The 72,089-nt window shown below is 43.9% G+C and overlaps 3 protein-coding genes across 5 annotated transcripts; all 3 read right to left on the minus strand.

The window, feature by feature from the left end:
- Positions 1–14,862: 14,862 nt before the first annotated feature.
- Positions 14,863–43,845, minus strand: LOC109870108 (nuclear protein localization protein 4 homolog). Of its 2 annotated transcripts, none has more exons than XM_031804722.1 (17): positions 43,706–43,845; positions 43,392–43,440; positions 42,220–42,300; positions 39,674–39,783; positions 39,265–39,495; positions 33,039–33,087; positions 32,839–32,933; positions 32,438–32,561; positions 31,205–31,384; positions 30,220–30,306; positions 26,960–27,158; positions 24,559–24,719; positions 21,478–21,549; positions 20,558–20,650; positions 20,149–20,265; positions 17,785–17,887; positions 14,863–17,338 (listed from the first exon to the last, which is right to left on the minus strand). In XM_031804722.1, the coding sequence occupies exons 1-17, from the start codon at positions 43,840–43,842 to the stop codon at positions 17,175–17,177; spliced, it is 2,052 nt and encodes a 683-aa protein (XP_031660582.1). In that variant the 5' UTR covers positions 43,843–43,845; the 3' UTR covers positions 14,863–17,174. The 2 variants fall into 2 exon arrangements, with proteins under 2 accessions (XP_031660582.1, XP_031660583.1); XM_031804723.1 differs by lacking the exon at positions 43,706–43,845 and adding an exon at positions 43,556–43,656.
- A 3,690-nt stretch (positions 43,846–47,535) lies between these two features.
- Positions 47,536–51,049, minus strand: LOC109869931 (retinal rod rhodopsin-sensitive cGMP 3',5'-cyclic phosphodiesterase subunit gamma). Of its 2 annotated transcripts, none has more exons than XM_031804724.1 (4): positions 50,918–51,049; positions 49,162–49,375; positions 49,010–49,050; positions 47,536–48,884 (listed from the first exon to the last, which is right to left on the minus strand). In XM_031804724.1, exons 2-4 carry the CDS (start codon positions 49,305–49,307, stop codon positions 48,808–48,810), a joined length of 264 nt encoding a protein of 87 aa, XP_031660584.1. In that variant the 5' UTR covers positions 49,308–49,375; positions 50,918–51,049; the 3' UTR covers positions 47,536–48,807. The 2 variants fall into 2 exon arrangements, with proteins under 2 accessions (XP_031660584.1, XP_020315834.1); XM_020460245.2 differs by having other exon boundaries at positions 49,162–49,372; positions 50,918–51,045.
- A 2,852-nt stretch (positions 51,050–53,901) lies between these two features.
- oxld1 (oxidoreductase-like domain containing 1) lies at positions 53,902–57,264 on the minus strand. Its single transcript, XM_020461067.2, has 2 exons — positions 57,051–57,264; positions 53,902–54,914 (listed from the first exon to the last, which is right to left on the minus strand). The coding sequence occupies exons 1-2, from the start codon at positions 57,099–57,101 to the stop codon at positions 54,504–54,506; spliced, it is 462 nt and encodes a 153-aa protein (XP_020316656.1). The 5' UTR covers positions 57,102–57,264; the 3' UTR covers positions 53,902–54,503.
- Positions 57,265–72,089: the final 14,825 nt, after the last annotated feature.

The raw sequence follows: 72,089 nt of genomic DNA on the forward strand, positions 1-72,089 counted from the left end.
CTCAATTGTCTAACCTAAAAACCTTTAGGCTACAGATTTTTTACTTGCAGTATATTACTAGTTATAATATATATGCACATATATTATATATATATATCCCTTACGATGTACTGTTCTTTGAGGAATGGGACACAGGCATATTGCTCCGGGCCAGTCACTATTCAAAAGGAGGCAATACGCTGGTCTGATTCAAGATGTTTGTGCTCCCACAGTTTTAGGCTAATGATCCCGCAAATAGTGTCAGGTCACATCATACATAATCAAAACAACACATTGAATCTGAAAATATCAGATTGAATAAACTCTGTCAAAAATATAGGCGTTAAAGGGATACGTCGGGATTTTGGCAATGAGGCCTTTAATGTACTACCCCAGAGTCAGTTTAACTCGTGTATACCATTTTTATGTCTCTGCGTGCAGACTGAAGGAAGTGGCTAACTAGCGCTATAGCAATTTCTATCTAGCGTTAGCACAATGACTGGAAGGCTGCCAGTCATTGCGCTAAAGCACGTTAGCATTGTTAGCATTTTTATGTATACTCCCTTAAGAAAAACGTTACAATAGGAAATGATCAAACACTTTCCATGCAGTAAATTTAACAATATAACCTCAAATATTTGGTCTGATATTTTAACTGCGTTATTTTCCCACTGTTTCCTTCTAAATGGCTTTAGAAGTTAAACCTCCTGCTAAACCGGTTGAATTAAAGGAATGTGGTACTGAGAGAGCCTCCTCTCCTCTATACTCATTACAAATAGATCATGACATCATGTAAAACCTACAGTGCATTCGGAAAGTATCGGACCCTTTGACTTTTTCCACATATTGTTACGTTACAGCCTTATTTTAAAAATGTATTACATCGTTTTTTCCCCCTCATCTATCTACACACAATACCTCATAATGACAAAGCACATACAACTTTTTAGAAAAGCCACTCCTCAGTCAAAGGCACATGACAGCCCGCTTGGCGTTTGCCAAAAGGCATCTAGAGACTCTCAGACCATGAGAAACAACATTCTCTAGTCTGATGAAACCAAGATTGAACTCTGGGGCCTGGATGCCAAGCGTCACATCTGGAGGAAACCTGGCACCATCGCCACGGTGAAGCATGGTGGCGGCAGCATCATGCTGTGGGGATGTTTTTCAGTGACAGGGACTGGGTGACCAGTCAGGATCGAGACAAAGCTGAACTGAGCAAAGTAGAGAGAGATCCTTGATAAAAAACCTGCTCCAGAGTGGTCAGGTCCTCAGACTGGGGCAAAGGTTCATCTTCCAACAGGACAACGACAATAAGCACAGAGCCAAGACAACACAGGAGTGGCTTCAGAACAAGTTTCTGAATGTCCTTGAGTGCCCCAGCCAGAGCCCATACTTGAACCCACTCGAACATCTCTGGAGAGACCTGAAAATAGCTGTGGAAACATTCCCCATCCAATCTGACAGAGCTTGAGAGGATCTGCAGAGAAGAATGGGAGAAACTCCCAAATACAGATGTGCCAAGCTTGTAGCTTCACACCCAAGAATAATCAATGCTGTATTCGCTGCCAAAGGTGCTTCAACAAAGTACTGAGTAAAATGTAAATGTAATATTTTAGCTTAATTTTTTGTATAAATTAGCAACAAACCAAAAAAAGGTACTTTGTCATTATGAGAGGCATCGTGTGTAGATTGATGAGGGGTAGCCTCATGGTTAGAGCGTTGGACTAGTAACCGAAAGGTTGCAAGTTCTAATCCCCGAGTTGACAAGGTACAAATCTGTCGTTCTGCCCCTGAACAGGCAGTTAACCCACTGTTCCTAGGCCGTCATTGAAAATAAGAATTTGTTCTTAACTGACTTGCCTGGTTAAATAAAGGTAAAATAAAAATATATATTTAAAAAAATACATTTTAGAATAAGGCTAATAAGGTAACAAAATGTGGAGAAATTCAAGGTGTCTAAATACATTTTCCAAAGACAATGCAAAGAGTACCATGTTACCAACAGGGATTTCTTCACCTACTGCTATACAGAGAGTCAATCAGAATATATTTTATATATATATATATATATATATATATCTCTTTATAAAGATACGCATTATATTGTTATATTAAAACTCGTAACTCCGATGGGCCTAAAACATTCTTCCTCACCTCAAGTTCTGCTTTCTACTGTAGCTAAACCTAATAACATCCCTACCAGACCAAACCTTCACAAAAGTTGCTTAACTCTATTAAAGGTATCAATCATGGTCAAGTCCATGTTTACAGGTCAAATATGAACAGGTTATGATATTGTGGCGTTAAATGAATTACCAACAGAGGCGATTGCCAACCATACAGCCCTACCCAACAAATGACAGCAATAGGCTAATGCTAGGAAATTGATTTTTACAACAGGCCTACATTTTAACCGTCAACTAAACACAGAGCACAAAATTAAAGACATTTCATTTTCATTGGCTAAATTAAGTTGTGTCTCCACAAAATGAAAAACACTTCATATGCTATTTAAATAGCTGGTTTAGATTATTAAATAGGCCTAATGACTAAACAAATGATTAAAAAAATACAAAAATAAATAAATGAAAGGTAGAAAATGACGTCAAACCTGGATAGGGAGGTGCACACAGTCCATATGGCCACCAACGTTCTTCTCACCTTTGTCCACTACGATGTTAAAATGTCCCTGAGGACATTCCTTTGTCAGCTTCTTTTACTCTCTTCTAACTTGAGTTTTACATCGATCAACAGTAGTCTTTGCACTCAACAGTAGTCTTTGCACTCAACAGTAGTCTTTGCACTCAACAATAGTCTTTGCACTCAACAGTAGCCTTTGCACTCAACAGTAGCCTTTGCACTCAACAGTAGCCTTTGCCACTCAACAGTAACCTTTGCCACTCAACAGTAGTCTTTGCACTCAACAGTAGTCTTTGCACTCAACAGTAGCCTTTGCACTCAACAGTAGTCTTTGCCACTCAACAGTAGTCTTTGCACTCAACAGTAGCCTTTGCACTCAACAGTAGCCTTTGCACTCAACAGTAGTCTTTGCACTCAACAGTAGCCTTTGCACTCAACAGTAGTCTTTGCCACTCAACAGTAGCCTTTGCACTCAACAGTAGCCTTTGCACTCAACAGTAGCCTTTTCCACTCAACAGTAGCCTTTGCACTCAACAGTAGCTTTTGCACTCAACAGTAGCCTTTGCACTCAACAGTAGCCTTTGCACTCAACAGTAACCTTTGCACTCAACAGTAGCCTTTGCACTCAACAGTAGCCTTTGCACTCAACCGTAGCCTTTGCACTCAACAGTAGCCTTTGCACTCAACAGTAACCTTTGCACTCAACAGTAGCCTTTGCACTCAACAGTAACCTTTGCACTCAACAGTAACCTTGGTCCAGAACTGTACAGCTGACGCTCTCAATTCACTTTAAGGCGGTTTATATTATTCTCTCTCTCTTCAGAAGCAGGAGCACTTGAGGTGAGCAGCCAGAACCAGTTTCAGCTAGATATAAACTATATATGTTTCAATGAATTTCATTTGGCTTACACAGTGATAACAAGCTTGCGTGGGTCTCATCACACAAATACTAAATTAACAGAGGACAGGTAAAGTTAGTGAATACATTTTAACTAAACATCCCTGAGACCCGTGGCAGTTACAGTTGAAGTAGGAAGTTTACATACACCTGAGCCAAATACATTTCAACTCAGTTTTTCCACAATTCCTGACATTCAATCCTAGTAAAAAATTCCCTGTCTTAGGTCAGTTAGGATCGCCACTTTGTTTTAATGTGTGAAATGACGTAACTGAGTCAGGATTGTAGGCCTCCTTGCTCGCACACGCTTTTTCAGTTCTGCCCACAAATGTTCTATGGGATTGAGGTCAGGGCTTTGTGATGGCCACTCCAATACCTTGACTTTGTTGTCCTTAACCCATTTTGCCACAACTTTGGAAGTGTGCTTGGGGTCATTGTCCATTTGGAAGACCCATCTGCGACCAAGCTTGAACTTCCTGACTGATGTCTTGAGATGTTGCTTCAATATATTCACATACTTTTCTTTCCTCAAGATGCCCTCTATTTTGTGAAGTGCACCACTCCCTCCTGCAGCCCCACAACATGATGCTGCCACCCCCGCGCTTCATGGTTAGGATGGTGTTCTTCGGCTTGCAAGCCTCCCCATTATTCCAAACATAACAATGGTCATTATGGTTAAACAGTTCTATTTTTGTTTCATCAGACCAGAGGACATTTCTACAAAAAGTACGATCTTTGTCCCCGTGTGCAGTTGCAAACCGTAGTCTGGCTTTTTTATGGCAGTTTTGGAGCAGTGGCTTCTTCCTTGCTGAGCGGCCTTTCAGGTTATGTCGATATAGGACTTGTTTCACTGTGGATATAGATACTTTTGCACCTGTTTTCTCCAGCATCTTCACAGGGTCCTTTACAGATGAACGTGGTACCTTCAGACATTTGGAAATTGCTCCCAAAGAAGAACCAGACATGTGGAGTTTCTTTTATTTTCCCATGATGTCAAGCAAAGAGGCACTGAGCTTGAAGATAGGCCTTGAAATACATCCACAGGTACACTTCCAATTGACTCAAATTATGTCAATTAGCCTATCAGAAGCTTCTAAAGCCATTACATAATTTTATGGAATCTTCCGACTCATTGGAATTGTGATACAGGCAAATTATAAGTGAAATAATCTGTTGGTAAACAATTGTTGGAAAAATTACTTGTGTCATGCACAAAGTAGATGTCCTAACCGACTTGCCAAACCATAGTTTGTTAACAAGAAATTTGTGGAGTGGTTGAAAAACAAATTTTATTGACTCCAACTTAAGTGTATGTAAACTTCCGACTTCAACTATATATCAGATCTGAGACAAGTCAGAATTTTGAACCGGAACCCACTTGGGTTTCCCAAAATATTTTTTAGGCAATAGATGAAAAACAATATATACCGGTATATTAAATGCCACAATTTATTCTATTACATTCACCTTAATGCATACTCATGATATGAATGTGGGTTTAACACAAAAACTAGAAAAATATATACAAATATTTTCCTTAAAATATAATTTTCTTAGATTACTAATGTTACTTGCCCCACTACAACAACAAAATCCATATATAATAATATATAATTTGTCCTTGAAACATTTAATTGAAATACTGTAGAATTCCATTCATTCCTATGGAGGACTGCTTCTACTGGGGAGTACCAATATGGCCGACTGGTGGCGGCAAAGACTCTCAAAGGCCCAATACATAGCATCAGCAATCCAGGGTTTATATACATCATTGGTGACAACAAAGTGAGAATGAAGCAGTCAGTTATCAGGGGAAGTGACTCATGTTCCAACAGAGGCCTTTTCAAAATAAAAATCCCTCAATGAATCTGCTGACTCGTTTTTCTAAATAAAAGTCTTGTGGGGGGTGGGGGGGGGGGGTTAATGTGCAGTAATAACTGTGATGACAATAATTAGATAAACATCACATGACAAATAATTACATTGTAAAATTTCAAATACTTCAATCAAATCCTCACAGGGAACTAAAGGAGCAATCCACAAAAATGTGGCGCCACCTATTGACAACAAGGTTATCAGATTCTTCCACAGGTTCACACTCTCATAAAACTATAGCAAATAGCAAAACAATATTTACAACTAGTCTTCCACAATATGTGTTTTGAAATAAAAATGTGATACGAGTCCATTGAAGGACAGGGCAAAGCAATACATGTCTACTGTATGTTGTTTTTACAACTAATTGAAGGACAGGCAATGTGCTTCTAGTCTTGAGTGCTTAGAGGGAATGATATTGTCATTGTCACCACTGAGTTTTAGATGGAGACAGTATGGACGGTTGTGGACACAGTCCAACCTCTTAGACCTGGGCACCATTAGCAGGTTTCTTGACTCTCCGGACCACCACCCGGTTCCTGCGTCCCTGTGGTCTGGTACTGGTTCCCTCTCCGGTTCCGGTCAGTGTGGTGTTCTGGTTCTCTTCCTCTGGTGTGTGTGGGCGGGGCTCTGGGAGGGGAGGGGCTTCTTCCTGCCCTCATGTCATCCACAGAGGTCTCGACGCCCTCAAACATGGTGGTCAGCTCCTCCAGACGCTCCTTCAGAGCATTAAACTCCTTGTAGAGATCCTGGTGGAGGAGAGATCCTGGTGGAGGAGGGATCCTGGTGGAGGAGGGATCCTGGTGGAGGAGGGATCCTGATAGAGGAGGGATCCTGATAGAGGAGGGATCCTGGTGGAGGAGGGATCCTGGTGGAGGAGGGATCCTGATAGAGGAGGGATCCTGATAGAGGAGGGATCCTGATAGAGGAGGGATCCTGGTGGAGGAGGGATCCTGATGGAGGAGGGATCCTGGTGGAGGAGGGATCCTGGTGGAGGAGGGATCCTGATAGAGGAGGGATCCTGGTGGAGGAGGGATCCTGATAGAGGAGGGATCCTGGTGGAGGAGGGATCCTGGTAGAGGAGGGATCCTGGTAGAGGAGGGATCCTGATAGAGGAGTGATCCTGGTAGAGGAGGGATCCTGGTAGAGGAGGGATCCTGGTAGAGGAGGGATCCTGGTAGAGGAGGGATCCTGGTAGAGGAGGGATCCTGGTAGAGGAGGGATCCTGGTAGAGGAGGGATCCTGGTAGAGGAGGGATCCTGGTAGAGGAGGGATCCTGGTAGAGGAGGGATCCTGGTAGAGGAGGGATCCTGGTGGAGGAAGGATCCTGGTGGAGGAGGGATCCTGGTGGAGGAGGGATCCTGGTGGAGGAGGGATCCTGGTGGAGGAGGGATCCTGGTGGAGGAGGGATCCTGGTGGAGGAGGGATCCTGGAGGAGGGATACTGGTGGAGGAGGGATACTGGTGGAGGAGGGATCCTGGAGGAGGGATCCTGGAGGAGGGATACTGGAGGAGGGATACTGGAGGAGGGATACTGGAGGAGGGATACTGGTGGAGGAGGGATCCTGATAGAGGAGGGATCCTGATAGAGGAGGGCATCTGATAGAGGAGGGATCCTGGTGGAGGAGGGATCCTGGTGGAGGAGGGATCCTGGTAGAGGAGGGATCCTGATAGAGGAGGGATCCTGGTAGAGGAGGGATCCTGGTGGAGGAGGGATCCTGGTGGAGGAGGGATCCTGATAGAGGGATGCTGGTAGAGGAAGGATCCTGGTAGAGGACACAAGTACAGTCCATTACAGTGCAAAAACAAGCTACGTTATAATAAAGTCTTCTTGGGATCTAACTAAAACTTAAGGTATAATAGTGTAACACAGTGAAATATCTGCTTTTTCTATGTATCCAATCATACACTATTGTTAAAACGTCAGATCTCTCCAATTAAATTCTCAAATCTAAAAACCAACTAAGACACATCTGAACAGGATATACCCAACTCCCGTAGTCAGGCAGCACAGAGCTGTGGTCGTTGAGGAGAAGGTCTTTGACTTGGTTCATGATAGTAAAACCTCTAGGTTGTCCAACACCAGGGTGAGGTTGACACAGCCTCAAGTATTCACCTTCTCTGCTGCAGAGGCATGAAGAGAAGAGGGGGGGGGGGGGGGGGGTCATTTAGTAAAAGTTGTATTGATCGTGTTTGGCATCACTTCTCCTTCCAGCACCAGCCCTATGCTGATTTCTGTCAACCTTGTTCAAGTCTAAAGAACACCTCAGGAATGCAAGAGCAAATCCTGACTGGGGATGATTCCCAGTGATGTCATGGAGGAGGGTAAACAAGACCATTTTTTAAATTTTTTTACATTTTAGAAGACACTCTTCCCCAGAGCGACTTAAGAGTAGTGATTGGATACATTTTCATATTAGTTTGTACTGCTGCCCTGTGGGAATCAACCCACAACCCTGGCTTTGCAAGTGCCACGCTCCACCGACCAAGCCACGCCCCCCGGCCAAGCCACGCCCCGCCGGCCAAGCCACGCCCCGCCGACCAAGCCACGCCCCGTAGTGCAACGGTGTAGAGTGCCGACACACAGTCACTATGACATCACACTGAGGTTTCTCCCAAGAGAAGGGTGTGTCCTCCATGTCTCCACCCACTATGAAAAAAAACTTGCACAGGGCCACCCACGTTATTTTTCAATGTCCATTGCTCATAATAGGGCAGCAGGTAGCCTAGTGGTTAGGAGCGTTGGGCTAGTAACCCGAAAGGTTGGTTCAAATACCCAAGCCGACAAGGTAAAACAATCTGTCCTTGGGCAAAGCACGCAACCATAGTGTGCTCCAGGTTGGGTTCTATGCAGCGTAGAAACAGCTGCTAGTGCATTCAGAAAGTATTCATATCCCTTAACGTATTGCACTTATTCATAGCATGAATTCAAAATGTATTTAATAATATTCTCACCTATCTCTCTATACACAATACCCCATAACACACGTTTTTTAGACGTTTTCACAAATGTATTGAAAATGAAATAGAAATCTAGGTAGAGTTAAAGTGACTAGGCATAGATTATAAACCGAGAGTAGCAGCAGCGTAAAAACGGCGTCTGGGTAGCCATTTGATTAGATGTTCAGGAGTGTTATGTCTTGGAGGTAGAGGCTGTTCAGAAGCCTCTTGGACCTAGACTTGGCGCTCCGGTACCGCTTGCCGTGCGGTAGCAGAGAGGACAGTCTATGGCTACGGTGGCTGGAGTCTTTGACTCTAGCCACCCTTAATGACTTTGACAATTTTTAGGGCCTTCTCTGACACCGCCTGGTATAGAGGTCCTGGATGGCAGGAATCTTGGCCCCAGTGATGTACTGGGCCATACGCACTACCCTCTATAGTGCCTTGCGGTTGGAGGCCGAGGAGTTGCCATATCAGGCAGTGATGCAACCACTCAGGATGCTCTCGATGGTGCAGCTGTAGAACCTTTTGAGGATTTGAGGACCCATGCCATATCTTTTCAGTCTCCTGTAGGGGAATAGGTTTTGTTATGCCTTCTTCACAACTCTTGGTGTGCTTGGACCATGTTAGTTTGTTGGTGATGTGGACACCAAGAAACTTGAAGCTCTCAACCTGCTCCTGCTCGGTCGTCCTTTTTCTGTAGTCCACAATCATCTGTTTGGCTTGATCCCATTGAGGGAGAGGTAATTGTCCTGGCACCACACAGCCAGGTCTCTGACTTCCCTACAGGCTGTCTCATCGTTGTCGGTGATAAAGAATACCACTGTTGTGTCATCGGCAAACTTGATGATGGCATTGGAGTCATGCCTGGCCATGCAGTCATGAGTGAACAGGGAGTACATGAGGGGGCTGAGCAAGCACACCTGAGGGGCCCCCGTGTTGAGGATCTGCATGTCGGATGTGTTGTTCCCTACCCTTGCCGACCCCCCCCCCCTCCCCAGGTGGTATCAGGAAGTCCAGGATCCAGTTTCAGAGGGAGGAGTTTAGTCCCAGGGTCCTTAGCTTAGTGATGAGCTTTGAGGGCACTATGGTGTTGAACGCTGAGCTGTAATCAATGAATAGCATTCTCACATGGGTGTTCCTTTTGTCCAGGTGGGAAAGGGCAGTGTTGAGTGCAATAGAGATTGCATCGTCTGTGGATCTGTTGGGGCAGGATGCAAATTGGAGTGGGTCTAGGGTTTCTGGGATAATGGTGTTGATGTGAGCCATGACTAGCCTTTCAAAGCACTTCATGGCTACAGATGTGAGTGCTACGGGTCGGTAGTCATTTAGGCAGGTTGCCTTTGTGTTCTTGGGCACAGGGAGCACAGGGACACATGTTGGTATTAAAGACACAGTCAGGGAGAGGTTGAAAATGTCAGTCAAGACATTTGCTAGTTGGTCAGCACATGCTCTTTGTACACGTCCTGGTAATCCGTCTGGCCCTGCGGCCTTGTGAATGTTGACCTGCTTAAAGGTCTTACTCACATCGGCTACGGAGAGCGTGATCACACAGTATTCCGGAATAGCTGGTGCTCTCACGCATGTTTCAGTGTTACTTGCCTCGAAGCAAGCATAGAAGTAATTTAGCTCGCCTGGTAGGTTCGTGTCACTGGGCAGCTCGCGGCTGTCCTTCCCTTTGCAGTCTAATACTTTGCAAGACCTGCCACATCTGACGAGTGTCAGAGCCAGTGTAGTACGATTCAATCTTCGTCCTGTATTAACGTTTTGCCTGTTTGATGGTTTGTTGGAGGATATAGCAGGATTTCTAGTCCCACTCCTTGAAAGCAGCAGCTCTACCCATTAGCTCTTGTTGCCTGTAATCCATGGCTTCTGGTACGTACTTATTGATGAAGCCAGTGACCGATGCTCCTCAATGCCATTGGAAGAATCCCAGAACATATTCCAGCCTTTTCTAGCAAAACAGTTCTGTAGCTTAGCATCTGCTTCATCTGAACACTTTCTTATTGACCGAGTCACTGGTGCTTCCTGCTTTAGTTTTTGCTTGTAAGCAGGCATCAGTAGGATAGAATTATGGTCAGATTTGCCAAATGGAAGGCGAGGGAGAGCTTTGTACACGTCTCTGAGTGGAGTAAAGGTAGGCTAGGGTTTTTTCCCCCTCTGGTTGCACATTCAACATGCCGGCAGAGATTAGGTAGAACGGATGAGTTTTCCTGCATTAAAGTCCCCAGCCACGAGGAGCGCCGACCTCTGGATAAGCATTTTCCTGTTTGCTTATGGCCTTGTACAGCTAATTGAGTGCGGTCTTAGCGCTAGCATCGATCTGCGGTGGTATATAGACAGCTATGAAAAATATAGATGTAAACTCTTCGTAAATACTGTGGTCTAGAGCTTATCATGAGATGCTCTACCTCAGATGAGCAGAACCTTGAGACTTCCTTAGATTTCGTGCACCAGCTGTTGTTTACAAATATACATCGGTCGCCGCCCCTTGTCTTACCAGAAGCCGCTGTTCTATCCTGCCGAAAAAGCTTAAAACCCGGCAGCTGCATGTTAATCATGTCATCTTTCAGCCACGACTCGGTGAAACATAAGATATTACAGTTTTGAATGTCCCGTTGGTAGGATATGTGCTCGTAGTTAGTCTACTTTATTATTGATTGATTGTACGTTAGTTAGTTAATAGGACCGATGGTAAAAAGTCGATTACCCTCTCGGCGACGGATACTTACAAGGCACCCGGACCGTCGTCCACGATATCTCCTGCTTTTCCTTCTGCGAATGATAGGGATCAGGGCCCTGTCGGGCGTCTGAAGTAAATCCTTCCCGTCCGACTCGTTGAAGAAGAATTCCTCCAGTACATGGTGAGTAATCGCTGCCCTGATATCAAGAAGCTATTTTCAGTCATAAGACACGGTGGCAGAAATAATGTACAAAATAAGTTACAAATAACGCGGGAAAAAAACCATACACAATAGGTTAGGGGATCGTAAAACAGCAGCCATCTCCTTCGGCGCCATTATTCAATTCTCTTTATGGGAGAATAGCCATACGGAATTTACTCCTGTGAAAAAGGCACATGACAGCACGCCTGGAGTCGCAAAAAGGCACGTGATGGACTCAGAGCATAGGGCCTCCCGAGTGGCGCAGTGGTCTACTAAGGCACTGCACCGCAGTTCTAGCTGTGCCCCTCAAGATTCTGGGTTTGAGGCTCTGGCGCAGCCGGCGACACCAATGGGGTGGGTGCAAAATTGTCCCAGCGTCGTCCGGGTGAGGGGAGGGTTTGGCCCAGCGTCGTCCGGGTGAGGGGAGGGTTTAGCCCAGCGTCGTCCGGGTGAGGGGAGGGTTTAGCCCAGCGTCGTCCGGGTGAGGGGAGGGTTTAGCCCAGCGTCGTCCGGGTGAGGGGAGGGTTTAGCCCAGCGTCGTCCGGGTGAGGGGAGGGTTTAGCCCAGCGTCGTCCGGGTGAGGGGAGGGTTTAGCCCAGCGTCGTCCGGGTGAGGGGAGGGTTTAGCCCAGCGTCGTCCGGGTTAGGAGAGGGTTTAGCCCAGCGTCGTCCGGGTTAGGAGAGGGTTTAGCCCAGCGTCGTCCGGGTTAGGAGAGGGTTTAGCCCAGCGTCGTCCGGGTGAGGGGAGGGTTTAGCCCAGCGTCGTCCGGGTGAGGGGAGTGTTTAGCCGGCAGGAAGTCCTTGTCCCATGGTGCTCTAACGACTCCTGTGGTGGGCCGGGCGCAGTGCACGCTGACACGGTCGCCGGGCGCCAGTGCACGCTGACACGGTCGCCGGGCGCAGTGCACGCTGACACGGTCGCCGGGCGCAGTGCACGCTGACACGGTCGCCGGGCGCAGTGCACGCTGACACGGTCGCCGGGCGCAGTGCACGCTGACACGGTTGCCGGGCGCAGTGCACGCTGACACGGTCGCCGGGCGCAGTGCACGCTGACACGGTCGCCGGGCGCAGTGCACGCTGACACGGTCGCCGGGCGCAGTGCACGCTGACACGGTCGCCGGGCGCAGTGCACGCTGACACGGTCGCCGGGCGCAGTGCACGCTGACACGGTCGCCGGGCGCACAGTGTTCCCTCTGACACATTGGTGTGGCTGGCTTCCGGGTTAAGTGGGCTTTGTGTCAAGAAGCAGTGCAGCTTGGTTGGGTTGTGTTGTGTTGTGTTGTGTTGTGTTGTGTTTCGGTGGACGCGCGGCTCTTGACCTTCGCCTCTCCCAAGTCCATACAGGAGTTGCAGCGATGAGACAAGACTAACTACCAATTGGATCCAACAAAATTGGGGAGAAAAAAAAAGGTCTTAAAAAAAAGCAGGCACAGCTCATCACCAGTCTAACACCGTGCGGCAGGGACTGGTAACAATGAATGGAGCTAAACACAAACAAACCCTTGATAATAACCTGCTTCAGATGACCTTCAGAGTGCAAATTACCTTAAACTGGGGGACAAATACTTACGTTCCAACAGGACAATGATCCCAAGCATGCAGCCAAAGCTCTGTAATTGTTTCATAACAATGTAAAAGTCCTTGAGTAGCTTAGCCAAAGCCCAGACTTGAAAATTGCTGTTGACTGTTGCTCCCCAAATATGTTTTGAATTCAGGCTGTAACAACAAAATGTGGTATGAATACTTTCTCTAGGCACTGTAAATTGACATTTTAATAAGTGTTCAAAATAGTGATAACTAATCAGATATGCTAGCATCAAAGTTAAAACACGTAATACTGGGTCTGGTCAAGCGCATGGAGAGAAAAGAAAAATGACTCATATCAGATAAATAATCTGTAAAAGATAAATGAAGGGAAATACTTTGTGTTGGTGTTGCTTCAAAAAGGACCCAGTGGTTGAAAATTCAGAGTACAATTTGTTTAGCAATTTGCATGAGTTATTTAGCAGATGCGCTTATCCAGAGTGACTTACAGGAGCAATTAGGGTTAAGTGCCTCGCTCAAGGGCACAGACATTTTTCACCTAGTCAGCTTGGGGATTTGAACAAGCAACCTTTCAGTTACTGTGCCAACACTCCTAACCGTTAGGCTACCTGCCCGCGGTTAGAGGCCAGACTTTAACTACTCCGTTAAAACCTGTTTGGGATAGGGGGCAGTATTTTCACATTCGGATGAAAAGCGTGCCCAGAGTAAACTGCCTGCTACTCAGGCCCAGACGCTAATATATGCATATTAATAGTATATTTGGATAGAAAACACTCTTAAGTTTCTAAAACGGTTTGAATGATGTCTGTGAGTATAACAGAACTCATATGGCAGGCGAAAAACCTGAGAAAAATCAACCAGGAAGTGAGAAATCCAAGGTTTGTAGTTTAACTCATTGCCTTCCTAATATAGTGTAAATGGGGTCATATTGCACTTCCTACGGCTTCCACTAGATGTCAACAGTCTTTAGAACCTTGTTTCAGGCTTCTACTATGAAGGGGGAGCGAATGAGAGCTGCTTGACTAAGAGGTCATGAGCTAAATCATGCGCGTGGCCGTGAGAGGTAGCTGCGTTCCTTTTAATTTCTAAAGACAAAGGAATTGTCCGGTTGAAACATTATTGAAGATTTATGATAAAAACATCCTAAAGATTGATTCTTTACATCGTTTGAAATGTTTCTATTAACTGTAATAGAACTTTTTTGACCTTTCGTCTGGACTTGCCCATGCCTTGTGAATTTCGATTGGTGAACTAATTGCACTAACAAAAAGGAGGTATTTGGACATAAAGATGAACTTTAGCGAACATTTGTGGAACTGGGATTCCATTCTGATGAAGAGCAAAGGTAAGTGAATATTTATAACGCTATTTCTGACTTTTACTGACTCCACAACATGGCGGGTATCTGCATGGCTTGTTTTTGTGTCTGAGCGCTGTACTCAGATTATTGCATAGTGTGCTTTTTCCGAAAATCTTTTTTGAAATCTGACACAGCGGTTGCATTAAGGAGAAGTATATATTTAATTCAGTGCATAACACTTGTATCTTTTATCAAAATGTATGATGAGTATTTCTGTAAATTGATGTGGCTCTCTGCAAATTCGCCAGATGTTTTCGAGGCACAACATTACTGAACATAACGCGCCAATGTAAACTGAGATTTTTGGATATAAATATTAACTTTATCAAACAAAACATACATGTATTGTGTAACATGAAGTCCTATGAGTGCCATCTGATGAAGATCATCAAAGGTTAGTGGTTCATTTTATCTCTCTATTCCTGCTTTTTGTGACTCCTCTTCAGCTGGAAAATGGCTGTATGTTTTTCTGTGACTAGGCGCTGACCTAACACAATCGTATGGTGTGCTTTTGCTGTAAAGCCTTTTTGAAATTGGACACGATGGGTAGATTAACAAGAAGTTAAGCTTTAATTTGGTGTATTGCACTTGTGAATGTATGAAAGTTAAATATTTCAACAACAAAAAAATGAATTTCGCGCTCTGCCATTTCAGCGGATGTTGTCGAGGCGGAACCCCTAGCCATAACAGGTTTTAAGAAGACAAAAATCAGCCTGAAAGTACAAAACACACACGGTGCTTCATTGATAGGAATTGTTTATTGTTTTACTGGTATTTCTGATATTAAATAAAAATCCAGGTCTACAGCATCATACAACTTTCTTTCAGGGTCCAGTTCAGCTCAGAGTGGGAAGTTAGGATTTATGTAGCTCTGGTCCAAGGCGTTGTGTGTGGCTGAAACTCAGCATCAACAAGCCCCACATGTAACTCCCTGGACCAGATCGGGGACTTATTTTATGCATTTTAAGATAATCGTTCTCAACAACTCACACAGGGGGAAGTGGATATAAAATGGGCAAAATAACCTTAAACCATTCAAATAAAATCTACAAAATTAAAACTCAACTTTTTCAATGGAAATGACTCCCGAGCGCTTACAAAAAAAAAAAAAAACTAATCTGGGATAAAAAAAAGTATAATTTGAAACCCATGACCCCTCTTCTCCATTCAACTGACAAGGATCATTTACTGATATCAGCCCCAAATTGGAGGAAAACCTCAAGCGATGACAGGCTCAACTGCTTGGACATGTGCTCGCTACATATATCCCTCTCCAGGAAATACCTGAAGGCTGGAAAAAGTTGAGGTATCTGTTAGACTAAATCTGACTGCTACAGTGTCAAATTAGGGAGTAAATATCTAACAAAAAAAAACAATTCAAACCAAAGACTTCATTGAATGTCATCAAAATAGCAGTGTCAAGGTTTGGCCACTATGAGAATATAAAGCTGAATTAATTGAATCAGCGTTCTGTGTGAAATAACACAGACACCTCTCCCCTGTGCTGACCAAGAGACACTGTGGAATAGGTACTTGTTCATGCTAACCACTAACCCATTCATATTCTCAGACATTAATGGTGTACCTAGATCATTGTAATCTGTATCTAAAAAGGGGACATAAGAGAAAACATTCCCTACTGAATTGATTGTGCTGTGGACATAAGTCATTTGACGTCAAATAATTACTGTTGGAATGAGTTCAGTTTTACTGCTTTTTAGTGTGGAGAGAAAATATTGGTTCTCCGTAACAGAAGCAAACACACCATGAGCTCTTTAGCCCTGCCTGGTCACCACCTTTCCCAGTTCCTTCACAATCCCTCTTTTTCCCCCCTTCCTGCTTCCCTTGCCACCTTTCTTCCTCTCTCCATCCCAGGTGCACAGCACATTGGCCTGCTAAAAGGCATGGGACCATTAAGGCATCTTTCTCTCTCCGCTATGTTGACCTGTGACCTATAGTGTCTCTGAAGGCAGAGTGATAGAGATCCATAGGAAACGTCTGAGGAATAAAAAGCATTCCATACCTCTCTGGACCCTCTAGACGGGCGCCAGTCGAAAGAGGAGAACTGATGCAAGACAGGGAAGGAGAGAAAGAGAGATGCCGTGTTGGTAGCTAACCCAGTAAGCAAGCATCTCAAAGCTGTCAACAAAACAAACATGGCGTACTATAAGCTTCAAAACTTTATCAAACTTAACAAATAACCCAAAATTGAATGGTTTCATTAAATGCTAGGACCATCACTCCAAACTCACTCCTGAGGGCAGGGCATCAACTTAGGGGAAAGTGCCTGAGCAACCGAGAACACATCACTACTGCAATACAAAACACTCAAATAAAACAGCTAGGTTTATGATAGTGCCTGATAGGTTAATTGTATAACTCTGAAGAGGTTTGGGCCAATCAAGAGATCTTCTGGATAGACCGTCAGTGTCTGATAACTCTTGGGAGAAATGAGAAAAAACACACCCGATATCTACTGTAGCTACAATCAGGAAAACAAAACGCTTCATGTGCAATTAAATAAAACAGCAATCAATCCTTCCTCAAGGAATGTATATTATTTACACAGACTTTCCAGAATAAGTCGCGAGAGGGTGCACCGGTCGGTGTGAGTGACATAACTTAAAATGATTGAGTCTTTCCTTTGCTGTTGTCCCTGAAGCACAGCAACATTTATTGGCGCCAGGTCATGGAGGAACGTGAGGAACCGTGGGGAGGAAGAGGGAAGAAGCCTTGTTGCCAAAGTGCTTTCAGCTAAACATGTCCCAGCCAGTCTCAGTCAGGGGCCACGGCAGAGAGCGCGTGAGAGAGATGAGAGCACAGTCATTATTTGTTAAATCATTTGATTTGGTGTAAACAAATACCATCGTTTTGCGCTTGTCAACCCCACAGCAGTCTGAGATTGAATGGACAAGGGGGGGGGGCAAGAGGAGACATCCAATCACGCAGCTGTTTGCAGTATCCAATCCCGGTGCGAAGTCGTTGGTGGATGAGGGAAGCGGGTGGGTAGAGGTGTTCGGGAAACACGGGGGCCAGGGCAGGGGGTGGGGTTTAACCCCTCGGCAGGCTGCACATCTCACAGAGCTCTGTGCCTGGTTGGTTCATAAAGGTACAGTGGAGACAAGACCACATCGATGAGGAGGATGCTGGGGTAGAGGGGCCGCCGCCCATGGCCCCGTACTCCTGAGGGCCCGATGACTGCCCACCCACCGTGCCTGAGGAGAGGAGGGAGAGTGGGGTCAGGGACATAAGAGTGGCGGTGACTCTTACCAGGAAGGATTTCTCAGACTTCCTTTTTATATGTAGGGATGATACATGAAAGGAGCTCCAACCAAATGTATCCTTGTGGTCAATGAAGTTCTACTGAATTGAATGCAAGACAAGTTTAACTCAATCACTTTAAAATCAGATCCAAAATCACATTTTATTGGTCACATACTCATATGTAGCAGATGTTATTGCGGGTGTAATGAAAGGCTTGTGTTCCTAGCTCCAACAGCGCAGTAGTATCTAACAATTCACAACAACACACACAAATCTAAAAGTAAAATAATGGAATTAAGAAACAAATAACAATTCATTACTCTTCAACAGTGACAGAAATGTAATATTTTCAATTAAGGCATGTCAGTGCCCTACCTGGATGGCCAGAGGTACTTACTGCACAACTGCTCGATAGTGGCCCACTGCTCAGACTTCTTCCAGGTCTGAGCCAGCTCCTCGTCTTTCGTCTTCACAGCGTCCAACAGCAGACCAATGCTGTCCTGGGTACAAATAATGAGAACATATATTTGGGTAAAAAAAAATATATATACATTACGTAACTCTTTTCTGGCCAAGATAACCAATGAAATGCAGGGAAACATTGATTTTTAACGATAGATGACATCAATCAAGGATTTAGAGCCAAGTTGCCATGAACAAAGAGATGGGTGGGTGTGGGGGGGGGGGGGATTACTGTTGACAAATACACAATCATTTCCACATTGAACAAACGTGTGGTGATAATCTGAACCTTTTGTAGCGTGACAACAAACCAAAACATAGTGCTTGAACGCTTTTGGTTTGAGAGTGTGAGAGTGTGTGAGGGTGTGTGTGCGCGATACGGTTGGGCGATGTCTGGAATGAAATATTGTCCCATCTTCCTGTAAAAACAGTTTTTCACGGTATACTGAAACTTTGGTCGTTTTTTAATACTAGAACACATTTTTGTCACTTCGGTATCAAAATGTGTCTCACGTCATCTACAGATTGAGAGGAGCAAGTCTGTCTAGTAATATGCCAATCTTCAAGGAGCAGTAGATAGCTAGCCAGGCTACTTGCGCCCATGCAGCTGACAGTGCAAGCCACTTATGAGAAGCAAGCGAGAGGAGAACATGCCCACAGCATGGCTTCTAACAGAAGCACCATATCTCCAAGCCCCAAAGCTTGTTGACAAAACTGGCTCCAGAAGTGAATTATGAACTTAAGAGCAGATAACGACAACTATGCGTTACAAAGCAGTGCAATGGAGGTTTAGTTGCAAAACGACAAACTATTTTACAGGTGACATTTGTATTGTAACATTCTACTTACAACTACACTACATTTTTTAGGAGATAATGACCTGAACATAGTGTTTTCAGAAAGTATTCACACCCTGAGACATTGTTGTTTTACAGCTTGGATTTAAAAGGGATTCAATTGAGATTGTGTCACTGGCCTACACACAATACCCCATAATGTCAAAGTGGAAAAAAAAATATAAAGCTTACAATGTTTTGAGTCAATAAGTATTCAACTCCTTTGTTATGGCAAGCCTAAATAAGTTCAGGAGTAAAAATGTGCTTTACAAGTCACATAAATTGCATGGACTCACTATGTAAGTGTGTGACATTTTTGAATGACTACCTCAAAAATCTCTGTACTCCACACATACAGACAATTGTAAGGTCCCTCAGTCGAGCAGTGAATTTCAAAACACAGATTCCACCACAAAAATACCAGGGAGGTTTTCCAATGCATCACAAGTAAGGGCACCGATTGGTAGATGCACACAAGTAAGGGCACCGATTGGTAGATGCACACAAGTATGGGCACCTATTGGTAGATGCACACAAGTAAGGGCACCTATTGGTAGATGCACACAAGTAAGGGCACCTATTGGTAGATGCACACAAGTAAGGGCACCTATTGGTAGATGGGTAAAAACACATCGACTATCCCTTTGGGGATGGTGACGTTATTACTTTGGGTGCTGTATGAATAAACCAAGTCACCACAAAGACACAGGCATCCTTCCTAACTCATTTGCCAGAGGGGAAGGAAACAGTTCTGGGATTTCACCATGAGGCCAATAGTGACTTTAAAAAAAGTCAGAGTTTAATGGCTGTGATTGGAGAAAACTGAGGATGGATCAATATTGTAGTTGGTCCACAATACGAACTTAAATGAAAGTGAAAAGGAAGCCTGTACAGAAGATAAATATTCCAAAAACACCCCTGAGTAACACTTCATATGTTCAAGCATGGTGGTGGCTGCATCAGGTTATGGGTATGCTTCTCATCGGGAAGGCAGTCATTGAAAATAATAATTTGTTCTTAACTGACTTGCCTAGTTAAATAAAAAGGTAAAATAAAAAATAAAATTGGCCAAATACATAGGATAGGCTAAAATATTCTGTCAAACCATGAGACATATTTTCAACGTGTTCTTCCCCCCTCCACTCACTACTCTAGGTTATTTATTTACTTACTTGGTTCACACTCACTTCTTAAAATGTTGTAACTTGTAGGTCTATATTTAGGATTTGTACAGTTTGATAGGTAAAAGGCCTATTAGTTTAACATTGTTCATTTGTTTCTAAGTGTTATAAATGATCATTTGTTTAAACTTCCTATTCCATAAGTATATTTAGCAATTGTTTTGTTCTCTCTTGTCGATAAAACGCAATTGTAAATTCGCCCAACCCTAGTGTACAAGTCTGTATGTGAGTGACAGTGTGGGTGTGTGGGGTACAGTGTGAGTGTGTCTGTGCAGAACTTACTCTGAGAGGCATGACCTCGTTGGTGACCAGGAAGAGGAGCAGGTGGAAGTCAGACACCATGTCCAGGAATACAGTCGAGGTGCACTGGGACAGGTACGTAGCTAAACTGTGGAAATCCTGTCACACACACAGGAAAGGGGAAACATGGAATATGATAACTTCCTATGACCCCCATAGCCCAGGGACTCTTAGGATGAATTGGCAGACAATCATGTGATCAGGTCAGATCGAAACAGAGAAATAATGGCTGTTGCCAAAGCAGGTTAAAAAAAGTCTGAAAAACACTTTTCGGGAATCTTCTGTATGTAGGTCATTCTTTGACCACTGAAAGAAAACAAAATACCAAACCTCACATCAGAACAACCAATTTAGCTGTAGTGTGTGTGTGTGTGTGTGTGTCAATGTGTACCTGTGTCTCTCCCAGGATGTCTCTGTTCTCTATGGGAAAGCGTGGTGTGGAGCTGAAGGTGTACTGGGGGTCCTTGGGGAAGGTGGTGGTTATCTGGATAGAAATGGATAGAAGGAGTGACAAACAAAGTTAACTGACTGGAACCTCTCGTCTCTTGGCCCTCCCCACCTCTCCCGCTGAGCAAAGTTAAAACGTCTCTATCCTGGCACCACAATGGTGGAACCAGCTTCCCCCTGAAGATAGGACAGCAGAGTCCCTCTGCTCATTTTCCGAAAACATTTGAAACCATAACTCAAAGAATATCTTAAATGAATCCCATAGTCTGCTAGTTGGAGAAGAGTTAACAGACTGGAAGACAGTTCCATCTTGGAGAGTCCCTTTGACATCAGCGAGATGTAGAGCCAAGACAACAGATGTCAGTTGAATATGAAAACAGAGCGGAACACGAGACGACAACAGAGCGGAACACGAGACGACAACAGAGGAATACAAGAGAAGTAACAAAGTGCTCTCAGCTGGTGCCAGTAAACATTTGGCGAGTCCATTTAGTTCTTTATTTTCTTGGGCTCGTCATTGGACAGAACAACCTCATGATAGGTTGGTAGAGTTATGGTGATTTGGATATTTCTGTATGGCGTGGAGCTGCCAATATTTTACAACATTATTGTGGAAGGAGAAAGACATCTTTACAGCGTCGGGCAAACCTTCAGTTCGCAAAACACACATAGCAACTAGAAAATGTGAAACACTTGCTAGTTAGATGGAGAATGTTAATGAACTAATATTAAAACGGTCAGAAGCGTATTTCAGTTGACTTGCCCTTCTATGTATCCTAAACTCTAAAACCTGCCCTACCACCATGTCATTGGTTGATTCCCTTCTTTAAACAAATGTACACACCCACATTCTTTCATACTTACATCTATGATAAGGTACTCCACAGGAAGGGGCCGGGCTAAATATGTGATGTCATTGCCAAATTTATCTTTGTCCTGTTGAAGGGGGATGAAGAAAAATGACAATCAATGGAGAGAAATACGACAGCTGTAACTGTTATTATTATGTAACAATAGTTATTTGGTATTTTATTAGGATCCCCATTAGCTGTTTCTGTGGTCCACACAGTACATGAAGACATAATACAGAACATTAATAGACAAGGACAGAACTACATACAATGGCACATCAATACATACACAAAAATATCTAGGTCAAATAGGGGAGAGACGTTGTGCTGCGAGGCTTTGCGTTGTTTTTTGAAACCAGCTTTGCTGTTCATTTGAGCAATAGGAGACGGAAGAGAGTTCCATGGCTCTAATACCTACTGCGTCCTTGAATCGGTTTTGAATGAGGACAGTGAAAAGACCCCTGGTGGCATGTCTGGTGGGGTAAGTGTGTGCGTGTCAGAGCTGTGTGTGTAAGTAGACTACGCAAACCATTTGGAATTTCACAACATTGTTTCTCATAAAAATAACACTTAACCAAGAGAGACTGAAATGCATATTATTTAAATTAGCCTTCTGATTACATTGAAGAGCAAGATGTGCCGCTCTGTTCTGGGCAGCTGCAGCTTAACTAGGTCTTTCCCTGCACCACTTGACCACACGCCTGGTAAGACAAAACTAGAACCTGCAGGACTTGCTTTTGAAGTGTGGTGTCCCCCAAAAAAAAACAAGAGTATCTGTTTATTATGGACAGACCTCTCCCCATCTTTACAACTATTGAATCTACAGTACCAGTCAAACGTTGACACAGCTACTCATTCCAGGGTTTCATATTTCTTATATTTTCTACATTGTAGAATAATAATGAAGACATCAAAACTATGATAGAACACATATGGAATCAGGTAGTCACCAAAAAAAAAAAGTGTATATATGTGATATGTTGACTTGTTTGAGATTCTTCAAAGTAGTCACCCTTTGCCTTGATGACAGCTTTGCACTCTTGGCGTTCTCTCAACCAGCTTCACCTGGAATGCATTTAGATTAATAGGTGTGCATTGTTCAAAGTTTATTAGTGGAATTTCTTTCCTTCTTAATGAGTTTGAGACAAATCAGTTGTCTTGTGACAAGGTAGGGGTGGTATACAGAAGATGACCCTATTTGCTAAATGTCCATATTTAGGTAAAAACTGCTCAAATAAGCAAAGAGAAACAATAGTCCATCATTACTTTAAGACATGAAGGTCAGTCAATACAGAATATTTCAAGAACTTAATATTAAGTGCAGTTGCAAAAACCATCAAGCGCTATGATGAAGCTGGCTCTCATGAAGACCGCCACAGGAAAGGAAGACCCAGAGTTACCTCTGCTGTAGAGGACAAGTTCATTAGAGTTAACTGCAACCTCAGACTGCAGCACAAATAAATGCTTCAGAGTTCAAGTAACAGACACATCAACTGTTCAGAGACTGTGAATCAGACCGTCACAGTGAAATTTCTGCAAAGAAATCACTACTAAAGGACACCAGTAAGAAGAAGAGACTTGCTTGGGCCAAGAAACACAAACAATGGACATTAGACCGGTGGAAATCTGTCCTTTCGTCTGATGAGTACAAATGTGAGGTTTTTGGTTCCAACCGCCGTGTCTATGTGAGATGCAGAGTAGGTGAACGGACGATCTGTGGTTCCCACCATGAAGCATGGAGGTGGTGTGATGGTGTGTGTGTGGGGCCTTTTTGGTGACACGGTCTGTGATTTATTTAGAATTCAAGGTACACTTAACCAGCATGTCTATCACAGCATTCTGCAGCGATACGCCATCCTTGTTTGCGCTTAGTGGGACAATCATTTGTTTTCCAACAGGACAATGACCCAACACACCTCCAGGCTGTGTAAGGCCTATTTGACCAAAGAGAGTGATGGAGTGCTGCATCAGATGACCTGGCCTCCACAATCACTCAATCTCAACCCAATTGAGATGAGTTGGACAGCAGAGTGAAGGAAAACCAGCCAACAAGCGCTCAGCATATGTGGGAACTCCTTCAAGACTGTTGGAAAAGCATTCCTCATGAAGCTGGTTGTATGATCTTTTGTATCTTTTGTAATCTTTTGTATGATCTCTTACACACCATTTTAGGCCCAGCTTTTGGAACATTGGCTCTCCTAGATCACTGCATCTAATAGGTACAAACAAATCTTCTTCCTCTTGAGCAGACAGTTTGATTAATCAATATTCTCTGGTTCCCAAGAAAGTATAGCTCTCTGTTTACATCACATACACTATCAAGCATTTCACACATTATTTAGATACTGACTGTTAGCACTTGGCCTATAGCAACACCTCATAATTAAAGGCTTTAGCAGGTTCACCTGGCACATCTACCACAACACTCCAATAACACTTGACATAAGATCTTCTCTAAGCATTTCAGGGATTTGGCTCTGAATATATACTGAACAAAAAATATGAAAGCAACATGTTAAAGTGTTTGTTTCATGAGCTGAAAAAAAAAAGGGACCAAGGTATGTTCCATACGCACCAAAAGCTTGGTTCCGTTGGACTAGTAACCAAAATGTTGCAAGTTCGAATCCCCAAGCTGACACGGTACAAATCTGTCGTTCTGCCCCTGAACAAGGCAGTTAACCCACAGTTCCTAGGCCGTAATTGAAAATAAGAATTTGTTATTAACTGACTTGCCTAGTAAAATAAAAAGGTCAAATTAAAAAAATTAAATGCTCTAAAAACAGAGAGATTAAGATCTTTGGGTTGCATTCATTCGGTCATTCTCACATTCTTGGAAAGATGTCATGTGATGAAAACGTTTTGTTAGTTCTATAAAGCAGTAATCCATTAGGTTTGCCTCAGGTCCAAGCTAGCACCATTTATTCACACAGAGTTCCCTTTCGGCTAACTCAATCTACTGGATGACATTTTTTTGTTTTGTTTGTTTGTTTGTTTAAATCAACATTTTGTTTTTAGCCCCAAAAAATAAACATTAGGAGCAGTAAAATTTGTGATGTGGTGAGAGATTTTAGCGACTGTCTCCTTGTAACTGTACCTTGTAGAAGACGTCTGGTACGTACTGCTCTGTGCTGGACTCTTTAGCGTAGCCCAGCTCAGGGGCGTCTCGGCAGGGCAGTAGACACTCATCTCTGACCAGGGCCATGCACTGGTTAGACACCTGGTAACCCTCAAAGTGCACCTGGTTATCAGGACCACCTGCAGGGAGAGGAAGTGAGGCACACAGTCACCCTCACAGAACATCTGGAAAAATCACAAGACAGGAAGTCATCATCATCATGTAAGCATGATTAATCCGTTATACAATAGTGCAGGCCCGGGATAGCCACATTATATTCATAGAATCATGGCCATGGTTGTGGTGAAATATCCACACCTCTTTAATCCATGGGACAACATTTCATTCACACCCAAGTTCACATCCCAAACTTGAAGTGAGCCGTTAGGAGAACGCGGGCTAGAGGTTTGTTCTTATTACACATTAACGAAATGAGTCGGTGGGTGCAAAACACTCGTCATTAAAACACCCAGGGTCGAGTCCCATAGGGCGGCGCACAATTGGCCCAGCGTCATCCGGGTTAGGGTTGGCGGGGTAGGCCGTCATTGTAGAATAAGAACTTGTTCTTAACGGACTTGCTTAGCTAAATACAAAAAGGTTTTGAAAAATTAAAAGTATTGTGCCAACGTGCTGTTTTACTATCCTCAAAGCAAAGTCCACCATGTACAGTTGAAGTCAGAAGTTTATATATACCTTAGCCAAATACATTTAAACTCAGTTTCACAATTCCTAACATTTAATCCAAGTAAAAATTCCCTGTCTTAGGTCAGTTAGGATCACCACTTTATTTTAAGAACATGAAATGTCAAAATAATAGGAGAGAATCATTTATTTCACCTTTTATTTCTTGCATCACATTCCAAGTGGGTCAGAAGTTTACATACACTCAATTAGTATTTGGTAGCATTGCCTTTAAATGGTTTAACTTGGGTCAAACGTTTCAGGTAGCCTTCCACAAGCTTCCCATAATAATTTGGATGAATTTTGGCCCATTCCTCCTTACAGAGCTGGTGTAACTGAGTCAGGTTTGTAGGTCTCCTTGCTCAGAAAGCTTTTTCAGTTGTGCCCACACATTTTCTATAGGGTTGAGGTCAGGGCTTTGTGATGGTCACGCCAATAGCTTGACTTTGTTGTCCTTAAGCCATTCTGCCACAACTTTGGAAGTATGCTTGGGGTCATTGTTAATTTGGAAGACCCATTTGCGACCAAGCTTTAACTTCCTGACTGATGTCTTGAGATGTGCACTTCACAAAATAGACGGCACCATGAGGAAGAAACATTATGTGGATATATGGAAGCAACCAGTCCCTGCTGCAGCAAAGCACCCCCACAACATGCTGCCACCCCAGTGCTTCACGGTTGGGATGGTGTTCTTCAGCTTGCAAGTCTCCCCCTTTTCCCTCCAAACATAACGATGGTCATTATGGCCAAACGGTTCTATTTTTGTTTCATCAGACCAGAGGACATTTCTCCAAAAAGTACGATCTTTGTCCCCGTGTGCAGTTGCAAACGGTAGCCTGGCTTTTTTAATGGCGATATGGAGCAGTGGCTTCTTCCTTGCTGAGCGGCCTTTCAGGTTGTGTCAATATAGGACTCGTTTCACTGTGGATATAGATACTTTTGTACCCATTTCCTCCAGCATCTTCACAAGGTCCTTTGCTGTTGTTCTGGGATTGATTTGCACTTTTCGCCCTAAAGTTCATCTCTAAGAGACAGAACGCATCTCCTTCCTGAGCGGTATGACGGCCGCGGGATCCCATGGTGTTTATACTTGCGTACTATTGCTTGTACAGATGAACGTGGCACCTTCAGGCGTTTGGAAATTGCTCCCAAGGATGAACCAGACTTGTGGAGGTCTGTACATTTTTTCCCCCTGAGGTCTTTCCCCGTGATGTCAAGCAAAGAGGCACTGAGTTTGAAGGTAGGCATTGAAATACATCCACAGGTACACCTCAAATGGACTCAAATGATGTAAATTAGCCTATCAGAAGCTTCTAAAGCCATGACATCATTTTCTGTAATTGTCCAAGCTGTTTAAAAGGCAGTCAACTTCGTGTATGTAAACTTCTGACCCACTGGAATTGCGATAGTGAATTATAAGTGAAATAAATCAGTCTATAAACAATCGTTGGAAAAATAACTTGTGTTATCCACAAAGTAGATGTCCTAACCGACTTGCCAAAACTATAGTTTGTTAACAAGAAATTTGTGGAGTGTTTGAAAAACGAGTTTTAATGACTTAAGTGTTTGTAAACTTCTGACTTCAACTGTACCTACTGCTATAGAGCGAGTCAGACAACTAGGACACATCTACACCTGCTTCTGGTATGGTAGGATTCTGTTGTAGAAGTCATTAGATGGCCTTGTTAGGTACATGTACCTGTGGCCACCACAGTGATAAACTTGGACCCAAAGTGTCCGTCGGGTGAGAGTCTGCAGGGGTTACACTGTTGGTTCTGGAAGTGTCCAGCCGTGATGCACTCCTCCGCACTTAGGAAGTACGAGTCCTTGTTCCTGGTGTATTTGACCGTGCCTATCCTGGTGTCCTCAGAGAGAAGGTCAGTGAAGATCCACCCCACCTTCAGTAAAGACCACATAGGAAAACTACGATCAGCAAAGTCAAGCTCATCAAAATCCACATTGTTGGACTAAGAATATATATTATACTTTTGTCGAGTAACCTATATTCATAAGGTAATTCTCTGGTGTGGACAGCTATAGTAACATACACTGCATTCAGGAAGCATTTAGACCCCTTGACCCCCCCCCCCCCCCCCCCATTTTGTTACAGCCTTATTCTAAACTTTTTTTTTTTTTTTTTGTATTATCGGCCCCCTTGAACTTTGACCTTTTGCCACATTTCATGCTTCAAATATAAAGATATAAAACTGTATTTTTTTGTGAAGAATCAACAACAAGTGGGACGTTATTGGATATTTCAAACTTTTTTAACAAATCAAAAACTGAAAAATTGGGCGTGCAAAATTATTCAGCCCCCTTAAGTTAATACTTTGTAGCGCCACCTTTTGCTGCGATTACAGCTGTAAGTCTGTCGCTTGGGATGGGGATGGCGATGGAATGGGGATGGCACAGGGATGACGATGTCATCAATAACAACTTTTTCTACGAGAAGTGTTGTCTGTTGACAAGAGACTTGTACTTGTTTAAATGTTTAAAAAAATATATATATATATATATGATTTGATAAAAAAAAATATATGATTTGATTTGATAAAATATATATATATATATATATATGATTTGATAAAAAAAAATATATGATTTGATTTGATAAAATATATATATATATTTTTTTTATCAAATCAAATCAAATCGAATCAAATCATATATATATATATTTTTTTAAGTCTGTCGCTTGGGGTATGTCTCTATCAGTTTTGCACATCGAGAGACTGACATTTTTTCCCATTCCTCCTTGCAAAACAGCTCGAGCTCAGTGAGGTTGGATGGAGAGCATTTGTGAACAGCAGTTTTCAGTTCTTTCCACAGATTCTCGATTGGATTCAGGTCTGGACTTTGACTTGGCCATTCTAACACCTGGATATGTTTATTTTTGAACCATTCCAACACCTGGATATGTTTATTTTTAAACCATTCCATTGTAGATTTTGCTTTATGTTTTGGATCATTGTCTTGTGGGAAGACATATCTCCGACCCAGTCTCCGGTCTTTTGCAGACTCCATCAGGTTCTTCCAGAATGGTCCTGTATTTGGCTCCATCCATCTTCCCATCAATTTGAACCATCTTCCCTGTCCCTGCTGAAGAAAAGCAGGCCCAAACCATGATGCTGCCACCACCATGTTTGACAGTGGGGATGGTGTGTTCAGGGTGATGAGCTGTGTTGCTTTTACACCAAACATAACATTTTGCATTGTTGCCAAAATGTTCAATTTTGGTTTCATCTGACCAGAGCACCTTCTTCACATGTTTGGTGTGTCTCCCAGGTGGCTTGTGGCAAACTTTAAACAACACTTTTTATGGATATCTTTAAGAAATGGCTTTCTTCTTGCCACTCTTCCATAAAGGCCAGATTTGTGCAATATACGACTGATTGTTGTACCATGGACAGAATCTCCCACCTCAGCTGTTGATCTCTGCAGTTCATCCAGAGTGATCATGGGCCTCTTGGCTGCATCTCTGATCAGTCTTCTCCTTGTATGAGCTGAAAGTTTAGAGGGACGGCCAGGTCTTGGTAGATTTGCAGTGGTCTGATACTCCTTCCATTTCAATATTATCGCTTGCACAGTGCTCCTTGGGATGTTTAAAGCTTGGGAAATCTTTTTGTATCCAAATCCGGCTTTAAACTTCTTCACAACAGTATCTCGGACCTGCCTGGTGTGTTCCTTGTTCTTCATGATGCTCTCTACGCTTTTAACGGACCTCTGAGACTATCACAGTGCAGGTGCATTTATACGGAGACTAGATTACACACAGGTGGATTGTATTTATCATCATTAGTCATTTAGGTCAACATTGGATCATTCAGAGATCCTCACTGAACTTCTGGAGAGTTTGCTGCACTGAAAGTAAAGGGGCTGAATAATTTTGCACGCCCAATTTTTCAGTTTTTGATTTGTTAAAAAAGTTTGAAATATCCAATAAATGTCGTTCCACTTCATGATTGTGTCCCACTTGTTGATTCTTCACAAAAAAATACAGTTTTATATCTTTATGTTTGAAGCCTGAAATGTGGCAAAAGGTCACAAAGTTCAAGGGGGCCGAATACTTTCGCAAGGCACTGTATGTAAACATTATTAAAGTGGCATTGTATAAAGTGACTAGTGATCCATTTGTTAAAGTGGCCAGTGATTAGGTCTCCTTGTAGGCAGCAGCCTCCGAGTTGGTGATTGCTCTTTAGCAGTCTGAAGGCCTTGAGATAGAAGCCGTTCTCCTAAACCTGTTCCCACTGAGTGACGGGGAATACAACCCAGATGTTCTCCTACACCTGTTCCCAGATGTTCTCCTATACCTGTTCCCCCTGAGTGATGGGGAAAACAACCCAGATGTTCTCCTACACCTGTTCCCCCTGAGTGATGGGGAATACGACCCAGAAGTTCTCCTATACCTGTTCCCCGAGGAGGGGGTACAACCCAGATATTCTCCTACGCCTGTTCCCAGATGTTCTCCTACACCTGTTCCCCCTGAGTGACGGGGAATACAACCCAGATGTTCTCCTACACCTGTTCCCAGATGTTCTCCTACACCTGTTCCCCTTGACTGACGGGGAATTACAACCCAGGTGTTCTCCTATATCTGTTCCCCCTGAGAGACAGGGTACGACCCAGATGTTCTTCTATACCTGTTCCCCGTGAGTGAAGGGGGTACGACCCTATACCTGTTCCCCCTGAGAGACGGGGTACGACCCTATACCTGTTCCCTGTGAGTGAAGGGGGTACGACCCAGATGAAGGGTTGTACATGGAAAAGGATACTACCCCTCCAATGCTGTGATACATTGTGACATCAAAATACAAATGTGGCACTAAGTCAGCTGGACATATTGAAGAGCACAACAGTTTAGAGATGTGAGGGTACTAGGCAGAATCAACATCTGGATCAGGGAAAGGATATGGGGAAAAAAAATAAAATCCATATTTTTAGCTTGTGGTGTCGTCTAACCTTGCGCAGGCCCAGCTTGGCTGCGATCTCCTCCACGGCTGCAGCTTTAGGGTCCTCTACCAGCTCAAGACTGTTCTGGGTGGCAATCTGATGGACAGAGGAATTCACAAGAGCTCAAATTCAACCAACTAAATCAAACACATCTAGGATAAACATTTCTAAAAAAGAAAAAGAAAAAGGACAAGCTAAAAGTTGTTTCCAATAGCCTAAGAATATGTATATCACAGACACACATTCAAAAGTGTGGGGTCAATTAGAAATGTGCTTTATTTTCAAAAACAAGGACATTTTTTTGCCCATTTAAAATAACATCAAATTGATCAGCAATACAATGTAGACATTGTTAATGTTGTAAATGACTATTGTAGCTGGAAACGGCTGATTTTATATGGAATATCTACATAGGCGAACAGAGGCCCATTATCAGCAACCATCACTCCTGTGATCCAATGGCACATTGTGTCAGCTAATCCAAGTTTATCATTTTAAAAGGCTAATTGATCAATAGAAAACCCTTTTGCAATTATCTTAGCACAACTGAAGACTGTTGTCCTGATTAAAGAAGCAATAAAACTGGCCATCTTTAGACTAGCTAAGTATCTGGAGCCATCTGTCAGGTGGATGTATTATCTTGGCAAAGAATAAATGCTTACTAACAGGGATGTAAACACACCTGTGCACAACATTTGAGACGATGAAGCTTTGTGTGTGTGTGTGTGTGTGTGCGTGGAACATTTCCGGAATCTTTTATTTCAGCTCATGAAACCAACAGTTTACACGTTGCGCTTGTATTTTTGTTCAGTGTAGATACAATGATCTGATTACTTAAGTCTGTGATAAATACTGCTCCTGCAACAGCAGCACTTGGTCAACACCCATTACCCATTGAAAGTGAACCTACTGCCATCCTGTGGCGAATTAATCTTACTACATCTACAAATCACTAACAAACCATTGGATTGAGTCCAGAGCGCTGAACACTCACCTGCGGGGGTTCGTAGATGGCAGCAACCTCTGCTCTGATGGCCAGAGGGATGTCTTTGTGCTCCGTGTACCTGCCGTACAGGTAGCCCATCCTCTGGCTGCCCGTCTTCCTCCAGAAGTCCAGGAAACGGTCTGCGATGGTGTGGTTCTCAAACATGATGTTGTCTATATGTCTGTATTTCTGTTGGCGGGGATGAGGCGGGTTATTAAATCAACATCTCCACTAGGAAATGAGTCGAGGTTGAGAAACCTCGTTGAGGTGCATTTCAATAGGTTACAGTGGATTCCTCTCCTCGTGTCCTTTTCTAATCTGAAGTGATGTGACTGAAGTGGACAGGTGTAAAAGTGAAATCAAATAGCCTTGTAAGCACCAATCCACCACATTTTCTTGTTATCACCCATCCTGTGAGAACCAATGACTAAATGAAGCCAAGAAAACGAGGAGGAGCTACTCTAGAAAAGGGTTTGCCAAATTCGGTCCTGCCCCACTCCCCTCTCTAGGTGCATATTTAGTTTTTTTACCCTAGCACTACACAGAGCATTCAAATAATTAAAGCTCAATGGTTATTTTAACATCAGCTGTATAGTGCTAGTGCAAAAAACAAATACAAATGTAAACATGTGCCCAGGGGGGGGCCCCCAGGACCGAGTTTGGGAATCCCCGCTTTAGACTTCCCGAGATGGACCCTTGGCAGTAAAGAGGAGTATTGAGATTGACCCTTGGCAGTAAAGAGGAGTATTGAGATGGACCCTTGGCAGTAAAGAAGAGTATTGAGATGGACCCTTGGCAGTAAAGAAGAGTATTGAGATGGGCCCTTGGAAGTAAAGAGGAGTATTGAGATGGACCCTTGGAAGTAAAGAGGAGTATTGAGATGGACCCTTGGCAGTAAAGAAGAGTATTGAGATGGGCCCTTGGCAGTAAAGAGGAGTATTGAGATGGACCCTTGGCAGTAAAGAGGAGTATTGAGATGGACCCTTGGCAGTAAAGAGGAGTATTGAGATGGACCCTTGGCAGTAAAGAGGAGTATTGAGATGGACCCTTGGCAGTAAAGAGGAGTATTGAGATGGACCCTTGGCAGTAAAGAGGAGTATTGAGATGGACCCTTGGCAGTAAAGAGGAGTATTGAGATGGACCCTTGGCAGTAAAGAGGAGTATTGAGATGGACCCTTGGCAGTAAAGAAGAGTATTGAGGTGGACCCTTGGCAGTAAAGTGGAGAGAGTTATAGGGTGTACTTGTCTATTGAGGGTGATGGCGCTGGGCTGGCACTTGGTGCAGATCCCCTCTGGCCAGGGAGGGTGGCCCTCGCAGCCCGACTTGATCTTACAGCTGATGTTCTCCAGGGCCACAAACTTCCCTCTGTAGAGGAAAATAAGATTTGAATAAAGACAAAGAGCTTGTGGATGTGGCCAATCCTCCTGCTGGAGAAGAGCAGAGAATACAGAGTGTATATTCTTTTGATATCGTCATGACAAACATGTTGCCAAGACAATACAGACAGATCTAGAACCAGGCTACAGGCTAGAGCCACTCACTTGAATACAGAGTGTATATTCTTTTGATATCGTCATGACAAACATGTTGCCAAGACAATACAGACAGATCTAGAACCAGGCTACAGGCTAGAGCCACTCACTTGTCAGCGCCTCCTGTCAGCTTGCGGATGTAGGCATGGAATGACATGTGTTTGACAGGTGGCTCTAGATGACTCAGGTACTCTTCGTCAAAAGGCTGGCAGATAGACAACAATTAAAATTCACAGCAAAGTTGACACGTAAAATGTTTTTAAGCATCACAGTCAATTGTTGGACGAAGTGAGGAGGAAAGAGCACTTACCTCTAGGGGCACACAGTGCACGCACTTTCCCATCGATCCATGTCGACACCTGAAACAAGAACTGAATCAATACACTGATACAATTGAATGGCTTAATACAATATCTTTATGTATATAAATATCTCTGCTCCTATAGATCTTTATGTATATAAATATCTCTGCTCCTATAGATCTTTATGTATATAAATATCTCTGCTCCTATAGATCTTTATGTATATAAATATCTCTGCTCCTATAGATCTTTATGTATATAAATATCTTAGTTGTAGGATCGATGCTCCTGTTATGGGTGTGAACATTTAAACTAAATTCATTCCTCAAAGTTAAGTAAAAAATGTACCTCCACAAAATTCAAATCACAATGCAGTTGTGAACGTTACAGGACAGCCACCGCGGCCTCGCCAACGTTACAGCCACCGCGGCCTCGCCAACGTTACAGCCACCGCGGCCTCGCCAACGTTACAGCCACCGCGGCCTCGCCAACGTTACAGCCACCGCGGCCTCGCCAACGTTACAGCCACCGCGGCCTCGCCAACGTTACAGCCACCGCGGCCTCGCCAACGTTACAGCCACCGCGGCCTCGCCAACGTTACAGCCACCGCGGCCTCGCCAACGTTACAGGACAGCCACCGCGGCCTCGCTAACGTTACAGGACAGCCACCGCGGCCTCGCTAACATTACAGGACAGCCACCGCGGCCTTGCCAACGTTACAGCCACCGCGGCCTCGCCAACGTTACAGCCACCGCGGCCTCGCCAACGTTACAGCCACCGCGGCCTCGCCAACGTTACAGCCACCGCGGCCTCGCCAACGTTACAGCCACCGCGGCCTTGCCAACGTTACAGCCACCGCGGCCTCGCCAACGTTACAGGACAGCCACCGCGGCCTCGCTAACATTACAGGACAGCCACCGCGGCCTTGCCAACGTTACAGCCACCGCGGCCTTGCCAACGTTACAGCCACCGCGGCCTCGCCAACGTTACAGGACAGCCACCGCGGCCTCGCTAACGTTACAGGACAGCCACCGCGGCCTCGCCAACGTTACAGGACAGCCACCGCGGCCTCGCTAACGTTACAGGACAGCCACCGCGGCCTCGCTAACGTTACAGGACAGCCACCGCGGCCTTGCTAACGTTACAGGACAGCCACCGCGGCCTTGCTAACGTTACAGGACAGCCACCGCGGCCTTGCTAACGTTACAGGACAGCCACCGCGGCAACATCTGCATTGCTTGCTTTTTGGGGTTTTCGACTGGGTTTCCGTATAAGCACTTTGTAACAAGTGCTGGTGTAAAAAGAGCTTTATAAATACATTGGATTAATTAATTGATGCATCTTTCACATTATTTGGCCACGGATATAAAGCGTCATCACTAACACCCGACTACAGACATTATTGCAGTTGATATGCAGGCATTGTCAATGGCCTAGCTAATTTCCCCCCAAACATCAGACACCCCCTAACTTTGGGCACAACATTTAAAATGGACTGGAAAATAACGGTACGTATTGCGATTAAAGACCAGCTTCTAGCTAGCTGACCACCGATTTTCATTGCAGTTTATGTAACGTAAGTTAGGTTGAAAAAAAATATGAAAAAATTTCAATATTTTTTTTTCACATTTTTTTTCAATATATATATATAAACACACACACAAGTTTGGGGTCCATTAAAAGTGTAGACATTGTTAAATGACCACTGTAGCTGGAAACTGCTTATTTTTTTTATGGAATATCTACATAGGCGTACAGAGGCCCATTATCAGCAACCATCACTCCTGTGTTCCAATGGCACATTGTGCAACCCCTTTACAATTATGTTAGCACAGCTGAAAACTGTTGTCCTCATTCAAGAAGCAATAAAACTGGCCTTCTTTAGACTAATTGAGTATTTGGAGCATCAGCATTTATGGGTTTGATTACAGGGTCAAAATGGCGAGAAACAAAGAAATTGTCTCTAACCAGAATAGAAAGTGTGGGAGGCCCCGGTGCACAACTGAGCAAGTACATTGGAGTGTCTAGTGAGAGAAAGACGCCTCACAAGTCCTCAACTGGCAGCTTCGTTAAATAGTACCCTGCAAAACACCAGTCTCTACGTCAACAGTGAAGAGGCAATCCTGGGATACTGGCCTTCTGGGCAGAGTTGCAAAGAAAAAGCCATATCTCAGACTGGCCAATAAAAATAAAATATTAAGATGGGCAAAAGAACACAGACACTGGACATAGGAACTCTGCCTAGAAGGGCAGCATCCCGGAGTTGCCTCTTCACTGTTGACGTTGAGACTGGACAGAGGAACTCTGCCTAGAAGGGCAGCATCCCGGAGTTGCCTCTTCACTGTTGACGTTGAGACCGGACAGAGGAACTCTGCCTAGAAGGCCAGCATCCCGGAGTTGCCTCTTCACTGTTGACGTTGAGACCGGACAGAGGAACTCTGCCTAGAAGGCCAGCATCCCGGAGTTGCCTCTTCACTGTTGACGTTGAGACCGGCGAGATCTATATTGACATCGAGTGTTTAAAAATCGAAGAAAAAAATAAAAATAGCAGAATGTGAGCTAAAATCCCTCTGTTTTTATCTTCTCCCACTACCATATTTGGTAGTGAGTGGAAACGCCAGGCGGATGCTTCACATTTCTACATCCGGTGAAATATCTGTCTCATTGTTCTAGCTGTGCCTCCAATTAACAGCATTAGAACACTCAAATGCCTCCCCTTTTAACCAGTAGGTTTCTTTTCCCCCTGTTTTTATTTTATTTATTTTTTATTTTACCTTTATTTAACCAGGTAGGCAAGTTGAGAACAAGTTCTCATTTACAATTGCGACCTGGCCAAGATAAAGCAAAGCAGTTCGACAGATAAAACGACACAGAGTTACACATGGAGTAAAAACAAACATACAGTCAATAATGCAGTATAAACAAGTCTATATACAATGTGAGCAAATGAGGTGAGAAGGGAGGTAAAGGCAAAAAAGGCCATGATGGCAAAGTAAATACAATATAGCAAGTAAAATACTGGAATGGTAGTTTTGCAATGGAAGAATGTGCAAAGTAGAAATAAAAATAATGGAGTGCAAAGGAGCAAAATAAATAAATAAATAAAAATTAAATACAGTTGGGAAAGAGGTAGTTGTTTGGGCTAAATTATAGGTGGGCTATGTACAGGTGCAGTAATCTGTGAGCTGCTCTGACAGTTGGTGCTTAAAGCTAGTGAGGGAGATAAGTGTTTCCAGTTTCAGAGATTTTTGTTTGATTAGTGAGCTTAAAACTAGATGGGCAGGCTTTTGTTAAAACAAGAAACCAAACTAGGCCCCTTGGCTAATGAATAAGCAACTTGCCTTCTTCAAAACAATGTTATTGTTGCATATTTCAGTCTGGAACCTGGGGCAGTGTAACCTATTCTGCTACACTGTAGCAGTTCGCAAAAACAAAAAAAAGCCCAAATCTATTACTCCAAAACGGCAGCTTGTGGTTGGAACACACAGTTCCATACTTTAAATCAACCAGTCCATTTTGAATGTGTGATCAAGCAGACTTTATTTGGCAAGGAATGTAGCTCTTCTACAGATTCTGTTAGTGTATCCCATCAGTCATTTCTGTAGGCAGGAGCAGAGCTTGGATGTGTGTAAAAAAAAAGAGCGTCAGATTGAAGATGAGTGAGCGACACGTAACAGAGGGAAAAGGAGAAATGTAAGGAGAATAACTGATCACATGGCTAGGTATCTTTTGTTTTGTTTCGAGTCCCTAAACCGCAGTACACAAGTAACACTCGAGTCCAATGTCAATTAACAGTAGTCTTCGGGACAAAAAATGTCACTCGCCCAAAGCAGATTCCAGATGCCTAATGCTACTATATATATGGGGCGGCAGGGTAGCCTAGTGGTTAGAGCGTTGGACTAGTAGACCGGAAGGTTGCGAGTTCAAACCCCCGAGCTGACAAGGTACAAATCTGTCGTTCTGCCCCTGAACAGGTAGTTAACCCACTGTTCCTAGGCCGTCATTGAAAATAAGAATTTGTTCTTAACTGACTTGCCTAGTTAAATAAAGGTAAAATAAAAAAATATATGACTGTGGAAGACTTGAGCGAAATACCGCTTATACTGGGGCATTTTGAAATACCGACAGCCACTGCTTTTAACTATATGTATACCTAAATTATATCCAGCTCATGATAAGTAGCTAGATGTCAAGATCAAGATCTTCTTGGTTAGAGCAGAGACCCCTATCCTGGATTAAAATCCCGGTTGCGTAAAATAGCACCTGCTATATTTTATATTTGAGATTCTTCAAAGTAGCCACCCTTGGCATTGACAGCTTTGCACACTCTTGGCATTCTCTTAACCAACTTCACCTGGAATGCTTTTCCAAAAGTCTTGAAGGAGTTCCCACATATGCTGAGCACTTGTTGGCTGCATTTCCTTCACCATGCGGTCGAACTCATCCCAAACCATCTCAATTGGGTTGAGGTCGGATGATTGTGGAGGACAGGTCATCTGATGCAGCACTCAATCACTCTCCTTCTGTGTCAAATATCCCTTACTCAACCTGGAGGTGTGTTGGGTCATTGTCCTGTTGCAAAACAAATGATAGTCCCACTAAGCGCAAACCAGATGGGATGACGTATCGCTGCAGAATGCTGTGGTATCCATGCTGGTTAAGTGTGACCTTGAATTCAAAATAAAAGAAAAGCCCCCCCACACCATCAGGCCTCCTCCTCAATGCTTCACGGTGGGAACCACACATGCAGAGAACATCCGTTCACCTGCTCTGTCTCACAACGTCATGGCAGTTGGAACCAAAAATGTCTAATTTGGACTCATCAGACCAAAGGACAGATTTCCACCGGTCTATTGTCCATTGCTCAAGTTTCTTGGCCCAATTAAGTCTTCTTATCGGTGTCCTTTAGTGGTTTCTTTGCAGCAATTCGACCATGATGGCCTGATTCACACAGTCTCCTCTGAACAGTTGATGTTGAGGTGTGTCTGTTACTTGAACTCTGAAGCATTTATTTGGTATGCAATTTCTGAGGCTGGTAACTCTAATGAACTTATCCTTTGCAGCAGAGTTAACTCTGGGCAATCCTTATGGAGAGGGAGTGTCATCATAACTCTTGAAGGTTTTTGCAACTGCACTCGAAGAGACTGCACTCGAAGAGACTTTCAAAGTTCTTGACGTTTTCCATATTGTCTGACCTTCATGTTTTAAAGTAATGATGGACTGTTCTTGCCCTAATATGGACTTGGTCTTTTACCAAATAAGGCCATCTTCTGTATACCACCCCTACCTTGTCACAACACAACTGATTGGCTCATAACGCATTAATATGGACTTGGTCTTTTACCAAATAAGGCCATCTTCTGTATACCACCCCTACCTTGTCACAACACAACTGATTGGCTCATAACGCATTAATATGGACTTGGTCTTTTACCAAATAAGGCCATCTTCTGTATACCACCCCTACCTTGTCACAACACAACTGATTGGCTCATAACGCATTAATATGGACTTGGTCTTTTACCAAATAAGGCCATCTTCTGTATACCACCCCTACCTTGTCACAACACAACTGATTGGCTCATAACGCATTAATATGGACTTGGTCTTTTACCAAATAAGGCCATCTTCTGTATACCACCCCTACCTTGTCACAACACAACTGATTGGCTCATAACGTATTATTAAAGGAAATAAATTCCACAAATGAACAAGGAACACCTGTTAACTGAAATTCATTCCAGGTGACTACCTCATGAAGCTGGTTATCCAAAGCTGTCATCAAGGCAAAGGGTGGCTACTTTGAAGAATCTCAAATATATTTTGATTTGTTTTACACTTTTTGGTTACTACATGATTCCATATGTGTTATTTCATAGTTGTGACATCTTCACTATAATTCTACAATGTAGAAAATAGGTGTCCAAACTTGTGACTGGTATTGTATATAAATCTTACAGCTGTGGATCACTGTTCCTCTAGATCTTTGCTTAAATACAACATACAGGAAGTATATAAAGCTCTTACAGCTGTGGATCTTTATTCCTGTAGATCTTTGCTTAAATACAACATACAGGAAGTATATAAAGCTCTTACAGCTGTGGATCTTTATTCCTGTAGATCTTTGCTTAAATACAACATACAGGAAGTATATAAAGCTCTTACAGCTGTGGATCTTTATTCCTGTAGATCTTTGCTTAAATACAACATTCAGGAAGTATATAAAACTCTTACAGCTGTGGATCTTTATTCCTGTAGATCTTTCCCTCCTGCTTGGCCAGGTACTGGTCGATCTCGTCCTCTGAGATTTGGGGCGCCGAGTGGGAGCGAGACATCATGGACGATGAAGAAGAGGACGAATGGGAGGTAGAGGGTAGTGATGACGAGTGAGGCGTGGCCAGGTCCATGGTCTCTCCTGCCGGTCCCGGGGAGCCCGAGGGGTATAGGTAGAGCATGTCTCCATGTCTAGAGGGAGGGAAGAATTAAATTCACCCACACAATGAGCATAATGACAATCCAAGATAAAATGCTGTAGTGACGATATTGATGACAACATGTGTAGCTAGCTGAATGGAGCAGTCTAACGACTAGTGATGCATGTAATAGGTCTAATAGTAACAACTCAATGTTGCTCCTAACTCACTTGATCTTCAGCAGGCTGAGGGTCTTATTCTGGGACTGGATCTCGTCAGTCTTGTTACGGTTCAGGAAGATGGTGAAGCCGTTGGAGGGGAATCCAAACTCTTTGCCCACCTGACAGTAGAAACAGAGTAATGACGATTAGTCCTGTCTCGCTTGCCAGACTCATGGCACGGCTGTGGGAAGAGACTAGATAACGATGAGCTTTAGTTGAGGGTTAAGTAGGGCCACTTGTCTCCTGGAGCATGGCACATCATGAGAGTAGTATAAAGTAAAGTGTCTAATTGTCTATTAAAAGTCCATAAAAAAAATTTAAAAAAAGGGAAAACAAAGATTGTATGAAATCTGGTTGTGAAGATCACTCATGTCTCGCTAATCCTTCTATCAACTGTGTGTTTAACACAGTGTTCACTCCACTTATTTTCACTACCCATTAAACTGTCAAAGCGGATTACCAAACAACAGGCTGACAGAGGAGAAAGTAAGACTGTCAGAGTTGCCTGATCCACGGTCATTATCGCAGAGACATCCAAGATCTATCCAAGTCCTCTGTGTACTTCCGCTGAGCCTAAGTGGGCTTTCTTGCATTTAATCAAATCCATAATGCTTTAGTGGTGCAAAGAGAGTCAACTCTGTTGTACTGTTGGTCACATCTCACCAACAAAGGATAAGTCACAATTCCAAGCGATCAGCAGGAAAAACATTAAAGACGGAGGATGTCCATGTTGTCAAACTGGAAGGTTAAAGCACATACATACAAAAGTATGTGGACACCCCATCAAAACGAGTGGTTCAGTTATTTCAGCCCCACACATCACCCTAGACAAACATTGGCAGTAGAATGGCCTTCGAGAAGTGCTCAGTGAATTGGTGGAGGAGGAATCCTGGTTTGGGGCTGTTTTTCATGGTTCAGGCTAGGCCCCTTAGTTCTAGCGAAGGGAAATCTTAATGCTACAGCATATAATGACATTCTAGACAATTATGTGGTTCTAACTTTGTGGCAACAGTTTGTGGCAATTCCACAAATTAACTTTTAAGAAGGCACACCGGTTAATTGAAATGCATTCCAGGTGACTACCTCATGAAGCTGGTTAAGAGAATGTCAAGCGTGTACATATCTGTCAAGGCAAAGGGTGGCTACTTTGAAGAATCTCAAATATATTTAGATTTGTTTAACCCTTTTTTGGTTAATACATGTCTTCATATGTGTTATTTCATAGTTTTGATGTCTTCACTATCATTAAACAATGTAGAAAATAGTACAAATAAAGAAAACCCCTTTAATGAGTAGGTTTTCTAAAACTTTTGACCGGTTGTGTGTGTATTTCCTGATATTTCTTATACATCTCTCAGATAGAGGACAGACACTTCAGAACCAACTTCCTTTTTTTTGGGGGGGGGGGGGGGGGCGCTATCTGTTGTTCCATGTAGTGAATATGTTATTCGATAATAGCAGAAAGCCCCCCCCCCCCCAAAAAAAAAGATACCTCGAGTGGTCTTAAAATTCTAAATCAAATAGCAAAATGATCCTTGGTATAACCTTCTCACACAATTCCACATAGCTTCCTATACCCACACCCTTCCCACCCAGCTTAGACTCTTATGGGTTAATTAACGCCTCTCTGAGCTCTTCATGCCAACTCTCCATTTCCATCTCTCCCCATCACTGACTGAGTGACTGTACATCTGAGACCAGGGAATAAAAAAATACCCTCATTGATCTGCCACACATTTCTTTCTTTTTTTAACTCAAAGACATGCATTTTTAATAAGGCACTGCCGCAGACAACCCTTCTCCACGGTGACCGAACAGCCGGCCACTCCTGATTCAGCCATTTGATGTGGAAATTTGACTCCCACTTAAGATTTCCTACCCAATACTGTCTCGCAGTCACTGAGGTCCATTTGTGCCCAAGGCGTTGCCCATATTTCACTGTCATTATCTAAATGCTGCTAAGCCAGAGTTAGACATTCATATCCATTTCATCCAAACACAATCTGGCTAGATGAAGTGGATTTGGAATGGAAAACCCTTACTGGAAGGTAGCTAGGTACTCCCAAGGGGTTTTATCCTGGCAGGATAGCAAGCAGCTGCCGTGGTGAATCTATTGATAGCACGCTGTTTAAAAACATTGCATTGCACACCATTATCTCTCCACATAACTCACAACTTTCCCTACACACACACAGATCTCTGCTGAGCCATGCATCAGATCCATCAACAGTGGATGCCATTAACTGCACAGGCAGGGGGGGGGGGGGGGGGGGGAACACTGAAATATCTGCCTGCTTCATACATAAATTAACAGAGGTTGAGCACAGGCTAGGCACAGGGAGATAAAGACAAATGTCCATCTTCTGATGCTAGCTGGTCAATAGCACAGTTGGAAAGAATGTGCTATGAATATGACAACAGAATGACAGAAACAACTACAAGTTTCCCATGTGTTTGTGGGAAGTACTGTTTGTTGTACACGGCCCACCCATATAGCCTAGAGTACCACTGAGAGCCAATGTTTGTCTTCATATCATGCATCCATACTTTAATACCTTATTGAGGAAAGCGGCTGCTGTCTCCTTCTTGGTGGCAGGGATCTTCTTCATCCCGTTCGGGGACTGAACCCTGATGATCTGCAAATTAGGAAAAACATTACATTCTCCACATCATATTGTTGTTTCCTTGAATTTAGATTGCTTTGCCAAACCAAATACATCCATTGGGGAAACCATATTGGTCATGACTCATTAGCTAATTTGATTAACCATGAGCTGGTTACCGGCAACCCACTGAAAACATGACACTGCTGTAGCTAGTTAGATTGAAAGAGACTAGCTGAACAGTGTGTGGACCATGACAGTGCATAAATATGGGTGGAGGGTCGTTGACACCATTGTCGTTCATATTTATCATGACACACGGGGTCATAATTCACAAGCAATAACGTGGTTGTGATATTAAATGAACAGTAGCTAGTTTAGTTAGTTGGGAATTTTAAATGACACGATCAGCTTATATCATGACATGGGCCGGCTAAAATACCAGTGACTGGTTTTCAGGTCATAAGCTAACTTAGTTGGATTGTTTTACCTCGAATGAGCAAAGATAACAACACTAGCTAAAGTTAGCTAGCCGATATTGTGGCTAACTAAGTTAATGTTTGCTAGTAATTTTTTCTGCCACAAGTTGAATACAAGCTATGAACACTGACTAGCTTTTATTTCTCCAAATTTAGCTAACTGTTGCTTCTTTCCTGCAACAAAAAAAAAAGTAGAGGCCAGGGTTATGTTGATAAAACCAGTTAGCTTGCTAACCACAGGTACTGTATGTAGCTAACTAGCTAGTTAACAAAGTCAACAATGTGCCCTTTCTCAAAGTGAACGTCCACGCATTTTCTTTTTTATCCAACAACGTTACAAAGATAACGTTATTAAGTTAATATACTACGACCTCGTTTATTAAATAAGATAGTTTTAACTAAAAACAACAGTACATACGGGCACATTTGAATTCAAAACATTTCTGACCAGTTAAGCTTGCTAACAGTGAGTTAGCAGTTATCTAGGCCTTGTCATTCTAGTACTGATGCTAGCAAGTGGCTAATTCTGCTGCCTCATCACTCCGACAATCAGACTACGTTAACGTTAGCTAGCGAAGTTAGCTACCTAGCCGGCTAACAATACACAATATTTTATCAATAACTACAATGTGTTGTCACACTTACCATATTTTCTGCCATTGATGTTCGGGTTTTGTGCTCCCGATGTATTTCGCTGTGTAACAAAATAGACCGATGTCAGAGATTAAAAATTGACTGACTGGACAAGAGTCAACAAAACTCCATCCCACAATTCAAACACCGGGCGTTACACGCTAACAAGTCCGTACCCTAGTGTCCCTCCTCATCAATCGCCCGAGTGAAACAATCAATATAAAATCTTTCCGCCACTTTATTTTTAGCAAGATTTCCAGGTTATTACGCCCTCGATAAAGTAACCACATTTAATTGAAATGAAGGGATAACAACAACAAAAATACCAGTAATTTGTTGGCTGTTGTTCAAATTGACAAGCCCTAAACTTTTTGTAGGAGCCATTTCGGCCTGCTTTACTGTGCTCATTAGAGAAAAGAGGAAGCGGCGAAGTGAAAGGGACGTCACTACTTACAAAAGTCATAATTATGGCTAAACCCCGCCCATTTCTACAATGTATCTTTTTAAAACATCTGATTTTAAATCTAACCCTGAACTTTAAAGTAATCACACTGCTAACATTATGTCAAATGAAATGTTATTGGTCACATGTTTAGCAGATGTTACGAAATGCTTGTGTTTCTCGCTCCAACAGTGCAGTGCTATCTAACAAGTAATATCTAACAATTTCACAACAATACACACAATACACACAAACTGAAAGTAAATGAATGGAGTTAAGAATATATAAATATTTGGACAAGCGATGTCAGAGCGGCATAGACAAAAAATACAGTAGAATATAATATAATACAGTATATACAGTGGGGCAAAAAAGTATTTAGTCAGCCACCAATTGTGCAAGTTCTCCCACTTAAAAAGATGAGAGAGGCCTGTAATGTTCATCATAGGTACACTTCAACTATGACAGACAAAATGAGAAAAAAAATCCAGAAAATCACATTGTAGGATTTTTAATGAATTTATTTGCAAATTATGGTGGAAAATAAGTATTTGGTCAGAAAACAAACAAGCAAGATTTCTGGCTCTGACAGACCTGTAACTTCTTCTTTAAGAGGCTCCTCTGTCCTCCACTCATTACCTGTATTAATGGCACCTGTTTGAACTTGTTATCAGTATAAAAGACACCTGTCCACAACCTCAAACAGTCCCACTCCAAACTCCACTATGGCCAAAACCAAAGACTTATCAAAGGACACCAAAAACAAAATTGTAGACCTGCACCAGGCTGGGAAGACTGAATCTGCAATAGGTAAGCAGCTTGGTTTGAAGAAATCAACTGTGGGAGCAATTATTAGGAAATGGAAGACATACAAGACCACTGATAATCTCCGCCGATCTGGGGCTCCACGCAAGATCTCACCCCGTGGGGTCAAAATGATCACAAGAACGGTGAGCAAAAATCCCAGAACCACACGGGGGACCTAGTGAATGACCTGCAAAGAGCTGGGACCAAAGTAACAAAGCCTACCAGGGTACACACTACGCCGCCAGGGACTCAAATCCTGCAGTGCCAGACGTGTCCCCCTGCTTAAGCCAGTACATGTCCAGGCCCGTCTGAAGTTTGCTAGAGAGCATTTGGATGATCCAGAAGAAGATTGGGAGAATGTCATATGGTCAGATGAAACCAAAATAGAACTTTTTGGTAAAAACTCAACTCGTCGTGTTTGGAGGACAAAGAATGCTGAAGTGCATCCAAAGAACACCATACCTACTGTGAAGCATGGGGGTGGAAACATCATGCTTTGGGGCTGTTTTTATGCAAAGGGATCAGGACGACTGATCCGTGTAAAGGAAAGAATGAATGGGGCCATGTATCGTGAGATTTTGAGTGAAAACCTCCTTCCATCAGCACGAAGATGAAACATGGCTGGGTCTTTCACCATGACAACGATCCTAAACACACCGCCCGGGCAACGAAGGAGTGGCTTCGTAAGACGCATTTCAAGGTTCTGGAGTGGCCTAGCCAGTCTCCAGATCTCAACCCCATAGAAAATCTTTGGAGGGAGTTGAAATTCCGTGTTGCCCAGCAACAGCCCCAAAACATCACTGCTCTAGAGGAGATCTGCATGGAGGAATGGGCCAAAATACCAGCAACAGTGTGTGAAAACCTTGTGAAGACTTACAGACAACGTTTGACCTCTGCCATTGCCAAGAAAGGGTATATAACAAAGTATTGAGAAAAACTTTTGTTATTGACCAAATACTTATTTTCCACCATAATTTGCAAATAAATTCATTAAAAATCCTACAATGTTATTTTCTGGATTTTTTTCTCTCATTTTGTCTGTCATAGTTGAAGTGTACCTATGATGAAAATTACAGGCCTCTCTCATCTTTTTAAGTGGGAGGACTTGCACAATTGGTGGCTGACTAAATACTTTTTTGCCCCACTGTACATGAGATGAGTAGTGCAAAATATGTAAACATTAATAAAGTGACTAGCGTTCCATTATTAAAGTGGCCATTGATTCCAAGTCTATGTATATAGGGCAGCCGCCTCTAAAGTGCTAGTGATGACTATTTAACAGTCTGATGGCCTTGAAATAGAAGCTTTTTTTCAGTCTCTCTGTCCCAGATTTGATGCACCTGGACTGACCTCGCCTTCTGGATCATTTTTTCTTTTTTCTTTTATTTAAAAGTCAGTTAATAAGAATAAATTCTTATTTACAATGACGGCCTACCCCGGCCAAACCCGGACGACGCTGGGCCAATAGTGTGCCGCCCTGTGGGACTCCCAATCACGTCCGGATGGGATGCAGCCTGGATTCGAACCAGGTACTGCAGTGACGCCTCTTGCACTAAGATGCAGTGCGATGATAGCGGGGTGAACAGACAGTGGCTCGGGTGGTTGTTGTCAGAAGAGGACTGGCCACCCCTCATAGTCTGGTTCCTCTCTAGGTTTCTTCCTAGGTTCTGACCTTTCTAGGGAGTTTTTCCTAGCCACCATACTTCTACACCTGCATTGCTTGCTGTTTGGGGTTTTAGGCTGGGTTTCTGTACAGCACTTTGAGATATCAGCTGATGTAAGAAGGGCTTTATAAATAAATTTGATTTGTCCTTGATTATCTTTTTGGCCTTTTTACCCACTACGAATGATTGATATTATGAGATGATGCAGAGATAATGAAGAGGAAAGATTGTCTTCTACATGAGTACACAACTACAAACTGCAGTGAACATAATGAAAAGACGAGCATGCAGCATAAACACAATACACACAGCACACAATGCCAACATGCGGTGGACAAAGTATAAGACAGAGAACATGCAATCATATAATACCTACATCTATGAATGATATATGCTATTAAAATGGAACTGGCCATATGGGTACATTGATCTCTGGAAATATGATTGAATGAATTATACAATTGAAATTGATATGAAACTACAATGAACCAAAAGAAAACAAAATGATGGTAAGCGTGATAATGAAAAGAATGAGATGAATGAAATAGAGATTGCATGCCCAACTATATAATATGTCAAAGAGACGTCAACATGAGCATTGGGGAAGATGAAAAACCTACACAAAAGAAGCACAACAACAACATGAGACATCACCAACTACTACTGCCCAATCACAGCATGGTAGATTATCAGGTGACAATCACATTTGGAATCGAGTTTGATATCTGAGATTTGTGGGTAATCTGTGCAGTGGCTGTCAGTGCCATCTACATCCATTGTAGTAATGTTGCATTAATCTCCAATCCGTGTCAGTGGAGACTGGCGGGAGGAGCTATAGGATGATGGGCTTATTGTAAATGAATGGAACGGTATCAACCACATCAAACATATGGAAACCACATGTTCGACTCTGTTTCATTTATTCCAGGCATGACAATGAGCCCGTCCTCCTACAGCTCATCCCACCAGCCTCCACTGTCCCATGTATATCAATGCTGCTTGGGGTAAAACTAAGGGCAGCAAAAGTCAAAATTCCCAATGACAAGGTGTTTTTTCCAAGCCATTAAACAAGCTTCTATCCCGGAGAATACTAAGTTAGAATATATAGTACCAGTCAAAAGTTTGGACACACCTACTCATTTATGGGTTTTTCGTTATTTTTTTAACTATTTTCTACATAATAATAGTGAAGACATCAAAACTATGAAATAGCACATATGGAATCATAAAGTAATCACAAAAGTTTTTGAACAAATCAAAATGTATTTTATATTTCAGATTCTTCAAAATAACAACCCTTTGCTTTGATGACAGCTTTGCACTCTCTTGTTATTTCATAGCTTTGATGTCTTCACTATTATTCTACAATGTAGAAAATACTAAAAAATAAAGAAAAACCCTGGAATGAGTAGGTGTGTCCAAACTTTTGACTGGTACTGTATATGATATATAATAAAGATAGTCATAAATCATTTATTATAAAAATAATATATAGAAAATCAGTATAAGAAAAGGAGAAGTGAAGAGTATGCCAGTGTTAAACAGGATGGAATGTTATAATCCTGCTTCTGTTAAAGTTGTGTGTGTGTGTGTGTGTGTGTGTACCACTAATGGATAAGTGAGGGAGAGGAAAAGGGGAGTGGGATGATGTAGCTTCATCCACATTGTCCCAGGGACAGATTACAGCTCAGCAATGACCAGCAGCTGTCTCATCTCTACAGGAGTCATGTATTATATGTGTAATATTCCACATAGATGGGCAGGCGTCTATGATGACAGCAGAGGTGCCGAGGCACATGAAATGAGAACCCACCCATTTCACGAGTATGTCACCTGTTTGTTTCCTCAAGGTTGAGGCTGCTTTGCTTTCGTAAGTGTTGTTTGTTGTGTTCCGTGTAAAGGAGAGGATAGAAGAAGAGAAGCACGTGGAGATGGTGGAGGAGAGAAGGGCAAAATGGCTGCCGGTTGCTGCAATAGACAGCGATACCAGAACAGAGTCCTAATCATGAGCAGACATTTTGTATGATGTGAACGTTGGCAGCAGAAACAAAACAAGAAACCAGTGAAAGATGGATACACTCTTAGAAAAAAAGGGTTCCAAAAGGGTTCTTCGGCCTTCCTCATAGGATAAACTTTTTTGGCTCCAGGTAGAATCCTTTTTGGTTCCAGGCAGAAATAGAACCCTTTTGGGTTCCATGTAGAATACTCTATGGAAAGGGTTCTACATGAAACCCAAAAGGGTTCTACCTGGAACTAAAAGGGTTTTTACCTAGTAGCAAAAAAAAGGGGTCTACAAAGGGTTCTACAACGGAAACAGCAGTAGAACCCTTTTAGGTTCTAGATAAGAGTGTAGACGGTTGTTTTTCTGTAACGTTTTCTTTCTTTATTTATTCTTTGGTTTATGTTTGAAAGTTCTAGTCAAACCCAGTGAGAGTGCTCGAGGCACATGCATGGCTTGAAGTAGATGGAGGTGGATGCAGAGGACTGTGGGATGGATGGTGAAGGTCTGGATGACTTAGATGATACCATATTTGGCCAGCTCACTAAGCTCCAGGTGGTTGAAGGCCTCCCAGGGGCAGATTACTGTGATGTCTGCAGAGGAAACACATGTTACGTTCAGTAAAAGTCAGTAGGCCAAGCAAACCCTACAATATGGCTTTCTACAGTTTTTTAGGGAAGGCACAGGTAGAGTAGATGAACAGTAATAATGGACGTACCAGTGCCCAAGCCTTCCATTCCAGGGATGTCATCGCCAAAGCTGTAAAGGAGACAGAGATCATTTATTTACAATCAGACCTCATGAAAATGTCATTATGCACTTGTCGAATGCCTGTTTGAGACTAAGAAACCCAATGAAAGTGGCCCTTACCCCTGGATTCCCTTCTTTGGGGGCTTGCTCTTGAACTGGCGAGTCTGCCTCTGCTTGAATTTAGGGGGTCCCTTGCGTGGTGTTGCAGGGCCTCCAGTGACACGGGTGGCAGACTTGATCTCCAACTTGGGGACCTCGAGATTCATGGTTATTAGTTAGCTGGTTGATGTGTGCAGCTGCTTATATGTGTTCAATCCCTCTCTGAAGTCCTCTTCTGGGGAAATGGGGAAACAGAGAGAAACAGATCGTATTACAACCACACTTCATGATAGAACTCACATTGTCATAGCTTGGTGTTTTATCAATTCAGTATTGACCGTTTGGAGTATTGACTGGCTGCATCACCTCTTGGTATCTCAACTGTACGTCATCCGAGCACGAGGTGCTACAGAGGGTAATGCGTACGGCCCAGTACATCACTGGGGCCGAGCTCCCTGACATCCAGGACCTCTATCCCAGGAGGTGTCAGAGGAAGGCCTTAAAAATGGTCAAAGACTCCAGCCACCCAAGTCACAGTCTGTTCTCTCTGCTACCGCATGGCAAACAGTACCGAAGCTCTAAGTCTGGGACCAAAAGGCTCCTGAACAGTTTCTACCTCCAAGCAATAAGAAGCTAAACAGTTAATTAAATGGCTACCTGAACTTTCTGCTTCTCACAAACCTACCTACATGTACAGAGTACTTCAATCAATCACCCCAACTACTTCATACCCCAGTACACTGACTCAGTACCAGTACTCCTTGTTTATAGCCTGTCTACTTATTGTTATTTTATTGTGTTACTATTGTATTTTAATCTATTTGTTAATTATTTTACTTTTTAATTGCATTGTTGGGAAAGGGCTCGTAAGTAAGCATTTCACCGTAACAATAAAATATAATTAAAAGACAAGTACCTGGCCCTTATCTTTGTCTGACATGTAGACCTCATCCTAATCCCCTTACTGATCGTATCGCCCTCGTCATGTAATGTCCGATGAATGTCTAGCTCAAATAACTATTCATCATGTAATCCCCAGTTCACGTAAATAAGCACCCCCCCCCCCCCCCCCCCCCACCACCACCACCACCACATCCTCCTTCCTCAATTCAAGCCAGTGGCCAGTCATCTACACTTGGGCTAATCTTATTAGTACAAGGACAACACAGAGAATATGTTGAGCAGGCAGAAAGGGTCTAAGAACCAATCCTATTATCTACCCCTCATACAATGGTGTTCCAGAAGCTAACAAGGCTCTAGAATGTTTCTTACTGGGATCAACTGTACATTATGTTTAACTCAACAGGAGGTCACTTTCAATGCACAATGATGCATTGAGAAGCAGTTGAGAAAATGAAACATGAAAATCAGCCATATTTCCATTCTCATTGACTGATGTACAGTACAAAATACAAGAATGTTCAGAAATGTGATCGTTTTGGGTCTGTCTAATTTAAACTGCTACGTGTATCAGGAACATTTCAAACATTAAACAGATCTTGAACTGAAAAATGTATCCACACTACAAAGTCATGAAGCAGTTCTCTCTAAATCCATTCAAGAACCTCCCAATATCAATATAACGGCTCAAAACGATCTCCCTTCACACATTCCCTCTTCAAGTGCCAACTATTCAGGAAGTAGTATATTTTCTTACTACTTGAAAAACTTCTCTCCAATCCTCTCTTTTCTACGAGGTTCAACAGTACAGTTACAAAATCCATCACGTCTCTGTCATCCCGGGCTATGTGTCTGAATGGATGGTGGGTGTACTCACCTGCTGCTTGGGTGAAGGCTAGCCAGAAGAGTGGGCGTGGGCGCTGAGCGCAGCTCTCTCTAGCAGATGTGTGGGTCTCTATGCTAGGTTGGCTCTGAGGGCCAGGCTGGGCTGACCGGACTTCTTATATTCCTCATGGCCCCTCTGCGGATTAGGAATGTCCCGCCTCCCATCACTGACTCCTTGTTATCGCGGCTCTGGTCTGAGGTGGGGTTCAGCGGGTGATGGTCAGGGGGTGGGAGTCAGCGGGTGGGAGTCAGGGGGTGGGAGTCAGGGGGTGGGAGTCAGGGGGTGAGGGTCAGGGGGTGGGAGTCAGGGAGTGGGGGTCAGCGGGTTGGAGTCAGGGGGTGAGGGTCAGAGGGTGGGGGTCAGGGGGTGAGGGTCAGGGGGTGGGGTCAGGGGGTGAGGGTCAGCGGGTGGGAGTCAGGGGGTGAGGGTCAGGGGGTGGGAGTCAGCGGGTGGGAGTCAGGGGGTGAGGGTCAGTGGGTGAGGGTCAGGGGGTGGGAGTCAGGGGGTGGGGGTCAGCGGGTTGGAGTCAGCGGGTTGGAGTCAGGGGGTGAGGGTCAGGGGGTGGGGGTCAGGGGGTGAGGGTCAGGGGGTGGGAGTCAAGGGGTGAGGGTCAGGGGGTGGGAGTCAGGGGGTGGGGGTCAGGAGTCAGGGGGACCCTTGTGAAGGGGTGGGGAGCAGAAGAGGGGGTGAAGGGAGATGGATGGAAGTTAATTAGAGCGCTAAGGCAGCAATAACTTGAATGCATGTAGTGATGCTTGTATTCTAGCATGTTTTCCATACATAAAATCCAAGATGACACCTTCAATGGCCTTTTATCTACAGTCTTCAAAATCCTTCAAACTAAATGGAGACATAATACGGGATACGACATTGCATGGAGGTGTGGATTAATCAACTAGGTGAATGACGTCCTCGTGGCACCCAGAACCAAATGAGAAAACTGTCACGAGAGATTAGGAATTATGTAGCTAATAATACATTATTGACTTGAATGGTAATGAAGATTCTACATATGTCCAGAACCTTCCAGTCCTATACCTACTGGCCAGAACCTTCCAGTCCTAGCCCTACTGACCAGAACCTTCCAGTCCTATACCTACTGACCAGAACCTTCCAGTCCTAGCCCTACTGACCAGAACCTTCCAGTCCTATCCCTACTGACCAGAACCTTCCAGTCCTAGCCCTACTGTCCAGCCCTCCCACCTGTTACGTAACCCTCTCTCCATCCATCCATCTGCTGGGTCAGGTTCTCTGGGCTGTCCTGGCCAAGGGGTGTCACCAAAGCCTCAATGCCCATCCCTCAGGAGTATCTCAGATTGACTGATCTATTACTCAACGCATCACATAGACTAATCCTCTACGTGAGTGTCTTCATGGTAGGCTACTCACCAGATGACTCACTTGTACCTCACTCTAAAGACACTCCACATGCTCTCAGATGGTTGACTGGCTGCAACCCGCCTCCCCTCCCTCACTCTGAAAAACAGAAAACAATTACTCTGACTGGAGTTGGGGATTATAGTGGCTGGCTTCTGTTCTCTAGTTAATTAATTACATTGGGTAAACCCACAGTGAGGCAGGGATTATTTCACCTCAGTAGTTATTGGCCAATCGGTTTTCAATTATGCTCATCATCTACATGCATTAGCTTTGAAATGAATGACAGATCAAATAGATAGCATGTGGCTCTGCATCAATACCGTCTGCTCTGCATCAATACCGTCTCCTCTGCATCAATACCGTCTCCTCTGCATCAATACCGTCTCCTCTGCATCAATACCGTCTCCTCTGCATCAATACCGTCTCCACTGCATCAATACCGTCTCCTCTGCATCAATACCGTCTCCTCTGCATCAATACCGTCTCCTCTGCATCAACACCGTCTCCTCTGCATCAAAACCTTGTCTGCGTGTGATATTCATCAGAGCCCAAAAATAGTAGGCCTATGGCATTGACTATTGTTCTTTCTGACCTGAGATATTTTGTTTCATGTTGTCCATAGCACATTCCATGTATTGTACTACAATCCTATTTTTGAAGCGAATACCATTACTGTAAAATAAATACAATAGACTAGATGAATATTACATCAGGTGGCTAAAATTATGTTTGCTAGACAAGGCATAGGTTAAGTGACATGGAAAGGATACATGATTTCAGAGTGTATAGCATTGTAAACTCCCAGGTATCCTGCATTTTACTAGGATCCTGAATTGACTTCATTGATCTGAGCTGTAGTCAATCAGCAGTCATCCAGCAGTGTAGAGTGCTGCCACGTTCAAAACTGTAAAATCAGAAATCTCTGGTTTCCAACTTCAGTGTGATCAAGAAAACTGGAAACGAACAAAAACGAGCTCCGACTGTGAGAAATTGTTTTGAACAGTCATCCAAGTCAGAAACACTGGCATCTTTCTAAAGCTTTTTCTGATAAAGGTTATTGTTTGATCTGGGTTATTTGGGGGGATTATACATTATAAGATATTCTTTAGGGTGATCAAGCCAGATGGCTATGATGTCATGGGAAACAATGAAAGATTATGCTGGTTGTAATGTCCCTTACTGCTAGGTGCCCATGTCACAATGCTACATGTCATAATGCCCCTTACTGCTAAGTGCCCATGTCACAATGCTACATGTCATAATGCTATGTCACAATGACACGTGTCATAATACCCCTTACTGCCAAGTGCCCATGTCACAATGCTACATGTCATAATGCCTCTTACTGCTAAGTGCCCATGTCACAATGCTACATGTCATAATGCCCCTTACCGCTAAGTGCCCATGTCACAATGCTACATGTCCCCAATGCCCCTTTCCTGTGCATTTATTCTCACATGGAAACCAAACTTAAATGTCAGAAGTGTCAAAAAGTATTTGTTATCCAACAGATGATAACTCTGTACTATTGAACTAGACCACCCTATAGTGGTCAATATCATAGAGTCAAAATGGTCAAAGAAAATGAGAGTTCATTCAGTCATACAAGTACAAGATTTATTTCAAAACAAATGTTCTCCATCGTCAACCTACACTTACAATTTATATTTAAATAATAAATAAGAACAACTCATCCACCACCAACTGATATAAAAATAAAATCAATCCATAAATCCAAACATAATTGTGCGTATTCTATTTCAAGTGTCAGGGAAATGTATTTTTCAGGTTCACTACAGCATAGCAGAAAGTAACACTGTCAGACGGCATAAATAAATGAAACATCAAATGTATTGAGATATTGTGAACGTTGAAATCATTAGGCCTGCCTTATTGAATGCCTCAAAGTATGCTTGAATGGCACTAGGCTATATCTATGCATGAATGAAATGAGAAATTATACATGTATACACTCATGTAAAAAACTATAGACTAGGTTAGAATATGCAAGATTATGCGATGACAAAAACTAGTTGAAATGTCCATGACTAAGTGAAATGACAGTTTGATAGACACGTAGGATAAAATGCATACCAGTATTCAAATACGAGGGAGTGGTTTAAAGTGCATAGTGTCAAAAGGCCCTCAATGTCCCCATTCCCTCTCTGCCACACAAAGACACAATTTAAAAAAAAGTCTACTTCTTCTTCATCATCCTGATCTCCATCTTCAGGAAGGCTTTCAGGTTCTCATCCGATACGTTCTCCTCAATTGCAGCCAGGGCACACTCTTTCCCAAACCCTCCATCACGGTAGTAGGCTAGGAGCTGCTCTGCGTGTTCGATCCACACACAGTTATGGCAACCGCTCATACAACAGTGGGTGGGGGCGAGTGGAGGACCAACGGCCTTGGCAGGAGGGGGGTCAGAGCTACAGTGGCCAGAGCTAGACTCAAGGCTACTGTCTGAGGTATTCAGAGTAGGAGGAGTTGGAGTGGTTGATCCAACTTCAGTTGTGACTCTACGGACAGTTCCTAGTCTGAGGTAAGGTTTTGCCCACGGCAGTTGAAACTGTTGAGAGATCCGCCCTCTCAGGTACAGGACACACAGCTGGTAGAAATACAAAACATATTGCCTAATTTCATCACCATCATGTGATAATGAAAGAGAAGGGTGAGAGAGAAACAGTATGGTGTGGTAGGTAGCTAGCTAGCTAGTTTAAAAAAAATGTACTGTTAAGGAGTGTAGGCTTGGGGAATGAGAGCTAGTAGCTAGCTATCCCTTGATCATGACTCTCAGTTCCTTTATATTACAGATAAGAGTCATTGGATGAAGGCCTCTTCTGTATGGGGGAGTTTTCTCATGAGCCTCGACTCAGTCTGAACATAAACATAAACATCCATCACGGTTTTGGAAGCAAAAGGAACTTATCTTTCATATCGGCAAGAAATAAATGAACAAAAAAGTGAAATGTTAAATTGATACAGACCTTTATGGGGTTAGTGTTGCCAGATGGCCATACCTCCATGTTACAGTGAGTTCACGGAAAACTGACAGAAGACAGTTGACTATCTGTGCTAAACCTCAACCTTTCACTAGTGACATTTCTGATCCCCAGCTACACAGGCACCCCTACAATTAACACATTCCACTACTTTCCCCAATGCTACACATTCCTTTGTCTCATGCCCTTCTGCACACATTGGACCCTCCCTCCTACACACTGCTGACACATGCCCATAAACTTGACACCTATAACATCTTAATGTAATCGGCACATACGCTCGTACAGGATAACGTTTATATCCTAAATTCACTTTGTCCGGCAAAGATAACTTCAAAACTCAAAAGAACAGACAACGAATGACTCTTCTGTTTCCCCAGTCTGTGTCGCATGAAACGACGAGCATCACAAACACCGGGAATCTTTGGTCAACGTTGATATCTACTGCTACCCCAGTTATCACTCCTTTCATTGGTGCCCTTTTCTTGAGAACGAAACAATTCACTTTACTTGCCCCCCCCCATTCGTTTTACTTCGAGGGCATTCTTCCTCTGCCCAACAGAAGAAAACAATTATCACTAGACCACTTTTAGCTACCCTCCCTGATTCCACATGACCCAAATCTTTTTTTCCACCCACAGTGAAACCACAAATGGATCGGCCAAATGGCAAGAGTCCACTTTTTCCATAAACTTCACTCCTACTGTCACAGACTCTTCTTTATCCTGATCCTCGGTGCATACTTCGGTCTCCGATAACTTTACTGCACCTACCACCTCCGATACTCCCCCCTCATTCACTTCCATTTCTCCCCATCCAGCTCCCCCTGCTTACACTTTCTACCATTCTTCTTTGACAAACCATCTCCCTTTTCCCCACCATTTTTATCCGACTCAAACTCACCCTCTTCTTCCCTCACTCTCTTAGACCTCTTCTCCCTCCATTCCTTCTCTGTTTCCCCAAGTACATGTCTCCTAATGATTATACTGCCGCTCCAACCCCGACACCCACAGTGTACTTGCTTCATCTAGGGACTCCACTTCCCCCTTCGGGAGTTATGCTCATGTGCCTCTTATTTTGATGTGATATGAAAGTAGAGGATTTATGTTTCTAGAACCGTATCGCAATCGAGAATCAACATGCGTTTGGATGGAGTATTTTGCTGTTTTGGCTTCCAGAGCCAATTCGCCCGTAAACAGAACACGTAGCCAATATCCGTGGACTATAAGGAGTAATGTTATGTACCTTTAGTCCAACATTGTACAAAACAGCCAAATACTCCATCTAAACGTGAATCGATTCGCAATTGCGCCACGGTTCTAGAAAACACAAGTCCTCTACTTTCATATCACATCAAAAATAAATACAAAATGCACACTTACTCTACACCTTTTTCAACCGTTTTAGCAGTATTTTTCAGTAGCAACACCTATTCCGTTTACAGGTGTGATTGGGAAAGTAGTCATCGGTTTTCCGTAAATAAGCGATGTAACATGGGGATAAGACCGTATGGGAACACTAACCCCGTTAACGGTCTGTATCAATTTAAACAGTTATTTATTATTAGCATTTCTCGCGGATATGAAAGATAAGGTCCTCATGGTTCCAACCCCGTACAGCGTTTTACTGTTCAGACCGCGCGTCGGGACTCAACGAAACTCCCCATACAGACGACGCCTTCGTCGAATAAGTCATGTGTAATGGTATTGAGAGTCATGACCAAGGGACCGTGGATAACCAACCTTCTGTAAAGACAACGATGATCCCATGATATTTCCTCTCAAACGAAACATATTTCTGATGTATACGTTGCTACATATCTGAAGACATCATTTCCTACGTAGAGTACAATCCACAAATCTATTTCCCTCCAGCCAAGTGTTTCAGCTACTTAACTCGCATGGCAGCCGTGAAATTCCGCCATGTTGGAATGAACTATGACCGTCAGTGGCTGTAAGCAACGTTGCTGATTGGCTGAAAGGAAACCCAGTGCGGACTGATGTTCATGACTGCATTGTCAACTTGTGTCCAGCAGATGTCATTAAAGAATATCTATGAATTTGGCCTTCAGTTAAAACATCCCTCAGTGTCTGATTTGTCAAGAAAAACGGAGCAAACGAATGTACATAATGGTCCATTTATAAACAACGGATATTTCAACAGATTTGTAATGAAGATGTTAGATTTTTTTTTAAATAAAAAATGATATGCCCTGCTGGCTGTAGGCCACATCAATACATATGTATTTCCAACAAAGATAGACTCTTGCTTCATCATTATTACATCAAGCTGAGGATGGATGGAGGGTGTGAGTATTACCCCGATGGACGTCTTGTTGCCAAGGACTACCTGCTTAGAGAGTTGAAGAGCTATGCAGCTGCTCTGTCAGGATTCTCTCATTAGCGCACGAGAAAAGAGTCTTATTAACACATGACATCATTTGATTCCACATTTGAGTGTTAGAATAAAATAATTAGAACATCATATTATAGGGGAGCTCTATGGTTCAGCTTTGTTAAAAATAGTTTCAGTTCGAGTCATATATAATTCTTTATGTAGAGGGCTATCCCTTTGAGCAAAAGCCGTTGAAAATATGTATTTCTGAGTAAAATACATATGTTTCTGTCTCGTGCTCACTAGGATGTTGTTATTCGAGTATTACATTTTGTAGCAGCACACCAACATGTCTCCTCTGTTCCAAAGTATGCCAACAAACTAATATCCTGATGCCAGCCCTTCACTGATTCACTTCCTTGCAATTACTCACACCTCCAAAAGAAAATGTTTTCCTTTGACTGCGTTACAATGGTTGGCAAACATATGCAGCACAATTGTACATCTTGTCCAAAGGTCTGTTGGCATTAGAGTACTAGCCTACCTCTGTGTGTGACCGTGAATCATGGAAGTCAATATTACACCAACAGGATTCTCTCTCACTGTATAGCCCGTCTAAAGACTACAATAAGTTCAGGTATTTCTCCATACAGCCTAACCTACTACAGCATGTAGTAACAACCTGAATTATTATTGTTTTTATTTCACCTTTATTTAACCAGGTAGGCTAGTTGAGAACACCTTTATTTAACCAGGTAGGCTAGTTGAGAACACCTTTATTTAACCAGGTAGGCTAGTTGAGAACACCTTTATTTAACCAGGTAGGCTAGTTGAGAACACCTTTATTTAACCAGGTAGGCTAGTTGAGAACACCTTTATTTAACCAGGTAAGCTAGTTGAGAACAAGTTCTCATTTACAAATGCGACCTGGTCAAGATAAAGCAAAGCAGTGCGACACATATAACAATAGAGTTACACATGGAATTAACAAACATACAGTCAATAATACAGTAGAAAAAGTCTATATACAGAATGTGCAAATGAGGTAGGATAAGGGAGGTAAGACAATAAATAGGCCATAGTGGCGAAGTAATTACAATATAGCAATTAAACACTGGAATGGTAGATGTGCAGAAGATGAATGTGCAAGTAGAGATACTGGGGTGCAAAGGAGCAAAATAAATAAATAAATACAGTATGGGGATGAGGTAGTTGGATGGGCTGTTTACAGATGGGCTATGTACAGGTGCAGTGATCTGTGAGCTGCTCTGACAGCTGGTGCTTAAAGCTAGTGAGGGAGATATGAGTCTCCAGCTTCAGTAATTTTTGCAGTTTGTTTCGCCGAGAGTTCTGTAGACCGGTATTACCTCTGTGTGACATGACTGAAGTAAATATTTTCAGGGTCTCTGCACAAAAGTGATATGTCTGTTATTTCTTCATAGTGTCTGTAGCCTTCTATGCTTGCTGAAATAATCTCATGACTCTTCACTATTCATAGGTTGTATCCCAAATCTATATTCTTAATGGGCCCAGGTCAAGAGTATTGCATTATGTGACCTTGCCGCAGGAAGTAGGGGGTCCTGAGGGTGCTGCAGCACCCCCTGAAAAATCAGATTTAAAAAAAAGTTTATATTCAATAAATGTAAAAATCGTGATTTTTTTTTCTTTCACAAAAGTAGTGAACAGGGCCTTTACTAGTCCTGTATTAATGGCCATTGTGGACAAAGACATTTGTCCAGCCCCCTGTTGGAGAAAAAAAATCACACACTCCCAAACTACTTCCCCCGGCTATGGGCAGGGGCAATTTGTCATGATTTCAGGGCATGTTGTCACGTGAAACTTATTGAAGCCACTGACCCTGCATATCCATTGCATGGGACTGAAGGCTCACATTTAACTGATGTCAAAACTCTCTCACTCAAACACACGCGCACACACACGCGCACACACACACACACACACACACACACACACACACACACACACACACACACACACACACACACACACACACACACACACACACACACACACACACACACACACACACACACACACACACACACACACACACACACACACACACACACACACACACACACCACCCAACTACTACCCGTGGCTATGCTGTGTGGGTAATAGGAGGCCATTTGGGGACCAGGCCAAAAGGTCAGTCATTCTTTTTTAACTCCCTGAGAGGAGTTTGCTGACTGGCTAATCTTATATATTTTATTAAGAGCATTAGAGTGTTACTGGTTCAGATTTGGTCGCTAATAAATGGCTTCATTATGTTGATGTGTGATAATCTGTTTCTTTGATGTGTTTGTTCTCTGTGAGAGTAGACAGTCCTGTGGCCACAGGCCATGCTTTCTTACTCTACTTGACCACTTCCACGATGCATGACGAAGTATGTTAGTAGTGTTGTGTGTGTGTGTGTGGGGGGGGGGGGGATCCCTATGGGCCTTAATGTTTGCAAGCCACTTCCATGGAGACTCTGTCGCATGGAAACACTGAGATACCAGGTGACCTACAGGTGTGTCACCTACAGGTGTGTCACCTACAGGTGTGTCACCTACAGGTGTGTCACCTACAGGTGTGTCACCTACAGGTGTGTCACCTACAGGTGTGTCACCTACAGGTGTGTCACCTACAGGTGTGTCACCTACAGGTGTGTCACCTACAGGTGTGTCACCTACAGGTGTGTCACCTACCTGGGAAAGGTCTTGAAACATGATGGAGCCACTCATCTAGGGAGAGGCCGCCTGTGATTCACATGTTCTATCCTGATTCATTCCACAGGTTTAAAGGTACTCAAATGTATCATGGGATGGTAACAGTGTCAATGTCAACACATGATGAAGTCACTTGTCAGACTGTGGGAGATAACAAGTGGACTGCGGACTGACCCTTTAGTGTTATTGGTAGTAGTGTAGAACAGTCACAATGACTCTGGAATGTACGGACAGATACCTGTTGTCAGGTGGGGTCCGTCATTTAGGTTTATCAGTTAGAGGTGGCGCCTCACGTAGTTTTTATTTAATCATGGGCTGGACAGTGAGGATAGGTTACTTATCATGGGCTGGTCAACCTGAATGGTAATGCTTCTGCATTCCACAACTCTCCACCTGTTGCACAATAACAGAGATGGGGTACACATTTCTTTTGATTGCGACATCTTCCACAATCTGTCAACTTTAGTAATGAAAGTATTTCTATTTTGATACAAAGGATCAGGTTCTGGGACAGAGTAACCCATGACATATCTGTGTTTAAAGAGCCATAACTTTCAGTGAGCAGACATACGCCAGTGAAGTGCTGTCCAGAGAGTTACGAGAGAGAGAGAGAGAGAGAGAGAGAGAGAGAGAGAGAGAGAGACAGAGAGACAGAGACAGAGAGAGAGAGAGAGAGAGAGAGAGAAACCCTTTAAGTATGCCAGATATGTCTCTAGTAAAAGGGGGAGGAGAAGGGTACTCGTTCTCTCACACTGCCATAGCGTTTGTTTCTGAGGCAGTCAGCCCCCCTCCTCCACCCAGCTGAATAGAGTTTCTCTCCACACCTGTTGCCTTGGAAACCAAGGAACTTCAGTTTACCTCAGGCAGGTATTTCCTTAGGGCTCTCCGCTCAGAATGTGGGTCAGATTGGCCGAGACATATGCATGGTAACACAAGGAGAACAATTTAGAAGAGGACTTTAACAAAGAAAAATATATATGTCTGTTACACATGACCATCATGTTACACATGTGGCTACAAGTTACAGGATAAAGAGCTTTAGCTGTCCCTTGTGTTTGAAGCCTTCTGACTGTGGGCCACACAATGGGCCTGGCTGGCAGCCTTTCTGACAATTTCCTTTTGGCCTGGTGGCCGTTCTGCAATGTCCCTGTCCCTCTTTAAAGGGAAAACATTCCCGCTCTGGTGACAATACAGCACGCCGTGACTAAAGATAGAGGGTCTTAAACTGAGGCAGAGAAAATCTCAGTTTCCCTGCCCTTCAACAGTTGGCGAAGCAGCTGTTTTTCTCTATGACTGACAAAAGAGGTTCAAGTGGTACTTCTATGCGATTATATGGCAACAGTTGTAGTTCTACCTACTCTGATGTAGCCTTCCCATGACAGTCTGACAGTGTAGTGCCTGAAGGAAGAGGGTAGCCCACTGCATCTGTCTCAACAGGCTGGGCAAACACCTGCAGACCTCTCCTGTTCTCTCAAACGGGATAGTCAGAGAAACATTACTGGGTAACACAGTATTACTGACTCATCAAGCTTTCCCTTGCACTCACTCCTACCCACCCACTCCTACCCACCCACTCCTACCCACCTACTCCTACCCACCCACTCCTACCCACCCACTCCTACCCACTCACTCCTACCCACCCACTCCTACCCACCCACTCCTACCCACCTACTCCTACCCACCCACTCCTACCCACCCACTCCTACCCACTCCTACCCACCCACTCCTACCCACCCACTCCTACCCACTCACTCCTACCCACCCACTCCTACCCACCCACTCCTACCCACTCACTCCTACTCACCCACTCCTACCCACCCACTCCTACCCACCCTCCTACGCACTCTCTCCTACCCACCCACCTACCCACCCACTCCTACCCACCCACTCCTACCCACCCACTCCTACCCACTCACTCCTACCCACCCACTCCTACCCACCTACCTACCCACTCTCTCCTACCCACCCACTCCTACCCACCTACTCCTACCCACCTCCTCCTACCCACCCACTCCTACCCACTCACTCCTACCCACCCACTCCTACCCACCCACTCCTACCCACCCACTCCTACCCACTCACTCCTACCCACCCACTCCTAATCACTCACTTCTATCCACCCACTCCTAACCACTCACTTCTATCCACCCACATACCCATACCTACCCACCCACTCCTACCCACCCACTCCTATCCACTCACTCCTACCCACTTCTTCTCACTCAATCCTACCCACTCACTCCTACCCACCCACTCCTACCCACCCACTCCTACCCACCCACTCCTACCCACCCACTCCTACCCACTCACTCCTACCCACCCACTCCTACCCACCTACCTACCCACTCTCTCCTACCCACCCACTCCTACCCACCTACTCCTACCCACCTCCTCCTACCCACCCACTCCTACCCACTCACTCCTACCCACCCACTCCTACCCACCCACTCCTACCCACCCACTCCTACCCACTCACTCCTACCCACCCACTCCTAACCACTCACTTCTATCCACCCACTCCTAACCACTCACTTCTATCCACCCACATACCCATACCTACCCACCCACTCCTACCCACCCACTCCTATCCACTCACTCCTACCCACTTCTTCTCACTCAATCCTACCCACTCACTCCTACCCACCCACTCCTACCCACCCACTCCTACCCACCCACTCCTACCCACCCACTCCTACCCACTCACTCCTACCCACCCACTCCTACCCACCTACCTACCCACTCTCTCCTACCCACCCACTCCTACCCACCTACTCCTACCCACCCACTCCTATCCACTCACTCCTACCCACTTCTTCTCACTCAATCCTACCCACCCACTCCTACCCACTCACTCCTACCCACCCACTCCTACCCGCCTACTCCTACCCACCCACTCCTACCCACCCACTCCTACCCACTCCTACCCACCCACTCCTACCCACCCACTCCTACCCACCCACTCACTCCTACCCACCCACTCCTACCCACCCACTCCTACCCACTCACTCCTACTCACCCACTCCTACCCACCCACTCCTACCCACCCTCCTACCCACTCTCTCCTACCCACCCACCTACCCACCCACTCCTACCCACCCACTCCTACCCACCCACTCCTACCCACTCACTCCTACCCACCCACTCCTACCCACCCACCTACCCACTCTCTCCTACCCACCCACTCCTACCCACCTACTCCTACCCACCTCCTCCTACCCACCCACTCCTACCCACTCACTCCTACCCACCCACTCCTACCCACCCACTCCTACCCACCCACTCCTACCCACTCACTCCTACCCACCCACTCCTAAGCACTCACTTCTATCCACCCACTCCTAACCACTCACTTCTATCCACCCACATACCCATACCTACCCACCCACTCCTACCCACCCACTCCTATCCACTCACTCCTACCCACTTCTTCTCACTCAATCCTACCCACTCACTCCTACCCACCCACTCCTACCCACCCACTCCTACCCACTCACTCCTACCCACCCACTCCTACCCACCCTACCTACCCACTCTCTCCTACCCACCCACCTACCCACTCTCTCCTACCCACCCACTCCTACCCACCTACTCCTACCCACCTCCTCCTACCCACCCACTCCTACCCACTCACTCCTACCCACCCACTCCTACCCACCCACTCCTACCCACCCACTCCTACCCACTCACTCCTACCCACCCACTCCTAACCACTCACTTCTATCCACCCACTCCTAACCACTCACTTCTATCCACCCACATACCCATACCTACCCACCCACTCCTACCCACCCACTCCTATCCACTCACTCCTACCCACTTCTTCTCACTCAATCCTACCCACTCACTCCTACCCACCCACTCCTACCCACCCACTCCTACCCACCCACTCCTATCCACTCACTCCTACCCACTCCTACACACTCAATCCTACCCACTCACTCCTACTTCTATTCACTCCTACTCATACCACCTACTCCTACGTTTTAACAACTTGACAGCTACGACCACAATGAGTGATTCGAAGGTAGTTGTCAAGGAGTTTTCCATATGTCTCTAAATGTGTTCTTCACCTGACACTTCAGTTCACCTGACTCTTCAGTTCACCTGACTCTTCAGTTCACCTGACTCTTCAGATCACCTGACTCTTCAGTTCACCTGACTCTTCAGTTCACCTGACTCTTCAGTTCAGTTGACTCTTCAGTTCACCTGACTCTTCAGATCACCTGACTCTTCAGTTCACCTGACTCTTCAGTTCACCTGACTCTTTCTATTGGCATTGGTTGATGCTTTGAAAGGATGTAGCCTACAAGCTGAACATCTAAGGTTTTGGGTTACGAGATTATCTGTTCAGGGGATGACACTGTGGTTGTCCGCAGGACAGGGGGCTGTTGTGGTCCTGCAGACAGTAGAATATCTTTGCTGGCCCTGCCTTCCTCTGACTCTCCTCTCTCACAGGACCAGCTCTGTCCTAAACACACAAAGACCAGACTGTTCATCTCCTCTGGCAGTCCAGCAGCCACCGCTACGGATCCAAAATGACATCTTAGTGACACCCCAGACTCCTCACCTGACAGGAATCCGGATGGCCACAGGCCACAGTGTGAAGAGAACGCAGAGGGAGGGCATGCAGAATTAGGGGAAGAGGAGAAGAGACCTGTCCCGAGAGGTTATTTTTGAACATGTCTGTTCCTATTGTAGTTGGACGTATTTATTCATATAAGTGCATCAAAAACATATTTTTGGGAGGTAGGGAGGTAGGGCCCAGAGAAGATGAGGTAAACAAAGAAGGGAGTCATCAGAACACTCCAATTAAACACATGAGTAGAGAGACAACCCTAAGTGGTAGAGAGCCAAGTAACCCTCAGGGATAGGTAGTAGAGAGCCAAGTAACCCTCAGTGATAGGTAGTATAGAGCCAAGTAACCCTCAGTGATAGGTAGTATAGAGCCAAGTAACCCTCAGGGATAGGTGTTCTGTTCCCCAGAATATCTATGTGGAAACGTATCAGGTGGCTATTCAAGAGTTAACTTAGGAAAAAGTAGTCTCACACGTGAGATTTGGTTCTGGGTTCAGAGATGAATGAAAAATATACCTTTTTTTTTTTGCTCTCTATTTTTGCTCATGTCAAACATTTGCCTTCACTGTCATCTATACCGAATTACTCAATCAGTATCACAGTTGCTAATGTTGCTATGGTTTCCTCAGTGAATTACCTGTTGCTAATGTTGCTATGGTTTCCTCAGTGAATTAACTTGCTAATGTTGCTATGGTTTCCTCAGTGAATTAACTGCTGCTAATGTTTCCATGGTTTCCCCTGTGAATGAACTGCTGCTAATGTTGCTATGGTTTCCTCAGTGAATTGACTGCTGCTAATGTTTCCTCAGTGAATGAACTGCTGCTAATGTTGCTATGGTTTCCTCAGTGAATTGACTGCTGCTAATGTTTCCTCAGGGAATTAACTGTTCCTCACAGTGCTAATGTTTACTGATACAGTGAATGGAGTGCCCTTGGCATAACCCTACCATACAATCTACACAATACATAATGCCACGTAGATGTACACAGAAACAGCCGTATAGATTTGTTTGCAGTATACAACAGGGCTCTGATATGGACCATTAATGACTGTAGTTGTGAGGCGAGTCTGTACTGTATTTAATGTAATTTATTTAACCTTTATTTTAACTCGGCAAGTCAATTAAGAACAAATTCTTAATTACAATGACTGCCTACACCGGCCAAACTCGGACAATGCTGGGCCAATTTTGCGCCACCCTATGGGACTCCCAATTACGTCCGGTTGTGATACAGCCTGGAATTGAACCAAGGTGTCTGTAGTGACGCCTCAAGCTCTGAGATGCAGTGCCTTAGACCGCTGCACTACTCAACAGGTCTCTGTTTGCTTTGACCACTGACTCCAGGTCATCTATAAGTCTTTGCTAGGTAAGGCCTCGCCTTATCTCAGCTCACTGGTCACCATAGCAACACCCACGCGCTCCAGCAGGTATATTTCACTGGTCACCATAGCAACACCCACGCGCTCCAGCAGGTATATTTCACTGGTCACCATTGCAACACCCACACGCTCCAGCAGGTATATTTCACTGGTCACCATAGCAACACCCACGCGCTCCAGCAGGTATATTTCACTGGTCACCCCCAAAGCCAACTCCCCCTTTGGCAGCCTTTCCTTCAAGTTCTCTGCTGCCAATGACTGGAACAAACTACAAAAATCACTGAAGCTGGAGACTCATATCTCCCTTTCTAACTTTAAGCAACAGCTGTCAGAGCAGCTCACAGATCACTGCACCTGTACATAGCCCATCTGTAAATAGCCCATCCAACTACCTCATCCCCATACTGTTATTTATTTTTTGCTCCTTTGCACCCCAGTATCTCCACTTGCACATTCATCTTCTGCACATCTATCACTCCAGTGTTTAATTGCTAAATTGTAATTACTTCGTCACTATGGCTTATTTATTGCCTTACCTCCCTAATCTTACCTCATCTGGCCCTTGCTACATATTCGTCGCCAGACCCACTGGCTCCAGGTCATCTACAAGTCCATGCTAGGTAAAGCTCCGTCTTATCTCAGTTCACTTTTCACGATGGCAACACCCACTCGTACCACGTGCTCCAGCAGGTGTATCTCACTGATCATCCCTAAAGCCAACACCACATTTAGCCGCCTTTCCTTCCAGTTCTCTGCTGCCTGTGACTGGAACGCCTGTACTTAGTCCATCGGTAAATAGCCCACCCAATTTACCTACCTCATCCCCATACTGTTTTTATTTATTTACTTTTCTGCTCTTTTGCACACCAGTATCTCTACCTACACATGACCATCTGATCATTTATCACTCCAGTGTTAACCTGCTAAATTGTAATTATTCACCTACCTCCTCATGCCTTTTGCACACAATGTATATAGACTCTTTTTTTATCTTTTTTTTTCTACTGTGTTATTGACTTCTTTATTGGGAAACACTGTCACCACTGATAAATCCACCATAATTGAGAATTTCAATAAGCATTTTTCTACGGCTGGCCATGCTTTCCACCTGGCTACTCCTACCCCGGACAACAGCACTGCACCCCCAACAGCAACTCTCCCAAGCCTTCCCCATTTCTCCTTCTCCCAAATCCATTCAGCTGATGTTCTGAAAGAGCTGCAAAATCTGGACCCCTACAAATCAGCCGGGCTAGACAATCTGAACCCTTTCTTTCTAAAATTATCTGCCGAAATTGTTGCCACCCCTATTACTAGCCTGTTCAACCTCTCTTTCGTGTCGTCTGAGATTCCCAAAGATTGGAAAGCAGCTGCGGTCATCCCCCTCTTCAAAGGGGGGACACTCTTGACCCAAACTGCTACAGACCTATATCTATCCTACCGTGCCTTTCTAAGGTCTTCGAAAGCCAAGTCAACAAACAGATTACCGACCATTTCGAATCTCACCATACCTTCTCTGCTATGCAATCCGGTTTCAGAGCTGGTCATGGGTGCACCTCAGCCACGCTCAAGGTCCTAAACGATATCTTAACCGCCATCGATAAGAAACATTACTGTGCAGCCGTATTCATTGATCTGGCCAAGGCTTTCGACTCTGTCAATCACCATATCCTCATCGGCAGACTCGACAGCCTTGGTTTCTCAAATGATTGCCTCGCCTGGTTCACCAACTACTTCTCTGATAGAGTTCAGTGTGTCAAATCGGAGGGTCTGCTGTCCGGACCTCTGGCAGTCTCTATGGGGGTGCCACAGGGTTCAATTCTTGGACCGACTCTCTTCTCTGTATACATCAATGAGGTCGCTCTTGCTGCTGGTGAGTCCCTGATCCACCTCTACGCAGACGACACCATTCTGTATACTTCCGGCCCTTCTTTGGACACTGTGTTAACAACCCTCCAGGCAAGCTTCAATGCCATACAACTCTCCTTCCGTGGCCTCCAATTGCTCTTAAATACAAGTAAAACTAAATGCATGCTCTTCAACCGATCGCTACCTGCACCTACCCGCCTGTCCAACATCACTACTCTGGACGGCTCTGACTTAGAATACGTGGACAACTACAAATACTTAGGTGTCTGGTTAGACTGTAAACTCTCCTTCCAGACCCATATCAAACATCTCCAATCCAAAGTTAAATCTAGAATTGGCTTCCTATTTCGCAACAAAGCATCCTTCACTCATGCTGCCAAACATACCCTTGTAAAACTGACCATCCTACCAATCCTCGACTTTGGCGATGTCATTTACAAAATAGCCTCCAATACCCTACTCAACAAATTGGATGCAGTCTATCACAGTGCAATCCGTTTTATCACCAAAGCCCCATATACTACCCACCATTGCGACCTGTACGCTCTCGTTGGCTGGCCCTCGCTTCATACTCGTCGCCAAACCCACTGGCTCCATGTCATCTACAAGACCCTGCTAGGTAAAGTCCCCCCTTATCTCAGCTCGCTGGTCACCATAGCATCTCCCACCTGTAGCACACGCTCCAGCAGGTATATCTCTCTAGTCACCCCCAAAACCAATTCTTTCTTTGGCCGCCTCTCCTTCCAGTTCTCTGCTGCCAATGACTGGAACAAACTACAAAAATCTCTGAAACTGGAAACACTTATCTCCCTCACTAGCTTTAAGCACCAACTGTCAGAGCAGCTCACAGATTACTGCACCTGTACATAGCCCACCTATAATTTAGCCCAAACAACTACCTCTTTCCCAACTGTATTTAATTTTAATTAATTTATTTATTTTGCTCCTTTGCACCCCATTATTTTTTATTTCTACTTTGCACATTCTTCCATTGCAAAACTACCATTCCAGTATTTTACTTGCTATATTGTATTTACTTTGCCATCATGGCCTTTTTTGCCTTTACCTCCCTTCTCACCTCATTTGCTCACATTGTATATAGACTTGTTTATACTGCATTATTGACTGTATGTTTGTTTTTACTCCATGTGTAACTCTGTGTCGTTTTATCTGTCGAACTGCTTTGCTTTATCTTGGCCAGGTCGCAATTGTAAATGAGAACTTGTTCTCAACTTGCCTACCTGGTTAAATAAAGGTAAAATAAAAAAATAAAAAAATAAAATTGTTTACTCCATGTGTAACTCTGTGTCGTTGTCTGCTATGCTTTATCTTGGCCAGGTCACAGTTGTAAATGAGAACTTGTTCTCAACTAGCCTACCTGGTTAAATAAAGGTGAAATAAAATAAAAAATAAAATGTACACACTGTATACAGACTTTTCTACTGTATTATTGACTGTATGCGTGTTTATTCCATGTGTAACTCTGTGTTGTTGTTTATGTCACACTGCTTTTGCTTTATCTTGGCCAGGTCACAGTTGTAAATGACAACATGTTCTCAAATAGCCTACCTGGTTAAATAAAGGTGTTCTCAACTAGCCTACCTGGTTAAATAAAGGTGTTCTCAACTAGCTCACCTGGTTAAATAAAGGTGTTCTCAACTAGCTCACCTGGTTAAATAAAGGTGTTCTCAACTAGCTCACCTGGTTAAATAAAGGTGTTCTCAACTAGCTCACCTGGTTAAATAAAGGTGTTCTCAACTAGCTCACCTGGTTAAATAAAGGTGTTCTCAACTAGCTCACCTGGTTAAATAAAGGTGTTCTCAACTAGCTCACCTGGTTAAATAAAGGTGTTCTCAACTAGCTCACCTGGTTAAATAAAGGTGTTCTCAACTAGCTCACCTGGTTAAATAAAGGTGAAATAAAATAAAACAATTAAAATGAGGCATTTCTAAGTTATATTCTTCAAAAATGCATGTAGAAACTGCAGATTGCCCCTTTAAGGCTTACACCTTGAACTGCCCCTCTAAGGTATTGTCACACACCTTGAATTGCCCCTTTAAGGTATTGTCAAACACCTTGAATTGCCCCTTTAAGGTATTGTCAAACACCTTGAATTGCCCCTTTAAGGATTACACCTTGAACTGCCCCTTTAAGGCTTTGTCATTCACCTTGAACTGCCCCTTTAAGGCTTTGTCATTCACCTTGAACTGCCCCTTTAAGGCTTTGTCATTCACCTTGAACTGCTCCTTTAAGGCATTGTCATTCATCTTGAACTGCCCCTTTAAGGCTTTGTCATTCACCTTGAACTGCCCCTTTAAGGCTTTGTCATAGACCTTGATTGATAGGTGGTATGACTTTGTCTGTGTCCTGCTGACATCTGGGTCTGTGACTGTGTGCATTCTGGTCACTGAAGCCTTAGTATCGCTCGCAAGAACAGAAACAATATGCAAATGTCTGTGTTCCCATGAAAGGTAAGGTGTCAGTGTTACATCACAACTCACTGTACCACATGCAAAGGGATAAATGGCTTGCTAAACAACTTTTGTCTGTGTTAATGATATCCTCATTTGATTTCACAATCACTGGACACCATTTCGGATACCACAGTGCACCAAATTGAACTCAGACTTTGATTGAAAACATTTGCGAAATGAGCTCAAACACTGGGACACCATATCACACACCACATTGGACACACTGGACAAAAGCAGCTGCAAAATGACTTTAAATATGGTACATTTATTTGTAGCCTAGGCCAACGTGAGAGAGGACATTAGCATTACCCTCTGCAGAGTTTTACCTGATAAAGGATAAAGGAACATGTTCTCTCTCTGACTGACTGAGATGAGAGTAAGACAGGTACAACACACACACACACACACACACACACACACACACACACACACACACACACACACACACACACACACACACACACACACACACACACACACAATCTCTGGCAGTGCAAGACTTCCTATCAAAGGCCCTCTGTCCCAGTGCAATAACAGTCCCTTCCAGGCCAGCCTCCCTTCAGCCAGCCTCAAGCCCACCTCTCATCCACTGCCACAGGCCTAACGCCAGTGCCGAGGTCCCCTCAGCAAGCAAACTGAGAAACACCAGCAGCCAGGACAAACTCCAGCCATTAATGAGTGTGGTCACATCAGGAGCTAGCTGGCTAACACATTTCTGGAGCTTTTTGGACGGACAGAGAGTCCTACCCTGCAACTTCAAACATGGGCATAATGGACTACAAAGATGGTCATCATGGACTACAAAGATGGTCATAATGGACTACAAACATGGGCATAATGGACTACAAAGATGGTCATAATGGACTACAAACATGGGCATAATGGACTACAAAGATGGGCACGATGGACTACAAACATGGGCATAATGGACAACAAAGATGGTCATAGTGGACTACAAACATGGTCATAATGGACTACAAACATCAAATCAAATCAAATTTATTTATATAGCCCTTCATACATCAGCTGATATCTCAAAGTGCTGTACAGAAACCCAGCCTAAAACCCCAAACAGCAAGCAATGCAGGTGAAGAAGCACGGTGGCTTGGAAAAACTCGGGTGGCTTAGGTCAGAACCTAGGAAGAAACCTAGAGAGGAACCAGACTATGAGGGGTGGCCAGTCCTCTTCTGACAACAACCACCCGAGCCACTGTCTGTTCACCCCGCTATCATCACACTGCATCTTAGTGCAAGAGGCGTCACTGCAGTACCTACAATTAGGAGGCCTGCGTCTTGTGACCGTAGCGTACGTGTAGGTATGTACGGCAGGACCAAATCAGAGAGATAGGTAGGAGCAAGCCCATGTAATGCTTTGTAGGTTAGCAGTAAAACCTTGAAATCAGCCCTTGCTTTGACAGGA

Source organism: Oncorhynchus kisutch, linkage group LG25, assembly GCF_002021735.2.
Source record: "Oncorhynchus kisutch isolate 150728-3 linkage group LG25, Okis_V2, whole genome shotgun sequence".
Classification (NCBI taxonomy): Eukaryota; Metazoa; Chordata; class Actinopteri; order Salmoniformes; family Salmonidae; genus Oncorhynchus; species Oncorhynchus kisutch.

Coding starts and splice junctions, on each gene's coding strand:
- LOC109870108 (XM_031804722.1), bottom strand. CDS start 43,842: ATGACTTTTGTAAGTAGTGACGTCCCTTTCACTTCGCCGCTTCCTCTT. Junction 33,088..39,264: donor AGGAATAAAGATCCACAGCT/GTAAGAGTTTTA, acceptor TTCTTGTTTCAG/GTGTCGACATGGATCGATGG. Junction 24,720..26,959: donor TATCACTGTGGTGGCCACAG/GTACATGTACCT, acceptor CTCTCCCTGCAG/GTGGTCCTGATAACCAGGTG.
- LOC109869931 (XM_031804724.1), bottom strand. CDS start 49,307: ATGAATCTCGAGGTCCCCAAGTTGGAGATCAAGTCTGCCACCCGTGTC. Junction 49,051..49,161: donor CCAAAGAAGGGAATCCAGGG/GTAAGGGCCACT, acceptor TCTCCTTTACAG/CTTTGGCGATGACATCCCTG. Junction 48,885..49,009: donor AATGGAAGGCTTGGGCACTG/GTACGTCCATTA, acceptor TTTCCTCTGCAG/ACATCACAGTAATCTGCCCC.
- oxld1 (XM_020461067.2), bottom strand. CDS start 57,101: ATGTTTCGTTTGAGAGGAAATATCATGGGATCATCGTTGTCTTTACAG. Junction 54,915..57,050: donor CATCGTTGTCTTTACAGAAG/GTTGGTTATCCA, acceptor TATTTCTACCAG/CTGTGTGTCCTGTACCTGAG.